Source organism: Panthera leo, chromosome D1 (assembly GCF_018350215.1).
Source record: "Panthera leo isolate Ple1 chromosome D1, P.leo_Ple1_pat1.1, whole genome shotgun sequence".
NCBI lineage: Eukaryota > Metazoa > Chordata > Mammalia > Carnivora > Felidae > Panthera > Panthera leo.
In genome coordinates, this window is record NC_056688.1 from 106,806,413 (window position 1) to 106,858,869 (window position 52,457).

A 52,457-nucleotide genomic window follows, 5' to 3' on the forward strand; every position below is an offset into this window, starting at 1 on the left:
ATGAATGGATGGATGGATGACCAGACACTGGCCCTTCCTGGCACTGGGCTCTGACTGGGCTGTGACTCCCTAAGAGTAGAACCATCTCCTGTTCACCTCTCTTCCGGCCAGGGCCGGGCAAGTCCCTGAGCCTTGCAGTCAAGATGCTTGGGCCAATCCTGGCCCTGTCACCTGCTAGCTAGAGGGTCCAGGACACCCTTCCCTCTCTGAACCTCAGTGGATTCATCTCTTAAACGGAGGGATGATGGTATCGGACAACATGGAAGTTAATATATAAAAATGCATTCCCCAGAGGGAGAGCAACAAACGAAATGATGCTTGTAAAGTGCTGAGCCTGTTGTGTGGCACGTGGTAAATCCTCATCAGGACACGCTGGCCGCTAACATGAGGAAAGGCACGTGCTCATCCACATCAGGGGTCACTCACTAGCTTCCCAACAGGTGAGTCAGAGGCGATGCAGATACATACCAGAGCTTTATGGGCATTACAAACTGCAGTGCAGATTAAGCAGGTGACTGTAAAACAGTCCAAACCCAGGGTGGAAAGGTTCAGTTTTGAGCCCACCAGACTGACTTCTGCTTCTCCTTACTCCCTGCTTTCTACCAGAAATGTCACTACCCAGATGTCACTTTCCTTTCTCCTCCCACTGTGCTGTGCCAGGAAGAACAAAACAAAAAGCATATGGGGTGGGGGGGTGGGGGGGACCGAGGAGGTCAGGAAAGCGATTGGTACCTTCCACACGGCTCTCAAAAGAGGAGCTCCAGGGGCACCTGGGGGGCTCAGTGAGTTAAGCCCCCAACTCTTGGTTTTGGCTCAGGTCATGATCTCACAGTTCGTGAGTTCGAGTCACGCATTGGACTCTGTGCTGGCAGTGTGGAGGCTGCTTGGGATTCTTTCTCTCTCTCCCCCCTCTCTCTCAAAATAAATAAACATCTAAAAAAAATTTTTTTTAAGGAGCTCTGTAAGACAGACTGCAGGCTGAGAAGCTACCAAATGATGTCGGTCCATTGCCAGCAAGACTCTCCTTAAGCCCCATCCCAAGTCCATCACCACTGTATGGGTGGGAAGCCATGCCAAGATCAACACCAAAGCTCCTGGTCTTTCCTGCAACCACAGTCATGGAGACCCGTTCTTCTTGTGACAGGGGAGGAGTATTATTAACTAATTAATTATTTGCAACGTCCCCATTCTCCTCCTTCTAAGGAGGGGGTGGGCTACTCCAGGATAATCCACTGTTTTGCTGAGAAAGTAGGAGAAAATGGCTCAGGCTTATGCTGAAGGCATGACACCTTGTGGGGATTCCGAGCAGGTAGGGTAGAAGCAGCAGGAAGATCAGAGCAGGAGAAGGAAAGGAGGAAAGGGGCAGGGGGAGGAGAGAGAGGGCAGGCAAGCCACATCTAAGGAAACAGAATCCATTAGAAGTATTTTGTTGAGAACATGAGGGTTTCCGTTGCTTGACATTAACTCTCAAGACCTGAACACTCTTCAGGGGAAAGCTCTATCAGTCAACTGAGTACAGGTTGTTTTTTGTTTTTTTTTTTTAAGTAGGCTCCGCCCAATGCAGGACTTGAACTCAAAACCCTGAAGTCAAGAATCACGTGCTCTGCCAGGAACCCCTTAGCCAGCCAGACGCCCCTGAAGGACGTTTCTTTTAACATTTATCCATTATACTCTGGTGAGGCTTTGTGAATATGCCAGTTCTGACAATTTGCTCTGACCAGAAAAATCAGGTTTTTATGAAAGAAAAGAAAGGTGACGTATAACTTCCTCCTGAATCTCCATCTCTGAAACCCCTCAAGTCCTACTGAAGAGAACAAATCCTTATTGAGAAGCCCTGAAGAGCTTCCCCTGCATAAATGTGCAGCATAACGACCATACTTCCCCTTGAAAGAACATTCCTGAAATGTTCAGCCTTTCTCATCCCACTGTTTGTTAAATGGCCTCACAGTCCCGGGACCTGGGAACTGTAATGGACATTCATTTTTGTCCAGCGGTCTTTCACTGGGTGACTCTGGGTGGTTCTGCCATATCACAGTACTCTATCACCCTGACTGGGGACATCCGTGACCCAGGTCCAGCTATGAGGCCCCAGCCCCCAGGCTATATCCGCTGACCCTGGAAGGAACATATGACCCAACCCAGACCAATCAGAAGCCTTCTCCAAGATGGAGCTATGTACACACACACACACACACACACACACACACACACACACACACACACACACACATTTTAAAATAGGCAGTGGGTCAAAAAAAAAAGCCTCTTTCCTCTGGAGACATTTAAGTGGTATGATGTAAGCCTGGAACCATCTGTGACTTTCCTCCCCTGCAGCATGGAATAAATCCATCTGCTTTTGAATTTGCCAACACATACCTGAGAGAACAGACCTGTGGACATGAGTTCTTCCAGTACTTGGTATCGATTTTACCCCGAGACATCCAAATACAATTGCTTTTTCTTCGATTAAGCTAGTGAGAGTTGAACTCACCTTTGCAAACCGATACATGGAAATCAAAGGCAAGAATGTCAATGTACCAAAGACAAACCAGTTTGCTGGACACACACACCACATCCCCATCCACACACACCCACTTTCCCCTTTCCTTCTCCCCAGCTTATGCTAATGGGGGTATCTGCACTCTGATAGTAGCACCCAAGTATTCACCATCATCTTCGTAGCGTTATCAGTTCGTGAGTTTGCGCCTTCCCTAACTAAACTGTGCGGAACTCAAACAAGACAGCTAGCCTGGCACCTAACGCATGACCACCACTGGCGGGGGAAGGCAGGTGGATGGACAGATGGAGGCTACTGACCCCACCCAGCCTGTTTCAAACTAGAAACATAGTAGAAATCTTCTTTCTTACTGCAGGGCCAAATGGGCTATGTGTGGCGATTAGTCAGTATTTGAGAAGTTCAATGCAACCTCCCCCCTGGCTTCAAGGTCACCACTGAAAGAGAAAGCTTTCGGTAGAGCTTCACCACACCCCAGTCCCAAAGAGGAACCATCTAACCAGATGGGGCGACCAGGTGAAGTGCTACGAGTTCAAAGGTCCTCACAAGTTCGTGTTGTTGTAAATCAAATTTGTGCTCGATTTTAAGCCCCACCACCAAGTGCACAGCCCTCTCGAGCGCTACGCTAGGAAGATTGTTCAGGACTCCTTGGCAGGACAGAGAAAGGGGACAAGCTCAAATCACATTACTACTGCCCACTTTGACATGGAGGTGTCCATCCCCTTAGATCTCCTATTCGCTTTGCCAAGCCCGAATCTAGCTCACAGATCTTCCCACGTTAAAGAATGGAGAAAGGGGGGGAAAAAAAACCCACAGACATGGTGCTATGATCTTTATTCAATTAAATGACCTTACAACTAAGAAACAGAAAACATGCTTTTAAGAAACTAAGAGCATAATCTCATCCCATTGCACTTTTTAAAAAGTATATTAAACTTTAAAGCCATTCAAAGGCAAGGGTCTAGGAGAAAGTATTTTCAACAAATCATTTTTTAAAGAAAAGAAAAAGAACTCTGAGAAGAAAACCTGTATATGCTCAGGATTAATATTGACCCTTTAAGGCTAAAGTCCATGGCAGCATTTAGCCATCTAGATTAGAAAGCTTTGAGAATCAAATGCAACCTTCCCTTGGTCGTAAGAGCACTACATTTAAATTTTAGTTCTGGCACATGAAATTTCTTCCCAGGGAGGAAAAATTTCTTTTGAAAACTTTCTGCTATTAGACCTAGAACTTTGAGAAGTTCCTGATATGGGGCACTTTTGTCACTAATTTTCAAAGTTGTTTTCTCCTTCTTTTTCATTATTATTATTTATGGCTTAAGGTTTTCTGTACAGGAATGACGAGGGGTTCAAGTCAAAGTGCTGAATTTTGTTTTTTAAAAAAAAAAACAACTTTCAAGATAGTTTTTTCAAAATCCTAATTACACTTGTTAGTAAATAGGATACGTGTACATTCATTTTTCAGAGAAGGCACTATGACATCCTGATTTACAACAGCTTTAAGGAGCCTGGATGATCCTCTAGATGAAAGATATCCCCCTTATTACTCTGAACGTGGGAAACTCTCAGCCAGGGTCTCTGGCGGCAGACCACCTACTGTGAGCCTTCGGTGAAAGCTGTCTGTCCACTCGCCTCCAGACAATAGTGAATTGCACTTCCCCATCACATGGGGCGGTCTCTCTCGCTGGTCTGAGCCACCTGCAATACTGTCTTATCGAAGTGGTGACTCCAGGGCCACAACCCAGACCCCCTGAGGCAATCCCTGACATAGAGCTAGGAATCTGAATGTTTTTAAACAAGCCTCCCAAGTTAAGTCTTATGCACTCCAAGGTAGATGAGAGCCACTACCCAAATCATAACTGTAACAGGACATAAGAACACTGTTCCATTGCAGCAAATGGTCTCATACAATGGACTTCTTAAAGTGATTTTAAAAAAATCACTTACACACATGGTTTGTACTTTCATGACTGAAGCTTGTCTTCATTATGCCCTTATTCCTTGACTAAAATTTTGTCAGATCGAAATGTAAGCCAGAAAGATGTAGCCCATTTCTGGCTACCTTACATGGTAGTCATCCTAAATCACCCTAAATTACATTTCCATAGTTCTATTGGGGGGGGGGGGGGGAGTCCTATGAAGATTTCCATATAAATTATTAAAAAAAAGAAAAACTCTAGGAAAAAAAATAAAATGTTTATGAGCCAGGTAGAACACTGGATATGACCTGCTAAGGAAACACACTGCCAGTAACAAGGCAGTTTATTTGTTTGCCTAACTTCACGTTAAAAGAGAAAGAACAGATAAAGCAAAACAGTATTCGTAGACAATTTTACCCAGTATAAAGCAGGCATTAATACACAAACCTCCACAGAACAGACTTCTTGGCATACTGCTAAAATACGGTAGGACTCCAAAGATGCTTACCATCATACACGATCATTAGATTGCTCGTGAAAGAATTGAAATTCTGATTCTATGATTTTTACCATAAAAAGCTAATTGGAAGTATTAAAAAAAAATGAAGAAACATTTTTCCCTGAAATGAATACTTCTCATCGAAATTCTGAAAACCTCCTTTTACACGTTAACAGGAATAGGCCCCGTGTAACCATCTGAAATGAGCACACAAAGATCGCCTGTGTGGGAAGACTGGCCGGGGATGGCAGAGCAACATGGCCAAGCCAACGCTTTCAGTCTGAACTATCCCTCCTCAACGACGTCTCCGACCCACAAACTAAGGGCTGAGGGAAGTTAAGAAGTAAAAGACGTTCCTTTCAACCTGATTATAAATCTCCCCAGGACTATTTAAAGCCAGCAATGAGAATGCATCTTGTATCGAAAAAGATGATATAAAACCATCAACTTCCTGTAAAAATAGGCCAAAGAAAACTCATTAAGGATCCTCATTGATAAAAACTTTATAAACACGCTCCAGAGGCATAGTAAGTTAATAAAAACAAAAATAATAAGGCTTCCCCAGGGTAATTAAGCCAAATTATTTCTTTAAGGTCAAAACAGAAATGGTGACTTAAACAGTTAACTAATCGTTAAGACTGCACTAATCACACGATATATTTATTTTAAAATTTCTAATACTTTAGGATTAAAATAAGTTTTAGACACATCATCCTTTTCTCATTAAAAGCATCGTTCTAGACAATTATTCTGAAAACTATAAATGTGCTTCTACAATGCATTAAAAGCCAAGTATCTCAACGTGTGTAAGGCCTTTCGCTAGTAAGGACAAACCTTCAGGAAAATGAGGGGCCACCTGATATGCACCAAAATTTCAAAGAGAAGCTTTCGATTTAATAGTCAAAACTAAGCATCACTGATATGCAAGTAGACAGTTTTCAGAACAAGCTGGAACTTTCCTAAAATTTAATGGCAACTGAAAAAAATAGCAAGAAGTTCAGGATAAGATGGTATATAAATATGGAAACATAGAACATGCTTGGAACTAGTTCGGGACTTATAAAAATGCTTCGGTGGTGAGGCATCAAAGAAATAAAAAGAAACTTCCTTGATAAAGAGATTACATGCCACACGAGACTTCTTTGTGCCTTCCGTTCAGACTTCACGTATATAGAACCTACACTTGGATTTGGCCTAAGCCTTCCCTATCTCCCCCCCCCCAAAACAAAAAATATCTTAAGAATTAAGGCTCTCAGACCTGAATGTTTATATAAAAACTTGCAGGCAAGTTTTATGAAGTTTTAAAATGTACAATTCACCATTATAAATCAAAGGAAAAGGCAACTAATAGATAAAGTGTTTTTTACCACACAAGGTAAATAAAGGTTTCGTGGATACTTCTAGATACTGTCCACATTTGGGTAGGACTTTGGTCCTTACTAAGCCAAAGCTACTTTAAAGCTACCAATTAATCAAGTGAAGTTAAATAAAGGATGACTCACTAAACAAAACTGACAATGTTAGTAGCTTCGTTATTAAAAATCTTAGTGCGTAGCAAAAGACAAATGGTTTAGATAAAGACCTGATTTACTGCTAGGCCACAAGAACAGGACATCAGCTAAAGGCAGTAATGTTTGGTAACGTGTTTCCTCTAATCCTTAATAAAGTTCCGTTCTTATGCAGAACTCTTGAAAAAACAAGGCCTCTCAAATGATAACCGTGAGTTATATATAATACATATATGTATACAAACCTACAAACAGTGAATCTGACCAAGGCACAAGTTCAAGTGACTTATCAGAGGTCACATGGTTCACTTAAACTCAAGCTTTTTTCTTAAAATATCAAGCTCACTCCTTTTATGATGAGCCACTCTGGCTTTTCAAGGCATGTCTGCTTCTTTTCTAGAAAGAAGCTATAGGAATGAAGGCAAAAATAAAATAAAAGTATATCCCACCAAAACTGTTAGCCTGTCAGGTAATAAAAGACTGGAAATTCCAGGGTACGGTGGATTTCAACGTGATACAATCTTCCCACACTATATGGCAAACAGGATTCTCTAATATCGTAAGATTTTAAAAGTGTAATGGCATCGTTTTCAGCCTTTTGTTCCGAAACTTTTGCAAGTTTTGTAAACTGTTTAAAAAGAGGAAGGTATAAAAAGAACGGACAGGTTTCACCCCAAAACAGCATCTTCCATGAGGTTATCCTCAATCCCCTCCCTATCATGTCCTCAAAAGCCTGGATTCAATCTTAAAAGGCACGAAGTGGCACATTCAGGATTTAAAACCACATTTGCATTTTCTCCTTTCGCCTTCTCCCCCTTTAAAGTGCACAAAGCAGAGTAACAAGGAAATAGACACAGGCTTGGATCTATATCGGCAAGGAAAAGAAACGCTTCCAACAGAAATGGAAGTATGTGTAAGAATTTGAAGCCACGGGAAAGGTCTGTTCATTTATTACTGCTGAGTCTCAGCTCTTCCCGGATGATTCCCAGATCTGTGTTCCTCTGGACCTGGACCTGTGGCCGTGGCCGAAACCCAGAAATCGGTAGGGGCTGGCTGCGTTCTGGTCGGATCCTCTTGTGAAGATGCTACTGAGCTTTCTTATCCGCGGGTGGCCTCCCAACAACCGCTTCCCTCACAGCGGCCTGAGTGGAATTACCCATATGGGACGTAGCCTGCAAAAGTCCATTTGTTCAAACACGTAAGTTAATAAAATACAACACAGCGCCGAGAGAGTAAGACCGCGGAGACAAACTTTCAGACATCTCGTTCTACAGCACGGGTATGTTACGGAAAACGGGGAAATGAAAACACAGGTGTTGGGGGAGCAAGTGGCGGCAGCAGACCCCCAAGAGAGCCCGCTGAGCCCCTGCTCTGTGACTGTACGTAGCAGGGCGGGCAGCTCTCCTGGCTTCTCACAAGCTTCTGACTTAACCGATCTGTTCATGTTACTCAGAAAAAGAAATCAATCAGGGTCTCAAATATCTGTAAATCTGGAGGTCACGTCAATGTCAAAAGCCACTGGCTTGTTGAAAGATCTGAAGTGAAAGAGATGCCATCCATTAGAACTCAAAACGGAAAATTTTCAAAGCTCTTGATTTTCAGGGAAGCAAATTAACCTCAGATCAGGGAGAATCACACAGGAATGGTCTGAAGAGCATGTGGTTAGAAGTTTCCCATGATAAACACAGTATGTCCAAGTTGAAACTCTGTTTGCATCAGAGGAGAGTTTTTAGGCATGAAAACAAAATACTAGGATTAAATACTAATATCCTCAAGAAGGATGATACAACATCATGTCTATCAAAAAAACCCAAAAGAAAACAAAAAGCCAGGGGAAGTTTCTCACGCCTTCCTTCTTTCACTATGAAACTCTTTCAAATGGAAATACTTTACAATAAAAGCACAAGCATCCGTCCCTTGTCAACCCTCAGCCTTGTCAGCTGGCACCACTTACCTGCTCTAACACGTACGCTGCACCAGAATCAATTGCTCCGCCCAGCTCACGATACTGACCAGAATACCTGATGTATCCCCACGTGAGAAGGGCTATTAACAGCAGTCCAACCATGCAGTTGAACAGCTGGGCCACAACCTCAAGACCAACGAAGCCAGTGAGGCCTGAGGCGATGTACAAAGCCACAATGCCTGTGAAAAGCACCGCGGGGGTTCGGAAGGTGCTGAAGACATTCTTGCTACCATTGTGTTTGCAGAAATTCTCATACAGTTCGTTGATTTCCTCCTCTAGCTCCTGCTGATAGCGGAGACTAAAATCCTTCCCACCCATCTTCTTGGTCTTCTTAAAATGGTCCAGAGCAAGTTGTTTGAATTCACAGTGCTTCTCCTCTAGAATGTCTGGAGACAAATAAGGTTTCTCTCCTCCACAAACCTAAGAAGAATAAAGACACAGGTGTTGAAGATGCCTTCGAAAACAGGTGCCCAACGAAACAAGTGAAAACACTGCAAAAGAATGTTTTCATATATTAGAAATGAACTGTAAAATGGTGACCAAGACCAATAAAGTCTGGTTTCACCTCCTCTGAAAAGTGCACTTACATAACCAGGGTGACACTGATCAGTGACAGCAACGACACTGTAAGAAAGCCTTGGTTAGAAATGGTAATAATTGGAAGACCCCTATTACCCAGGGGACCTGAACACAGCTTTGCTGCCTCATCACGTTAAGATGCGGTAAACAGGGTGAGGTTGGGCCTCCGAAGGCAGCAACGGGCCCAGGTTATATAGATCTCTCAGAAGACGACACATGCCCAACATACCTCCTCCATGTTGTTGTAATAGATGTCTTTGGCAGACGCCGCAGCTGCTAAATTGTTGGCTTCAGCAGTGGCCTTTTAAGAAAGGAAAGCATAAACTATGGATCCTTCCTCTTTTAACATTCTTCCAGAATCTCCTCTCACCCTATCCCCGTTCACTTTTTTATGATCCTTCTGCCATTATTTAGGTTCCCATATAGCCCTATTTATAAAATAAAATATAACTTTTCTTCCAAATTTTCTGCCCCAAAAGTTCTTATATGTAAGAATCTTATCGTAAAGTAAACTTCTAAAAATATCATTCCCTTTGCTTCAATTTTAAATGTTAAGAAACAGATATGAGTCAAAAAAGGGAAAAATTTATCTGTACATGAATCCCAAGCTCTGGCTTCCTTTGTGAAAATGTTTCGCTATTAAAGAAATAAACCTTTCGGGGCGCCTGGGGGGCTCAGTCAACTGAGTGTCCGACTTCGGCTCAGGTGATGATCTCGCAATTTGTGAGTTCGAACCCCACGTCAGACTCTGCTGTCAGCACAGAGCCCTCTTCAGATTCTCTGTCGTTCCCCGCCCCACCCCTCCTTATGCACACATGCTCTCTCTCACTCTCAAAAAGAAACATTAAAAAAAAAAAAAAAGAGGAGGGGGGCCTGGGTGGCTCCGTCGGTTAAGCGTCTGACTTCAGTTCAGGTCATGATCTCGCGATTCGTGGGTTTGAGCCCCACGTGGGGCTCTGTGCTGACAGCCCAGAGCCTGGAGCCCGCTTCGGATTCTGTGTCTCCCTCTCTCTCTCTGCCCCTCCTCTGATCACACTCTGTGTGTCTCTCTCAAAAATAAACAAACATTATAAAAATTTTAAACAACAACAAAAATAGAAGAAACATTTGGCAGTAAATTACCTTACGTTATGCACCTGAAAGTCAGAAATTATATATTTTAGTGAAATTACATCTTGAAAATACCAAAATATTGAAAATAAAAATCTCTGAAAACAAAAAACCTGACTAAAGAAGTATGTCAGGATTTAGTAGACCACAGATAACAGGAAAGTAATTTGTCTAAGATGAGTGGGCCCGGCCTACCAGGCGTAATAAAAAAACCGTGCTCTCCCCGGGATGTCTGGCGGGAAGACTCGGGGAAGATCCGTTCTGCTTTAACTGTACCACCGGGAATACGCACAAAAAACCCAGAAGGCAGTCACACTCCCATTCTCATATATGGGCCACCAGGAACCAAACAGGATCACTTAAGAGGTCAAAGAAGTGCTCACCTGAAGCATGGACTTGGGATGAGGCAGATCTTCTCCTTGGTAAATTTTAATATATGCCTTAGGATATAAACGTAAAAAGAACTATGAAAAATGTCATTCTGTCACTTTCAGTCACATTTTAACTTTTTAAAAGTGACCGTACAACTGCATTTTCCTAAAGACCTAGATCAACACCCAGGAATTAGCAAAAACACAACACACCTTTGAGTGCATGTTAGCGTATTTTGAGTTAACTGAAAGTAGCTCTCAAGCAGCACGAGCCTACCAAGGCTAGGATTCCCACCAGATTCCCCATGCACACTGGCCTCACCACTGCCTGTGGGCACAGTGACCATCCGCCTTGAGGTAGTCGTGTCACATCTAGGTGCCGTCTCCTCCTACTCACAGCAACTTCCTAACCACCTCCTGTCCACACCATCTTCCTTGAGGAACAATCTTCCTTTAGCCACAGTAATTACTCCTCTAAGAAAGTGCAAAGAACATTCATTTGGTTCCTAGACCGATACTGCCACCCAGTGGCCCGCTCCCGGAAGGAGCCCGAAGGCTCTGAAAATGCCTCTCACCATCTCCCGTGAAACTTGCCCCCTTCAGCTTTAAAATAGTGAAATTCAAAGTTAGTTTACAGCCTAGACCAGTTTCACCAAACATCACATTATTTTGATAATTAAAACCCATATTTACCTTAAAATACTCCAATAGCCCCCGACAGGTGACTTTTGAGCCATTGATCTCCTTTTCCATTAAATTAGCCGGGTTTAACACAAATGGAATCAGGGTCTGCAACTGCTCTTTGAACTCACTGGCAATATCTGTTCACGAGACCACGAAGAAGCAGACAATAAGCGAAGCAGACTTACTCAACCAAGCTGAGCATAAAATGTGATCTTCATAGTCTGTTTTAACATCCGCTAGTTGAAAGTGAAGGGAGGGGGTCCCAACTGTGTCTGACACTCTCTGCCTATGACCAGGCTGCGGTCGGACCTCTGTCTGCATGTACTCTCACTGTCCCCTTCCCTCCCTTCTCAGGATTGTTTGCGGGGTTTTTTTTTTTTAAGTGTATTTGTATTTATTTTGAGAGAGACAGACAGAGGAAGAGGGAGAAGGAATGAGCGGGGAAGGGGCAGAGAGACAGGGAGAGAGAGAATCCCAGGCAGACACCAAACTCCACGCTGAGCCCAAACGGGGGCTCAACCTCATGGGCCTGAGCCAAAATCAGGAGTCGGACACTTAGCTGCCTGAGCCACCCAGGCACCCAGCAAAGGATTTTCTAAAACACGACTTTAAAAGTACTTCACAAGAAGCAAAAACAATATAACAGCAGGGAGGGGGACGAAACATAAGAGACTCAAATACAGAAAACAAACAGAGAATTGCTGGAGGAGTTGTGGGAGAGGAGATGAGCTGAATGGGTCAGGGGTATCTACTCCTGAAATCACTGTTGCACCATGTGCTAACGTGGAGGTAAATTATAAAAAATAAATAAGTTATAGAAAGTAAAGAATGCAAAAAAATACATAATAAACCTTCAAAAATAAAAATAAAAGTACTTCAAAAAATCAAAAGTTAATGAATTCAACCACATTAAAACTAAGGCACCATTAAAAAAAAAAAAAAAAGACAAGACACAGATGGGAGAATATATGTGCAACACATAACCAACCAGCAAAGCTTCATATCTTAAAATACACATATAGGATCTATGCGTTGCATAGAAAGACAAGCCCCGTCTGAAACTGAACAACACGCATAAGTAGGAACTGCAGAGGAAAGGAACCATGAAGGAAACATGAATGTAAATAAATACATGAAAAGATATTCAACCCCATGAACAATCAGAAAAATGCAATTTAAGACCATAACGACATATTATTCTCTATCACTACTTTGGCAAAAACTAGAAGTCTGAAAATACCAAGCACTGCCAAGGATATGCATCAACGGGAACTTCTGTATACACTGATGAAGGGAGCGTAAACTGAACTACACTTGGGGAAACAACTGGCATTATCCAGTTGAGGGGAAAATACACAGATTCCAACATCCAGTAGTCTTGCTTCCAAAGCACGTACCCTCAGGAAACTCTCATTTATCCATATATACCAGATTGTGCATGGCAGCACTGTTCATAATAACAAGTAACTGGAAAAGCTTATATTTCTATTGAGAATAAACTGTGTTATATTCACAGAAGGCACAATTACGCACAAGGAAAGTGAATGAACTACAACGACATGCGATGATACAGATAATCTCAGAAATAAAACACTCAATGAAATGCAACGCATACTGTTTTTAATAAGTCAAAATTAAAGAAACTTGGCAACAGACTGATTCAAACACAAGCAATGGTTGTTGTTTTTTTTTTAATTCAAGGGTAGAATAAGCAAAATTTAGAACAGTGGTTAATTCTGTGGGGAGGCAGGGAGATGGGATAGGGAAGAAGCACACAAATGCAGAAAACAGTACTGGTAATGTTCTAGACAAGAATTGGCAAACTACAGCCCTCGGGGGCAAATACGGCCTGCAAACTGTAATTGTAAATAAAGTTTTATTGCAACACAACCGTGTCTTCACTTATGCATTGTCTATGGCTGCTTTCTTGCTACAACAACAAAGCTGAATAACTGTATGGCCCACAAAACCTACAATATTTACTATCTGGTCCATTACAGAAAAAACTTGTCAATTCTGGTTCTAGATATTAAGTTGGGCAGTAGGTTTGTGATGTTCATTATATGATGTACTAAGCTTTACCTATACAAGTTCCACATATTCTTTTATGTGTGTAATACTGCTACATTCTTTGGTAGTTGGGCCAAGCTTTCTTCTGTACTGATTCATCAGCTGATCTCCTTCTCCCCTACTAGGGGCCTGTTTCTTAGAATACAGTCACTCTTCACAAACTAAATAAATATGCTATCCTTATGTGTACTAAATTCTCCAGTTTGTTTGCCTTTTTTTTTAAGTTTACTTATTTATTTCGAGAGACAGAGAGAGAGAGAGAGAGAGAGAGCAGAGGAGGGGCAGAAAGAGAGCGAGAGAGAGAGAATCCCAAGCAGGCTCTATACCATCAGCACAGAGCCTGACGCGGGGCTCGAACTCACGAACCGTGAGATCACGACCTGAGCCTTACCTGACTGAGCCACCCAGGCATCCCTGTTTGTCTTTTTATAACATGCATAAAACTATTACATACTCAAACCGACACCATTTTTCTTTGGCAATTTCTTTTATTCCTCCTAATTTTAAGGAGTCCTTCCCCAATTCCAGAGGTCTAATAAAATTAAATTTTCCCCCATGCTTTAATTTTTATAATTTAACTTTGTAATCTATCTAGAATTTATTTATGCTTCATAAATTGAAATCTACATGGCATTTCTCTGTAAATAGTAATAGGTACTTCTCATCTCCACCAACTCACATCCCATCTTAAATAACTGACCAATTATAAAACCTCTTGACATCGAAAAATTGTTTAGGTTTATAAATCTGTCCTACCAAAAAGTAAATTGGTACCGATCTCCCACCCAAATACTCTTAATTCTATATTCTCCTCAGGATGGCGCCAAAGTATGGCCTATGCAAACGTTAAAAAGGGATCAATCCCCATATTACATATTGATTTGTGGCTTAATGTATGATAAAGGTGACATTTCAACTGGTGGGGCAAGCTGGACTATTCTATAAATACTTTTGGAACAAATGAGCCGCCATTCAGAAGTAAGATGAATCTAAATTGGATCATAAGTTATAATGTGATAGATGAAACTGCAAAATTTCGAGAAAAAAACGGGACAAATTCTTCATGACTTGAAGCAAAACATGCCTAAAATTGTGCGTATACTATGCTATTCTGTGTATACAGTATTCATATCTGCTGGCACACTCTAAAGAAAACTCTGGAAGCCTATAAAAATGGAAGAGAGACTTTTCACTGAATACTTTTTAATCCTTTTTGAGATTTTAAACATGTGAATGTATCACGTATTCCAAAAAAAACCTTTTTTTTTTTTTTTTGTTTTATGGCTTCAACTTTTATCATATCGGAAGACTAAGGGCTTCAAAAATATTTCACTCAAGGAACTGGCACAATCTAGACACCACAGACTGTTCCTAAACCCAGTTTTACCCAGATTTAAAGACCCTTAAGCATTAATGCTTCTCTGAAGGCTGTACCAAAATACTAGTTTTAGACTCAGAATAGACAAGAATGGTCTCCTGATAATCTCAAAATCCCGTGCTGTCAAAAAAAGACAGTGCCCTACAAACTCTTCAGGTTAATTTCTAGCTAAACAACTCAGTGGTGGGGCACCTTGGTGGCTCAGTCCTCGATTTCGGCTCGGGTCATGATCCCAGAGTCACAGGATCAAGCCCTGAGTTGGGCTCCATGCAGAGCATGGAGCCTGCTTAAGATTCTCTCTCTTTCTCTCTCTCTCTCCCTCTGCCCCTGTAACCTGCTCATGCTCTCTAAAATAAACTTAAAAAACAAAAACAAAACAAAACAAAACAAAACTCAGTGGTTACTGCATTAAGTCTCTCTGCTCTAGAAAATACAAAGATCACAGTTTTCTTTATGGTGATGACACAGTCATCTGTGTCTGATGAAAGGGGTCTTAAAAGTGAGCTAATCTAGCCAACAGGAAGCAGCAGCAGTTAAGCAGTAATTACACCAAAACTAAGATTGTGTTTGGCAAGTGTTCACCTCTGAATAAATGGTCATTCTTTAAAAATAAATAAAACAGGGGCGCCTGAGTGGCTCAGTCGGTTAAGCAGCCGACTTTGGCTCAGGTCATAACGGTCTGTGAGTTCGAGTCTCATGTCAGGCTCTGTGCTGACAGCTCAGAGCCTGGAGCCTGCTTCAGTTTCTGTCTCCCTCTCTCTGCCCCTCCCCTGCTCACACTGTCTCTCTCTCTCTCTCTCTCTCAAATAAAAAATAAACATTAAACAAAAATTAAAAAAAAAAAAAAAGATCCTCCTATGGATTAGGCCTAACTGCTCTCAAGCTAATGTCTTTCTCAGGTTATATGGAATAGGGCAGCAGGATCTCAACCAAGTCACTGTACAAGGATATACTTGAGAAAATACAGCATCTAGGCATTTTCTTTAACTCTGAAAAGTACATCAGCTCTATTTACAGGTCCCCACAATAAAGTGTATGTGGTTCTCAGTCAAGCACCTGCCAAATACTCCAAGTCACCATTTGCAATTTAGCATCCAATTTATGCTTCACTCAAAACCCTTCTTTTAAACACCGTTTAGATTTCCTAAAATTACAAAATATCTGTCTCCAAAGCTACGAAGTACACAGACCTTTGCAGAGCTAATAAGAATTCTTTAGGAACAATCCTAATGACTATAGTTCCTGAAACAGACACACAAGGGTAGATTATAAACATATTGTTGAAGTAAAGCAAAAAAGGAATTTTTTATTTTTCAGATCTTTTCTTAAAAACATAATTATAAATACATATTTTGGAATAAATAGGATCATACAACATATGCTACTGTGCAATCTTTTTACATTTAATAATATGTCACAGACAACTATGTAAATACATACAGATCCATCTATCTACCTTAACCTTTTGGAAGACTTTTAATAGCTTTTTTAAATAAGCTTTTAAAAGTGCAGAGGTACTAGGGCGCCTGGGTGGCTCAGTCAGTTAAGTGTCCATCCAGCGCTCGATCTTGGCTCAGGTCATGATCTCACAGTTCGTGGGATCAAGCCCTGAATCAGGCTCTGTACTGTCAGCCCAGTGTTTGGGATTCTCTCTCTCCCTCTCTCTCTCTCTCTGCCCCTCCCCTACTCGCCCTCTATCTCTCAAAATAAAGAAATTAAAAAAAATAGTTTTAAAAGTGCAGATATACCATAATTTCACTAACTCCTCAAAAACACCCATTTGTTTCCAATTATTCCCTGTTATGCTACAGTAATATATATCCTTGTCCATACATTTTTATCTGCTTGAAATTCTGGATCAAAGAACATAAACATTTAAAATTTTGATACTGACACATAAAGACTGAATCTGTACCAATAAATTTGCACTTTGTTAATTATTTTGCTGCTACACATATTTTTATGAGTATATACTGACCATTTGCATTTCTTCTTTGGGGACTTGCCTTTTCACATAAGAGAGGAAGATTTTAACCTTATAAATGTGTTTTGAACATCAATGGTGGATGAGGGAACCAAATAATAATCATGAGGCTAAAAGTTGCTTATATAGAATTTGTTCCCTATTTTATAGATATATGAAAATTAGCACACTGAATACTCAGTGATAAGCTGTTCATAATTTTTAAATACATACAGGGTTGAACAGTAACCCCCCAAAATGCATATCCTCCTGGAATCTCAGAATGTGACCTTGTTTGTAAATTACATACATAACTAGATGAGATCCTACTGGATTAGGGTGGAACCTAAATCCAAACAGTGGTGTCCTTATCAGAAGAGAGAACACACAGAGATACACAGAAGGCAGCCATGTGATGACAGAGCCCGGAGTGACACAGCCACAAGCCACGGGGTACCCAGGCTTGCCAGCAAACCCCAGAAGCTAGGAGAGAAGCACGGGACAGATTCCCCCTCAGAGCTTCCAGAAGGAATCAATGCTGACACCATGATTTTGGAATTCTGGTCTCCTGAACTGTTAGGGCAGTAAATCTCTGTTGTCCTAAGCCACCAGTTTGTGGTACTTTGTTACAGAAGTCTTAGGAAAGATACAATACACAAACCCAACAGCGATACAAAATTTCAAAGCTCAGGGCTACAAGACAGTTAAAAGAAACTTTTCCTATTTCCTAGAATAACATAACGAAAGTGATGAATTTTAAAACAGAATGTTTTAAAATGTTAAAATACTTGAAAATACCGAGGAATGCCATTCTGTATGTTTATCCCCGAAAACCTGGGACCACCCTGAGGCAAGCCCACTCCCTCCTCAGATTCCTCATTTAGGAATCCCCTGGGCACCTCCTCGCCCAGTGAGGACCAACCAGAGTTTAGGTTTGGTAAAAGTATGTCTAATAATAGAGTATCACCACCCAAAAGGAACACATCACCTACACACCCAACTTTCTCTACACGCTCCACTCAGAAAGTACCTGTTACTGCTTTTCAAGTAAAAGGTTCTAGCTCCAAACTTGGATTTCTGAATTGCCATCTAATAGGCTCGGAAGTCTCCTGCTCAGGAAAGCTGCCAACCACATAAAAATAGCACACAGGGACAAACAGAAGATAAAGCCTCTCAAACTCAGTTCCTTTAGCAGTATTAAGACCAGCTGGAATGTAAATCTTAAGGTGAACAAGTATATTAACATTCTTGGATCAAATAAGTCCAATAAATTGAAAATGATGCATTTTGTGTTTAATATGAGGCCATGAAAAACTTCCACTTCAAAAGTTCTCCTGGTAACTAAACATTATATACCCTCTAAATTATTTCCTCAGGGCGCCTGGGTGGCTCAGCTGATTAAGCATCTGACTCTCTGATCTTGGCTCAGGCCATGATCTCAGGGTTCATGACATGGGAGCCCCGTGTAGGGCTTTACACTGATTCTCTCTCTCCCTCTCTCTCTGCCCCTCCCCGACTTGCGCTCTCTCTCTCTCAAAATACATAAATAAACATTTAAAAATAAAAAATAGGGGCACCTGGGTGGCTCAGTCAGTTAAGCGTCCGACTTCAGCTCAGGCCGTGATCTCACAGTTCATGAGTTTAAGCCCCACATCGGGCTCTGTGCCGACAGCTCAGAGCCTGGAGCCTGCTTTGGCTTCTGTGCCTCCCTCTCTCTCTGCCCCTCCCCGGCTCACACTCTGTGCCTCTTTCAAAAACATATAGAAAAAATTTTTTTAATAAAAATAAATAATTTCCCCCAAAATAACAGAAAAACTTCTATTTTAGCACAATATGACTCTGGGGCAAAAAGATTCTAGATGTGAATCCCTACCCCATCACTTATCAGCTGAGTACTTTGAGCAAGTTACTTAACTTTCCTAAGCCAGTTTCTTCATCTGTGAGACACAGGAGAGAATATCTGCATATGGAACCACCGGGAACAGTAAGCGTGAAAGTGAACTACCACAGCGCTGGTTGTATGGTCTGAACGTCTGTGTCCCTCTCAAATCTGGTATGTTTAAATCCTAACCTCTAAAGACGGTGGTATTAGCGGGTGGGGCCTTTGGGAGGTGGTCAGGTCACCAGGGTGGAGGAGCCCTTGTGAACGGGACTAGTGTGCTTACACAAGAGACCTCGCAGAGCTGGCTAGTCCTCCCACCACATGAGGGAACCAGAGGCCCGAGAGCAGGAAGACAGCCCTCACCCGACTGTGCTGGCACTCTGACCTTGGACTTCCACCCTCCAGAGCTACGAGAAACAAATTTCTGTTGTTTACAGCCGCTCAGTATACGGCATTTTGCGACAGCAGCCCAGACAGACTGATGGCGGGGAACGTGGCTGAGCCTCTAAAAATGGCAGCTATTTCCATTCCAACTTTACCGGGAACCTGAGAAGCTCAGACACGTTTATAAACAAAAGTGCTAGTTTTACACCTGTGTCAACGGAGGGCTAGCCATTAAATGAGTCAACGTCTTAATGAATAAGGAACAAAAATAAGATAATGGAATCCAAGAGTCCCGACTCTGATTTCTCCAAGCTGCCATCTAGGCAACACCTCCTGATAATCGCACGTGACCCGGCGTCAGGTTTTGCCATAATCACAAAGAAGATGAAAACAAACAGCCAAGCCATGCATCATGTTACCATCCTTTGGCAACTTAATTTTACTTGACAAGTATTAGCTAACCAACGTTTAGTCTTTTATTTTAATACTGCTATCTCTTGTAAGCCAGTAATTACAACACATCTCTTAGAAAGACATCAATATTACCACCACCATTTCAGATGGAAAAATTAAGGTAAACTCTGATGGTCACAGTACGGCAGATGTAAAAACTAAAGGAGACTCTAACTACCATTCTTTTTAAGAAAACATACTATTCCTCTTAAGCATTCTCTGGACTCGTAACTGATATTCTCTGGTCACTGGTTCATTCCAAAGCTCAAATCACATGTCTAGAATAACATGACTTGTGACACACCTTTCAATTTCCCATCAAAGTCAGGGCTTGTGGCCACCTGGAGCCCTGGATGCGGCAGGAGAAAGCAAGTGACGTTGGAGAAGCATGAGTGAATGTGATTTCGGACATTCTGAATTTCTTCATGCTGATGTTCTTTTACCTGCCAACGGAGACCAACAATTTACAAAAGACCAGTTGTGTTTCTGCACTGGGAACCAATGGTACAGGACAAAGGGGAGAAGATATCCCAACTCTGATGCATCAGAGCAGCCTATGTTTCGTCCAGTGAGGAAACTCAGGACGCTAGAAGCAATAAATGCATACATTTGATTAACCATGGCCTGGCTCCTTTAGCCACTCAAGAACACGAACTGAAGACTTTCTTTTATAAAAAAGAGGATTGCACAATACTGGAGAAGAACAAGGGAAGGTTTGCTTGTGGGCAGAAGGAGGATGTAACTAGCTAGTAGCGATTGACAGAGGACTCCTGTATTTTAATTTTGGAGAACAGGCTAAGCCGGTTTATATCCACCCCAAAACAAGCAAGAACTGTGAATAAGAACAACAGAACAAAAGTTCTGAATATGACATTCTAAAGGCACATGGAGAACCTGGTGTAAAACATGAAATGGAAATTACAGTCAAAGCTCGGGCCTTTTCCAGAGAGAGTCCTTCTCTGCAGTCTCTATGCATTACATACCCAGGCTCTGTGCTCTTACAGAAGCACTATTAGTGTGCCGATATCTGTATTTAACACTTAAATTTTCTATAATCTGCTTTAAATACAATAGCTAAAGGCAAATGAGAACGTTATCAAGACGTGTAGGTAACTCCTCAGAAGATTGCATTTCTATTTACCTGCAGGCGCTTATCCAAAAAGGACATTCCTCCCTGTAGTCCGTAGCTGTATTCATAGGGGAAACTCCAGTCTCGAACCAAAAACATCAGTGTCTATTCAGGAAAAGAGCAGAGCATGTCACAAGGCTGCATAAATGCATTTTCAAAATAACAACTGAAATACTTCTTTGCATAATGCCAGCTTCTTCCAAGGGAGCAACAAAATGTGAAGGATATATTTCTTCCGTAAAGTCTTTGGAACATTATAAACACTAGAAGGACAAGTATAAGCCAAATGTGAGGTCACTAGGGGCGCCTGGGTGGCTCAGGTGGTTGGGCATCCGACTCTTGACTTCAGCTCAGGTCATGATCTCATGGTTCGTGAAACGGAGCCCCATGTCAGCTCTGTGCTGACAGTGTGAAGCCTGCTTGGGATTCTCTCTCTCTTTCTCAAAATAAATAAACATTTTAAAAAACATATTAAAAAAACAAAACAGGGACTCCTGGGTGGCTCAGTCGGTTGAGTGTCTGACTTCAGCTCAGGTCATGATCTCGCGGTTCGTGGGTTCGAGCCCCATGTCGGGCTCTGTGCTGACAGCTCAGGGCCAGGAGCCTGCTTCGGATTCTGTGTCTCCCTCTCTCTGTTCCTCCCCTGCTCACAGTCTGTCTCTCTCTCAAAAATAAACAAAAATTTAAAAAAAAACTTTTTTAAACAAAACAAAACAAATGTGAGGTCACTATAACCTATCTGCTGTTTTTGTTCCCATGGGTTCATAAGAGCAGAAGGAAGAAATTGACGAGAAGATGTCAAATCTGGGGCTGTGCTATAAAGACAAGTATAAAGAACGGAGTAAAGGACAAGAAAACATGGCAGCAGCTAATCATAAAATCAGATCTACTTTAAATGTTACAAAGGAAAACTAAACATCAAAAAAAATTTTTTTTTTTTTTTTTTTTTTAACACAAAAGGAGCGCCTGGGTGGCTCAATTGGTTAAGCGTCAGACTTCGGTTCAAGTCATGATCTCACGGTTCGTGTGTTCAAGCCCTGCATCGGGCTCTGTGCTGACAGCTCGGAGCCTGGGGCCTGCTTCGGATTCTGTCTCTTCCTCTCTGTCTGTCCCTCCCCCGCTTACAGTCTGCCTCTCTCTCTCTCTCAAAAATAAACAAACACTAAAAAAAAAATTTTTTTAATTAAGTAATACTTAAAGCTCCTCTAATCTCACTGAGGCTACTATGCATTCTCACCCTCATGAAACAATTAACTAAAGCAGGGGCCAGAAAACTTTTGTAAAGGACCTAAGAGTAAGTGTATTTAAGTATTTAAGAAGAAGAGGCTGTGGACAAATAAGCGTAGCTGTGTTCCAATAAAACTTTATGTAAAATTTAAATGCCAGTGTCCACAGCTAATTTACACATGTCATGAAATATTATTCCTCTTTTGACTTCAATCATTGAAGAATATAAAAACCACTCCTAACTCACAGGTCTTACAAAAACAGGCCGCTAGCCTGATCTGGCCTGTGTCCCGCAGCTGGCTGATCTCCGAACTCAAAGACATGAATTACATTATAGTTAACACTCTACCTGGAAGGGTTTTTGGAAAATTTCATCCATTGCCAGACGACCATATTCTGTGAAGAGCTTTGAAAAAGAAAAGTTAATGGCTTGTTAGGCCAAATTATTTCAAGTATTTCTATGGGTATTCTTTAGCAAGGAACTCATTTAACAGACTCGATACTACTCATATGAGACCACAGTTCTACGGCTTCAAAAACTCAGAGAGCCACGAACCTTACAATAACCTGTTATTCCTATCTCACATCCCATATCCCAATTCATTAGCAAACCCAGAAGCCAACCACTCACAGCTTCTATGTGGCTTGGAATATTACACAGCTTCCTAACTGGCCTCCCTGCCTCACCCTTGCTCCGCCCCCCCGACTATTCTCAATACAGCAGCCTGGGTGGCTGCGCTTTGAGAAGTTAGTTAGATCACATGATGCCTCTGCTTAAAACCCTCCAACCTAATCGTATAAAAGGCAGCCCCTTACGGTGAGATCTGGCTACACTGGCCCTCCTTGCTCTTCCTCCAGCACGCTGGGCACAGTGCTTGCCTCAGGGACTTTGTTCTGACTCCTTCTGCCTACAGTGTTCTCCCCCCAAATGACTGCACAATCAGTTCCCTCACTTTTTACAGTCCAAATGGCTCCTTCTCAAAGAGGACTTCCGGACCACCTACCTGAGAGGATTACAAGTCTCCCCACAATTCTTCCTACCCCGTGTCTTTCAAATATTTTTCCTTAACCCATCTCACTAGGCTACACCCCACACCTTTACTTACTTTGATAGTGCCTGCCTTCACTACCAGCAGATACACTCCAGGAGGGCAGGAATGTTTGCCTGTTCTGTGCACTGTCTCTCAGGCAGCGGGAGGAATATGGGGCCAGGAGCATACGTGCCATGCAAATGACCAAATGAACAAATTCTCTACGGTCAGGGTTTACACGTCCGTTTATGCCTATGTCCTTATGAAGCCTCGCACTGAAAGTACAGCAAAATGGGGGCACCTGAGTGGCTCAGTCGGTTAAGCCTCCACCTCTTGACTTCAGCTCTGGTCATGATCTCACGGTTTGTGAGATCAAGCCCCGCGTCAGGCTCTGCGCTAACAGCACGGAGCCTGCTTGGGATTCTCTCTCTCTCTCTCTCTCTCTCTCTCTGCCCCTCCCCTGCTCACATTCTCTCTCTCTCTCAAAATAAATAAATAAACTTGAAAAAAACAGTATAGCAAAATGAAGTTTAGAACTTATAAATTCACAGGACAAAGAAGATGAGAACTGATATGGCAGCAAAGAGTTATCAAAAATACTCTGGAAGGAAAACAGACAAATGAAAACTGTCTCAAGTGTTGGCTTTCTCTGCCTTAAGTTGTCTGTGACAGGCAGGCGCCAACAAGAAGAAAGCAGATTCTCTCAGCAGAATCCCTGAAAGGCTCAGAAATGAGAAGCACCAGTCACCATGTAGGAGGGGGGTGAGGGAACGGGACTAACAACTAAAGAAACAGTTGAAAGTCTTTGGAGAGAGCACCTTTTGGAGCACCTAACCTCGCAGATCCTGCTTCCTCCCCGCGCTCCAAACCCTCTATCTGCCCACAGAAGATGGGAAGTGTACTATCTGGAGGGGATACACTAGAAAGAATTTAGACTTTGATACCGAACTCAGCCAAGAGGAGTAAGTCCCCTACTTTACCGGAAACAGGCACTTCAGTCAAGGTCGACATACTGAACAGTGAAGTCTCCTTAGCCTGTCACCCTGCTGGAGCCACAGTAAGCTTCTACCCACTGGGGCAGGGGTTTAAAGAACTCTTCTCTGGGGAAACTCATAGCCCAAGAACAGTCTGCAAATACAGACATTTCGGGGTTGCAATAAAATATCCAAGTAATCTTGCTCAGTCACCTCACTGTCCAAACCAGTGCACAAGGCTCGCCCTCTCGCCAAAGGTCCCAGTCAGATTTTTAATAACTCATCTTACATACACATGGCTAAGGACACCAGACCTCTGAGACAAGCTTCCAGAAGAAAGACAAAAACTCATGTCCTTCATTCTAGAACATCATCTTACATTATCCCTTTTATAATTTCTTTCCCTCCATTTTCTCTTTTACTAAAACACCTATCATTAATAACAGGTGCGGCCTCTCCTGAACTGATGCTCAACGTTTCCTTTTTTTGCCATGCCCTCCTGTTCTCCTTCTTCTCCGCCTCTCCCTCTCCTCTCTTCTTCCCTCTTTTCCCTCCTCTCTCCTCCCCACCCCCCTGCCCTTCTCTCTCTGCTTCACTCCCTCCCTCTGGTCTAATTTCTACTCTGTTCTTTCATTCAACCTACCAGCAAGAGTTTCTCCAATTTGGCGTCTAACTCCTTCTCTACAAAAGTTTCCGTTTTTGCTGCCACAGCTTTCATTTCCAGGAGCTTTTGTTTTCTGAATGTTGCTTCTTAACAGCATCCAGTTTTTTCTTGGTTGCAAGAGCTGCAACATCTTATCTTTCTGAGGATGCGGGTTTACAAAGAATGAAGAAAAAGCCCACACTAAGGTACATTACCATGAAAATTCATGCCAACAATAAGAAGATCTTAAAAGCTTCAGAGAGAAAAAGGTCACATACAAAGGATCAGGAATCAGATGGTGTGGGACTTCAGCAGCAACACTGGAAGCTGGAAAGCAATGAAGCAATGCCCTCAATTCTAAAAGAAAATTATTTCTGTCCTATCATTAATTCTAGGATAAAATTAAAGTATTTTTGGACTTAAAAGAACTCAAAAAAGTGATCTGCTATACATCCATTCTAACCTTTCTCAGAAAAGCTAGTGGAGAATGTCTAGAATTAAGGAGAGAATAAACAACAACAACAACAAAGGAGAGAATAAACAAATAAAAGGTTAAACAGGATTCAACTGCAAAAGGAATTGAAAAAAAATCCCAGGCCCTGATTTCAAGTTATATTACTGTTTTGTAATCAAAATTGTATGGTATTGGTATAAAACCAGACATGCAGATCAATAGAACAGAACAGCTCTCTGTTCTTCTAGAAATAAAACCACATATAGATGATCAATTAACTTTATGACAAAGCAGCCAAGAATATACAATGAGGAAAAGACAGTCTCTTCAACAAACGGTGGTGGAAAAACCGGACAGCCACGTGCAAAAGAATGACACTGGACCACTATCTAACACCGGACACAAAAATTAACTCCAAATGGATCAAAGACTTAAAACTTGAAACCCTAACACTCTTTGAAGAAAACACAGGTGGTAAGCTCCTTGACATCAGTCTCGACAATTTTTTGGATTTGGCAACAAAAGCAAAGGCAGCAAAAGCCAAAATAAACAAGTGGGACCACACCAAACTAAAAAGCTGCACAGGAATTAGAAAAATACTAACAAAATGAAAAAGCAACCTACCAAGTGAGAGAAAATAATTTAAAATCATATATCAGATGAAGGGTTAATAGCCAAAGTATATAAAGAATTCAGGGCACCCAGGTGGCTTAGTCAGTATCTGACTCTCAATTTAGGCTCAGGTCACGAACTCATGATTCATGGGTTTTTTAACAGCTTGGGACTCTCTCTCCCCTTCCCTCCCCTCCTTCTCTCTCTCTCTCTCTCTCTCTGCCCCTCCCTCCCACACACTCATTCTCTCAAAATACATAAAAATAAATATTTAAGGGGTGCCTGGGTGGCTCAGTCAGTTATGCATCCAACTTTGGCTCAGGTCATGATCTCACGGTTTGGGAGTTCAAGCCCCGCATTGGGCTCTCTGCTGTCAGCACAGAGCCCACCTCAGAGCCTCTGTCTCCCTCTCTCTCTGTCCTTCCCCCACCAGCGTACAGGCATACACTCTCAAAAATAAATAAACATTAAATTTTTCAAAAAAGAAATAAGCATTTCTTAAAAATTAAAAAATTAAATAAATTTTAAAAATTTTAAATAAAAAAGAATTTATATAACTCAACAGCCAAAATAACAAAAAAAGAAAACACAAACAACACATGCCCACAAAAACCATAATCCAATTAGAAAATGGGCAGAGAATCTATACAGACCTTTCCCCAAAGACGATATATTGATAGCCAATGGGTACATGAATTATTCATGTTCACCATCAATAATCACCAGGGAAATGAAAATAAAAACCATGATATATTACCTCATCAGTGTGATGAATGAATGTTTATCAAAAAAGAAAAGAAATAATAAGTGTCGGCAAGAACGTGGCAAAAAGGGCACCCTTGTCCACTGTTGGTAAGAATTTAATTGGTACATCTATTATGAAAAACAGTACGGAGGCTCCTCTAAAAATTAAAAATGAAACTACTATATGATCTAGCAATTCCACTTCTGGGTAATTATCTGAAGAAACGAAAACAGTAATTCAAAAAAAACATATGCACCCCCACGGTCAATGCAGCTTTAGTTACAATAGCCAAGATATGGAAGCAACCTAAGTATCCATCCATGTTTGAATGGATACAAAAAATGTGGTGCAAAATTCAGTGGAATATTATTCGCCATAAAAAAGAAGGCAATCTTGGGGCGCCTGGGTGGCTCAGTCGGTTAAGCGGCCGACTTCAGCTCAGGTCATGATCTCGCGGTCCGTGAGGGCTGTTAGTTCGAGCCCCGCGTCGGGCTCTGTGCTGACAGCTCAGAGCCTGGAGCCTGTTTCAGATTCTGTGTCTCCCTCTCTCTGACCCTCCCCTGTTCATGCTCTCTCTCTGTCTCAAAAATAAATAAATGTTAAAAAAAAAGAAGGCAATCTTGCTGTCTCCAACAATATGGATGGGCCTTGTAGGCACTGTACTGTTTTACTAAGACAAAGACAAACACTATGTGATCTCACTTGTATGCGGAATCTGAACAAATTTAAAAACAAGCGTATGGATACAAAGGTAGAGTGAGGGTAGGGGAAAGAAAGTGAAGGGGGTTAAAAAGTATAAACTTCCAGGGGCACCTGGCTGGTTCAGTTGGTAGAACATGCGACTCTTGATCTCAGGGTTATGAGATTGAGCCCCATGTTGGGAATAGAGATTACTTAAAAATAAAATCTTAAAAAAAAAAGTATGAACTTCCAGCTATAAAATGCATAAGTCATAGGGAAGCAATGTACAACATGGTGGCTATAGTTAATAATATGGCATTGTATATTTCGAAGTTGCAAAGACATATCATAAATGTTTTCATCATGAGGGAAAACATAATAAAATTTAAAATGAATGAATGAAAGAAAGAAAGAAAGAAAGAAAGAAAGAAAGAAAGAAAGAAAGAAATTGACAGTGGGACAGCTGTGCACCAGGCCTAAAGGAGGCAGTCCAGGGGAGAGGAGGAGAACACTGTGACCAGGAATGAGGCCTCCCCAAGGGGAAAAAAGAAAAAAAAAAAAAAAAAAAAACACACAAAACCAGAGCCTAAGTGTGTAGATCATACCGAGAGGTTTTAGGAGTCTATCCCTTGAGATACATTAGTGATAAGCACACAGAACACTAAACTAATGACAACAACAAAAAAAACAACAGGTAATTCATTACAAGAAATGCAAATATAATTCACAAGAAACGTCAGTGATGAAAACATAGAAAAATACCCTTACAATAAGGCAAATACAAGTACCTTTTTAGCTACAACTTGTGACCTACCTATTGGAAGGACGAGGGGAAAGAAGCCAGTGGGTGAGGGTGGGAGAGTGGTAAAGATGCTAAATCCTAATTCTGCACAAGAAGCTATGACTATTTCAACTGTAATAATCCAGAAGGAACAGAATAAGCATGTTCTTTAAACATTCAGAAGCAAAGAGCAGAAGACACAGCCCAAAGCACAAGTGGTTGCCTCTGGAGAACGAACTAGGAGGTCAAAAGAATGTTCTTTTTTATTATGAACATTGCAATTCTACTGACTTTTCCACTATGTGTGTGTGTATAGTATATATACATATGTGTATGCATATACATTATTTTGTGTATATATGTTATACATATATTACTTTGTCAAAACAATAAAATGATACTTAAAAAAAGAAAGCACCTCAAACATATAAAATACTACATATAAACAAGACAAAAACACACATACAAAACTGTACAAAACCCATGATCTCTCCTACCTAATTCTGAAATCCAACAAGTTCTGAAAACCCAAGTTAGGTGGCAAACTCATTTGGAGGAAAACCTGCCTTGAACTGATGTGAGGCTTTTTCTAAGCTTTACTTGTCCCATTTCATCTATCAGACATACCTTTCACTGCAGAAATAGTAAAATGTTTTATTAGGAGGTATTACCTGAATGTATATTACTGTCCTCAACCTCATGTTTATATGCATCATATTTCTCTATCTAAAATCCAAAAAATTTAGGAGTGCCTGGGTGGCTCAGTCGGTTGAGCATCCGACTTTAGCTTGGGTCATGATCTCGCGGTTCATGGGTTCAAGCCCCGTATCGGGCTCTGTGCTGACAGCTCGGAGCCTAGAGCCTGATCCAGATTCTGTGTCTCCCCTGCCCCTCCCCTTCTCCCACTCTGTCTCTCAAAAATGAATAAATGTTAAAAAATATATATATTTAAAGTCCAAAAAATTTCAAATTCCAAAACACACATAGTCTCAAAGAGTTTGCATAAGGCATGTAGTCACGTTACCTATTTTCTATAGGGATATATATGTGCTTACAAAGAAAAAGAACAGAAAGGATACATTCAAACCTGATCTGTGTGGTGAAGGAGGAGTTCAATCTATCCAAGGTGTCCAATTTTTTGCAAGAACATCATCATTTTTTTAGAACATCATTTCTAATCTCATAAGGAATACACTTCACTTTTAAGAATAAAGAAACTACTACAGTGACAGATAATGTATTACTAATTTATAGAGCTAAATTCAGCCTCTATGAAGACGGCATAGAGTAAAGAAAGCATCTCCACCAGGAAACGCTACTGGAAACGGGGTCTTCACAGAGGTGATCACGTTAAGACGAGGTCATTGGCGTGGGCCCTAAGCCAATATGACTGGGGTCCTTATGAGAAAAAGTAATACAGACACGGGGAAGAATGCAAGGTGAAGACAAACAGACACACGGAGGGAAGACAGGGGCAGAGACCGAAAGTCTACAAAGCCAAGGAATGCCGAGGACGGCCAGAAGCGAGGAAGAGGCAGGAACGGACTCTTCCCCACAGGCTCAGAGAGGGCGTGGCCCTGTGGACAGCTGGACTTCTACTTCCAGACTCCAGAACCGTGACCCAATAATTTTGTGTTGTGTGAGCCCCCTCGTTTGCGGTCCTTGGCTACAGCAGCCCTCACCCGTCACCCACGCCTACTCATTTATGACCTCTCGCTGACCGGATGACACAATCCACGCACAATGACGTCTGCCTCAAGCATTACTGTGTCTACAGCACTGGGTGCACCGCCTCACACGAGGTAGACATTCAGAAACGTGTGCGGAAGGCAGGAGTCTAGAGAGGAATCCGTTTCAGGGGAAAAGGTGTCGAACTCGTTTTGACAGACGCGTTTAAGAACAACAGCTCTCAACCACTGAGTCGCGGCCCCGGTGCGGAAACACCGGTCACCAGGTACAGGCCAAGGTTGAGGAAGGATGTTCTTTGCTTTTTACAGGACTATAAATTAGAACTAACTCCAGGTAATCCCCATAGTAAATGACACCCTCATTCCTTTGTATGCTGATGCGTTTTCTTGAATGTCAATGGGACAGGTGGAATCAGAAAGTCATGCTAAGAACTGCATTCCACTCTGGAGTCGCCACGGGATGGTATTTTACAGGACGAACATAGAAGGACCGCTGCGTGGAGAATAGAAGACCGCAACTAATCAACCGCAGGTAGTGACAATAATGATAAATAATGGCTTGCAGTTATTAAGCACATACTCTTTTCCAGGCACACAAAGCTACGCATTTTACAAACACGGACTTATTAACCCTCATCCTGGATTCCTACAACAGCTTCACAACCGGCCTCACTGAATGCACGCCTGTCCCTAAAAATCTATCCCAAATGCAGCAGCCAGAGCGACCCTCTGCTCACATAACATCACTACTCTGCTCAACACACGGCTCCCACCTCCCCCAGAGGAAGAGCCCGAGCCCTTGCACAAGCCGAGCATCAGCAGGACCTAAATGCCTCGCTGACGTCATCGCTAAGCCTCCTCCTGTCACACTTCCCAGTCCCAGCCACTGGCCTCCTTGCTGCTCCTCAGTCCTGCCAAGCACCCTCCACCCCAGGTCGTCTTGCTGCCCCGTCTCCTACACCACTACTCCCCACCCCCCCAGATATAGCTGCAGAACTTACTCGCCCCTTTCTTGGGTTCCGTGCTCAACTCAGTAAGGCCTTGCCTGATCACCCAGCAGTAACAGGACCGGACCGCTGTGAGCCAAAAACTTTCCCCCACCATTCAATCTATTGCTATAACTACTCAGCTGTAAAATTTTTCTTAGTCTCAAAACTTTTAAATGATACATTATGACATTAAGACTTTTATGATGAATATATACCTGTAGCTGCTGAAGATCATCTTCCTGAATGTTCTGGGACAGATTATAAATCTAGAAAACAAAAATCCAGATTGATACCACTCTAGCTTACTTGAAAGGAACCCCAAATAAGCAAAAGCACTGAAGAGAAGCTTTGTACAACTAAAGGTTTGCACAGAAGTACCCAAGGTCTGTCCAAACAGTAATATTATCTCTCTTTTGGGAAACGATGCATATAAGGTTGGAATCACATAATTTTTCCTTTACTGCTTAAAATACAGTTTTCCTAAGTTCTTACCAAATCTCCAGTTCCTGTGTGATGTAATTAATGTGATTTCAATTTCCACTTTCCAGACTTTTTTTGGCGTATTTTATATATACTTACGACCAAAGTGGAAAAACAGTCTAAGCTCCTTTTTGAGCTTCTAAGAGCTTAACGTCTATCTGTAGTCTAAAAAGAACATTTACATGTCACCTAGGGATTCTGATAACAGAACAATAACTGAAAATAGATACACTCCATTTATCTTATTTCCTCTGCAAACTTTTATCTTAAGCAAGTGGTGTTACCTGCACAGAACTGGTCATGGTGCTTAGAGCGAAGATGGTGGCACAGTCTTTCACAGTGGACTGGCTGTCAAATGCCCCCTGGGTATCCATCAGAACAACTGCAACCTAAGAGGAAGGAAAAGACCAGCAAAGTAAGAGTGAGAAAGGGAAAAATGTAAAAAAGAAATTGAAAAGTCAGGTGACACATAAATGAGGCTTTGGCACCTGTTCGTAAATTCCACAGAAAAGTAGTTATTTAGGGGCTTTGTCTTGATCAGAGAATCCTCCTGGAGAAGATTATCTGCTCTGACCTGATGAGATGGTATGAAACAGAGGCCTACAGAGCAATACGTATGGAAGGGGAAAATGCCCACCAATTAAGAGTCAAATGTTGGGGCGCCTGGGTGGCTCAGTCGGTTAAGTATCTGACTTTGGCTCGGGTCACGATCTCCTGGTTCATGAGTTCAAGTCGGGCTCTGTGCTGACAGGCCAGAGCCTGGAGCCTGCTTCAGATTCTGTGTCTCCCTCTCTCTCTGACCCTCCCCAACTCACGCTCTCTATCTCTCAAAAATGAATAAACATTAAAAAAAAAAAGTCCAATGTTGAGACCGATTAGCTCACCTACCTAGTCAATCATTCAGGCATTTTTGTTCACAGAAATGATTATTACTTTATGTAATTCATAGATCAGGTCCTAGTAATCACATATTATGTTTTTGAGTTTATTTTCAGATACCCAATCCACTACTGTGGTAGAAGAGATATGATATAAACCCACGCAAAAGAAAGTATTATGCATCGGGGCACCTGAGTGGCTCAGTCAGTTGAGCATCTGACTTCGGCTCAGGTCATGATCTCACAGCTCGTGAATTCGAGCCCCGCGTTGGGCTCTGTACTGACAGCTCAGAGCCTAGAGTCTGCTTCGGATTCTGTGTCTCCCTCTCTCTCTTCCCCCAACCCACTCGCATTCTGTCTCTGTCTCTCTCAAAAATAAATAAACGTTAAAAAAAAAATTTTTAAAAGGAAGTATTATGCATTAAAATAAATCAAAGCAAATAAAGTTTCTAGCCTCAATACACTGAAACCTAGTGACAGATATGAAAACTTTATCCTTTCCACACATCCATTTTCTGAAGAGCATACTGTCAAACTGAGTAATCAACACCAATTATAGCTGAAAGAAATGAATATCCACACACAAAAGGATCCCTACCTCACATCACCTACAAAAATTAACTCAAAATGGATCAAAAACCTAAATATAGGAACTAAAACCACAAAACCCTCAGGAAACAGAGGTGTTTCCAAGATCTTCATGATCTTGGGTTTAGTAAAGGTTGCTTGAACATAAAGCACAAGCAAACAAAAAAAAGTACACAAATTAGATTTCATTAAAACTAAAACTTTTGCACGTCAAGAGACACTATTAAGAAAATTAAAAGACAACCTATCGAATAAAAGAAAATAACTGCAAATTATCTATGTTGACAAGGGTCTAGTATTCAAAGTATATAAAGAACAATTCAACAATAAAGACAAATGATCCAACTAAAAAATGAATTTGATTTGAATAGTTATTTCTCCCAAGAAAATATGCAAGTGGCTAGTAAGTACATAAAAATATTCTCAACATCATTAGTCATTATGGAAACACAAATGTAAATCAAAGCCACAATGAACCAAAATAAAAAGCTTTTGAACAAATGAAATTTAAAATTTTTAAATTGAAAAAAAAAAAAAAAAAAAAAAAAAAAAAAAAAAAAAAACCTACTGCACAACAAAGGAAACAACCGAAAAAACAAAAAGGCATTACTGAATAGGAGAAAATATCTACAAATGATATATCCAATAAAGGATTAAGATCTAAAATATATATATAGAACTTATATGCCTCAACACTAAAAAGCAAACAATCTGATTAAAAAGTAGGTAGAGGAGGGGCGCCTGGGTGGCTCATCTGACTTCAGCTCAGGTCATGATCTCACGGTTCGTGAGTTCAAGCCCCGCATTGGGATCTGTGCTGACAGCTCGGAGCCTGGAGCCTGGAGCCTGGAGCCTGGAGCCTGGAGCCTGCTTCGGATTGTGTCTCCCGCTCTGCCCCTCCCCCTCTGCTCTGTCTCTCTCTCTCTCTCTCTCAAATAAACATTAAAAAAAAAGTAGGTAGAGGATCTGAATAGACATTTTTCCAAAGAAGACATACAGATGGCCAATAGACACATGAAAAGATTCTCAGTATCATTCACTAATAATCAGGGAAATGAAAATCAAAACCACAATGAAGTATCACCCACACCAGTCAGAGTGGCTCAGTGGGAGGGGGCCTGGGTGGCTCAGTCAGTTAAACATCCGACTCTTGGTTTCAGCTCAGTTCTTAATCTCACGGTTCATGGGTTCGAGCCCCAAGTCAGGCTCCATGCTGTCAAGTGCAGAGCCTGTTTGGGATTCTCTCTCTCTCTGCCCCTTCCCCACTTGCACATGCTATCTCTATCAAAATACATGAAAAACTTTTAAAAAAAATTAAAAATAGAACTACCTTATGATCCAGCAATTCCTCTTCTGGGCATGTACCCAAAAAGAATTCAAAGCAGTATCTCAAGATATCTCGACTCCTATGGTCATTGCTCCCATGGTCATCAACTGATGAAGGAATACAGAAAATGTGGTATCTACCTACAGTGGAATACTACTGAGCCTTAAACAGGAAGGAAATCCTGCCATACATGACAACCTTCGATCTCTCCCAGGTCCAGCAGGAACCAAGCAAGGTCATTGCCGTATTGCCAAAGTACGCTTCCGGGCATCTCTTTCTCCTCAATTAGCGCCCGTGAATTTTTGCTATCTACCAATTTAGTGTAGAGGATACTGAGATAAGCCAGTCACAGAAGGACAAATGCTGCCTGATTCCACTGACATGAGACATCTAAAATAGTCAAACTCAAGGAAACAGAGAAGAGAATGGTGGTTGGCTGAGGAGAAGGCTAAATGGGCGCTGTTTAATGGGTATAAAGTTTTAGTTACACAAGATGGACGAGTTCTCAAAATCTGCTACACAGCCTACTGCCTATAGTTAACAGCATTATATTATGCACTTAAAATTCTAACAAGGTAGATCTCATGTTAAATGCTCTTAACTACAGTAAAAACAAGGAGAAAGAAAACCTATGTTTACATGAAAACTTGTACATGAATGCTCATGGCAGCATTACTCATAATACCCACAAAGTAAAAATAACCCAAATATCCTTCAAATGATGAAAGATAAAGTGTGACACGTCCATACAGCAGAGTATTACTCAGCCACGAAAAGAAATGAAGCATTGATGATGCTACACCACGGATGGGTGTTGAGGGCGCTGGGCTGGGAGTGGGGAGAGGCCAGACATAAGAACCACCTATTGTATGACTCCATTTGTATGAAATAAATGTTCAGAGCAGGCAAACAGATCCATGGAGAGGGAAAGTAGATCAAGAGTGGCCAGGTGCTGTGAAAAGAGGGAAATGGGGGAGTGACTGCTAATGAGTACTGGGTTTCTTTTTGGGGTGATGAAAGTGTTCTGGAATTAGACAATTGTGATCCTTGCACAGCCTCATGAGTAGATAAAAAACCACTGAATTATACACTTTAAAAAAAAATATTTATTTTGAGAGAGAGACAGTGAGCGAGCAGGGGAAGGGCAGAAAGAGAGGGACAGAGAGAATCCCAAGCAGACTCTGTGCTGTCAGTGCAGAGCCTGACGTGGGGCTCGATCCCATGAACCCAGAGATCATGACCTGAGCAGAAATCAAGAGTCAGGTGCTTAACCAACCGAGCCACCCGAGTACCCCTAAATTATATACTTTTAAAAGATGACTTTTATGATGTGTGAATTATATCTCAATAAAAAAGAGCTCATCATGGCATATATTTACAAAAAGAAAAATAAGGCAAATGGGGAAATGAAATGCTAAAGAGAAGCTCTTGCAGAACAGGAGTCACATGTACGCTCAGATAAACTGCTGGATGTCTGGGGAAACGGTATTCTCGTCTCACACAGTGAAATGGTGAACTGTCACAACCACAGTCAAGAACAATTTAGTAGCAGCTAGAAAAGGGGAAATGGGCATTCTCAGACCTAGCAAATGCACTGCCAGGTGGCTCTCTAATGTTCTGGACCAGAACCCAAAGAAAGAAATGTATTTAACATCATGACTGAATACATTACACACATACATAAAGCTGAAACTAAATGTGTATGCACACTGCACTCTGATACTTTCTGCTCTGTTCTAGTTCTTTCTTTTTAAATACTGGTCATGAGCCAATAAATTGATTTCTCTACCCTTCATGGGTCATGGACAGAGTTCAAAAACTATGGCTTGGGGTCATGCTTGCACATTTACTCAAGGAGAGATTTATCAGATTGTTCACTGTAGCAAGGATTATAAAAATTTTTAAAAAAAATTTTTTTTAAAAGGAGACCATCTAAATGGGTTTAATTTAATTTAATGGAGTAGGTAAATGGATAAAATAAGACATTCATATAATTACTACATAACAGTTAAAAAGAATACACGAGTTACATATTTAAAAGATTTTCAACTAAAAAGTATAAATAAATTATCTACATTTTTATCCAGGTAAGTGCTAAGCTAAAATCTCACCAAGTATATTAAAAAGTTAAGACAATCATGGAGTGCCTCATGAATGGCTCAGTCAGTTAAGCATCCGACTTCAGGTCAGGTAATGGTCTTTCGGTTAGTGGGTTCGAACCCCTGCACTGTTAGCACAGCACAGAGCCTGCTTCAGATTCTGTCTCCCTCTCTCTCTGCTCCTCCCTCTCCCTCCCTCTTCCTCTCTCAAAAATAAATAAGTAAACATTTTTTTTTTTTTTTTTTTTTTTTTTTTTAAGTAAGACAATCATGGGATGCCCGGGGGGCTCAGTCAATTAAGCATCCAACTTCGGCTCAGGTCATAATCTCACAGTAGTTGGTTTGAGCCCCATGTCAGGCTCCGTGCTGACAGCTCAGAGCCTGGAGCCTGTTTCGGATTCTACGTCTCCCCGTCTCTCTGACCCTCCCCTGCTCACGCTCTCTTTCTGTCTCTCAAAAATAAATAAAAGTTTAAAAAAAAATTAAAAAAAAAAGACAATCGTGAAACTTTTATTTGGGAAACTTCTAAAAAAACTGTTTATTAGTATGGCATTTCTACAATATTATATTGATTTCTGAAAGCACTCCTGATCCTGTTGAATGTCTGAACATAATGTTTTTTAAAGAGGTAGGAAACACAACACCAAGATATCTCTACACACCTATTAGGATGGCCAAAATCAAGAAGATGGACAACATTACATGCCGACGAGTATGTGGAACAACAGGAACTTGCATCATTGCTCGAAACAGTACAAAATGATACAGCTACTTTGGAAGACAGTTTGGCAGTTTCTTACAAAACTAAACATCGCCTTACATACAATCTAACGATCACACTCCTTGGTATTTACTCAAATGAGTTGAAACTGACATCCACACAAAAACCTGCTCACAGATGCTTCCAGCAGCTTTATTCGTAATTGCCAAAACTTGGGAGTATAGCTCAGGGGTAGGGCATTTGACTGCATAATTGCCAAAACCTGGAAGCAAACAAGATGTCCTTCAGTAGGTGAAGATACACTGTGGAACATCCATATAATGGAATATTATTCAGGAATAAAAAGAAATGAGCTATCAAGTCATTAAAAAAGGTGAGGAACCATAAAAGTACACTGCTAAGGGAAAGAAGCCAATGAGAAAAGGCTACAGACTGTCTGATTCCAACTATATGACTTTCCAGAAAAGGCAGAACTATGGAGACAGAAGATCAGAGGTTGCCAGTTCTGAGAGGAGGAGGGGGGAGGAGGCGGGAACAAACAGGTGGAGCACAGAGGATTTTTAGGGCAGTGTACCTATTCTGTCTGACACAATAATGGTAGCTGCATATCAGTATACATTTACCAAAACCCACAGAATGTAGAGCACAAAGAAGGAATCCTAATGTAAACTGTGGGCTTTGGTTAATAGCAATATATCAATATTGGTTCATTATTGTAAAAAATGCATTACACTAAAACAAGATATAAACAATAGGGGGAAACTGGCAGATGGGAAGGGGAGTATGAGAACTCAGCAGTTTCTGATCAATTTTTCCATAAATCTAAAATTGTCCCAAAAAATAAAGTCTATTAATGCAAACTGGTGCAGCCACTCTGGAAAACAGGATGGAGGTTCCTCAAAAAAATTAAAAATAGAACTACCCTACGACCCAGCAATTGCACTACTAGGTATTCATCCAAGGGATACAGGCGTGCTGTCTCAAAGGGGCACATGCACCCCAATGTTTATAGCAGCACTGCCGACTACAGCCAAAGTATGGAAAGAGCCCAAATGTCCATCGACGGAACAATGGATAAAGAAGATGTGGTAAATATATATATACAATGGGATATTATTCAGCAATCAAAAATGAAATCTTGCCATATACAACTATATGGATGGAACTAGAGAGTATTATGCTAAGTGATATTAGTCAGAGAAAGAAAAATAGCATATGACTTCACTCATATGAGGACTTTAAGAGACAAAACAGATGACCGTAAGGGAAAGGAAGCAAAAATAATATAAAAACAAGGGAAGGGACAAAACATAAATATGTTTTGTTTCTCTTAAATATGGAGAACAAGCAGAGGGTTACTATAGGGTTTGTGGGAGGGGGGATGGGCTAAATGGGTAAAGGGCATTAAGGAATCTACTCCTGAAATCATTGTTGCACTATATGCTAACTAATATATGCTAACTTAAATTTACTTGGTTGTAAATTTTAAATAAACAAATAAAATAATCATCTCAAAAAATAAATAAGTAAAATCCATTAATTTTTTTAAAGGTGAGGAAGCCAAAATGATGTCAAAAAACAATGAGCTTTATGGGAGTCAATTCAACAAGATAAAATGAGGGCACTACAAATGTCAGATAACTAAAAGCAAAGCTTGCTTACTACTAACTTTGTAGAGACTTCCTAAACTATTATGAAAAATTAACACACCAGTTGCCCCCCAAAATAAGAATCAGATCCACCAGTTCTACAAAATCACGAAGTCAAAAATAATTACGTATTCCTAGAAAGAAAATTATGAAAGCATCTACCATACATTATCAGAAATGTAGAAAGAGAGCAATGATACTGAAAAACACAGAAATGAACAGTTGTAGAGCCTTGTTGTAATGCCTGACCGAAGAGCCCCTGTATTACCCACTGCAGGCCTTAACTCCCGGGGTCTCTTTCTGGCATCTCTAAAATGGGAAGACTGGGCTTCCACTTCCCACCAAAATGGAGTAAGAGACTGAAATTACCCTCCTACCTGAAACCAAAAAAGAACAAAATACATGAAAAGGCAGTTCAAGACACTGGACATCAGGTAACAAAGGATAATGATCCTCAAGGGAAAGGAAACAGGTAAGGTGAGCCCGTCCGTTGTCCCAGCTTACCGGCCAAGGCTCGGGCAAGGGAAACCCAGGCAGAACCCGACAGATTCCCTGAGTTGAAGAGACACAGCTGAGAGTCAGGGAGACCAAGAAAGCTGGAATTCCCAGGCAGAGAGAGATACAACAAACCCCAGGGATCTGCAGAGGGTCCACGTCAAGAGTTCAGCATGAGGACACTACCTGAGGCTCGAGAAACAACCATCCAAAAGGTTCAGAGGGAACAGTACCCCGTGCTCACAGACAGCCAAGAACAGGCGTGTTCCCTCAGCCAGACATAATTCTAGAGTACTCAGAAGAGTACTGGGTGGTGAGGAGTAAATAGGTCTAGATTAAATACTACTCTGGTACCATTTAACAAACCTTTTTATTCTTTTTTTTTTTTAACGTTTATTTTTGAGAGAATGCACGGGTGGGGTAGGAACAGAGAGAGAGAGAGAGAGAGAGAGAGAGAGAGAGAGAGAGAGAGACAGAGGATCCGAAGCGGGCTCTGTGCCTACAGGCTGACAGCAGCGAGCCCGATGTGGGCTTGAACTCATGAACCATGAGACCATGACCTGAGCTGAAGTCAGACGCTCAACCGACTGAGCCACCCAGATGCCCCTGGATAAATATTATTTTTAACTGAATTATCAGAGTACACACTAAAGTTCCCATTTTGTTGTTTTTGTTCATTTAAAAGTCTGTTCTTCCTTACCTTCTTCCCACCTGGCTTCTCCACGGTGAAAACTTCACTCCAGATCTGAATCCCAGTGGTTTCTGGGTCAGAGCCCCCTCTCCATGAAAATCCTGTTAACGGTTCTTCTGAGTCACCCAACCAATTTGAACGGCCACCTTCCTTCTACAGGAGAAATAAGTAATATCCATTAAATCTTAAATTTTGAGTAATTTTGCACATCAAGGATAATCCATGAGCTTATCTTGCTCTTTTGGACACAAAAGTCTCATTTTCTAACCTGAGAGGAAATAATTCTCACTTACCTGGAAATACAAGTATCGTAGCATAAAGTCCAGAAAGAAGGATTTGCCCTTCCGGAAGGCACCAGCCACGGACACCACCACCACATCAAGGTCTCGGATGTGGTCCTGCAAGAGAATGCTGGCCAAAGCTTTCTCTTCTAGCTCAAAGGAATGCTGGTCTTTCTGAACCAAAACAACCTGCACTGGACCAGGCTTTCCAGTCTCCATGGCATCACCTAGATTGTTGGAGAGAAAAATATTAAGTTTCAAATCTTTTTTTTAAATTTGTATTTTTGAACATGGGAAAAGCAAAACCTTCTTAAACAACACAAAAGCACTAACCATAAAAGAAAAAAAATGACAAATTAGACTCCATGATAAAATTAAGAATTTTTGCTCATTAAAAGACATCATTAAGTAAATATGAAAGCCACAGGCTAGGAGAAAATATTCACAATACCTGTATCCAAAAACTCACATCCAGAATGAATACAGAAATCCATAAGAAAAGGACAAATATTCCAATTTTTAAAATAGTAATAAGCAAAAGGCACTTCACGAAAAAAGGATATCCAAATGGTCAATAATCATATAAAGAGGTGGTTCCATACCATTACTTATCAAAGAAAACATAAATTAAAACCATAATGAGATACCATCACCTGTCCATCTGAAAGGCTAAAATTTAAAAGACGGACAATATCAACTGTGGGAGAGGATATGGTACAACTGGAATATTCACACACATTCTGATGAGAATATAACCACTCTGGAAATCTTCTTGACAATATCTATTAAAACTAGACATAATCTAGCAATTCTACTCCTAGGTATGTAAGAGAAATAAATGCTTATGTCTACCAAAAGACAGAAATACAAGAATGTTCATTCACATCAGCTTTATTCAAAATAGTCCAAAACCAGAAACAATCCAAATGTTCATCAACAGTAGAAAGGATGCCCGCCACTGCTAAGCCTTTTACATACATTTAATTTAATCCTCAGAACAATCCTCTGAGGTAAATAATACCACCCTGTATTTAAAAACAAGGATACTAGGTAGGAATGCAAGCTGGTACAGCCACTCTGGAAAACAGTATGGAGGTTCCTCAAAAAACTAAAAAAAGAACTACCCTTTGACCCAGCAATGGCACTGCTAGGTATTTATTTACCCAAGGGATACGGGTGTGCTGTTTCAAAGGGGCACATGCACCCCAATGTTTATAGCAGCACTATCAACAATAGCCAAGGTATGGAAAGAGCCCAAATGTCCACCGATGGATGAATGGATAAAGAAGATGTGGTATACAGATACAACGGAGTATTACTCGGCAATCAAAAAGAATGAAATCTTGCCATTTGCAACTACGTGGATGGAACTGGAGGGTATTATGCTAAGTGAAATTAGTCAAAGAAAGACAAATATCTTATGACTTCACTCATATGAGGAATTTCAGATACAAAACAGATGAGCATAAGGGAAGGGAAGCAAAAATAATATAAAAACAGGAAGGGGGACAAAGCATAAGAGTCATAAATATGGAGAACAAACAGAGGGTTACTGGAGGGGTTGTGGGAGGGGGGATGGGCTAAATGGGTCAGGGGCATTAAGGAATCTACTCCTGAAATCATTGTTGCACTATATGCTCACTAATTTGGATGTAAATTTAATTAATTAATTAATTAATATAAGGATACTAGAGCTTACAAAAGCTAAACATCTTGCCCAACAAGTTCTGGAGAGAAGCCTGAAAGGATGTTTAGGGGCTAGGACTTGCAGATCACTCTTAATAACCTAGTCAGCATTTTAGGGGCAATTAATTCTTTAGCTCAAAATTAAGCACTAACTAGTAGTTTCCCTGACACAGTTGAATGCACAAAGATATTAATTCTTTGAAATTCAGAGCCGGGGCCCCTGGGTGGCTCAGTTGGTTAAGCGTCTGACTTTGGCTCCAGTCATGGTCTCACGATTCGTGGGTTCAAGCCCCGTGTCAGGCTCTGCGCTGACAGCACAGAGCCTGCGTGGGATTCTCTCTCCCTCTCTCTGCCCCTCCCCTGCTTGCACTTTCTCTCTCAAAAATGAACAAAAAAACTTAATTTTAAAAAAAGAAAGAGGGGCGCCTGGATGGCGCAGTCGGTTAAGCGTCCGACTTCAGCCAGGTCACGATCTCGCGGTCCGTGAGTTCGAGCCCCGCGTCAGGCTCTGGGCTGATGGCTCGGAGCCTGGAGCCTGTTTCCGATTCTGTGTCTCCCTCTCTCTCTGCCCCTCCCCCATTCATGCTCTGTCTCTCTCTGTCCCAAAAATAAAAAAAAATAAAAAACGTTGAAAAAAAAAAAAAAAAAAAAGAAAGAAATTCCGAGCCACTTAGTAGCTATGGATTTATGGAAAGTTTACAAAAAGCTACAAGCGTAGCTTAAGGATGAAGCAAAGTACTATTTCCCTAAATGTGAGTATGTGCCACAGGCATTAAAGGAGATGTTTCCATGTAGTTAAAAGGACAATTTTTATTCTAATAATTATGTATTTTAATGTGTATTAGGAAACAAAACCATGTTTTAACGGACTATTGCTTAGAAGGATGGCAAGTTTAAAAGGGGAATCAACTTAAAGTAAACTGAGAGGCACCTGGGTGGCTCAGTCAGTTGAGCATCTGACTTCCGCTCAGGTCATGATTTCACAGCTTGTGGGTTCGAGCCCCACATGGGGCTCTATGCTGACAGCTCAGACACTGGAGCCTGCTTCAGATTCTGTGTCTCCTTCTCTGCCCCTCCCTTGCTCATGCTCTCTCTCTCTTTCAAAAATAAGTAAACATTAAAAAAATTTAAAAATAATAAAGTAAATTGAAAGATAAATATTAAGTAAAGCATTGTACAGGTAAGCAGATATGGCCAAAATCACAAATATGGTTCCCAAGTTACTTTTGTCTGGGAAGGACTGAAGGTTGCCTGATCACAGCAGGCAAAGTCAACAAACAGCAAGACTGCCATACTGCACCCTTTAAGCTAAAGAAACTGCTGATCACTTTTTATATTTAAAATGTCAGCAACAAAAGGGTCTTGCCACTTATTAATTTCTGGCAGACTACTGGAAAACAAGTTATAAATACACAAGAACTGTCATGGTATCATTGTGATAAATGTATAGGAATATTTTTCTTTCCCTTTACTGCCTGGATAAAAGGAAACATTTCTGTGAATATTCTCTCACAGTTCTTTTTATTGCCACAATAGCAGGTGAATCCAGGAACTAAGGACCTTCAATCTTTCATATAAAAGAACTAACAAGAACAATTTATTCGGACCTTATGGATAAGCCACAGTGTTAAGTACTGTGCAATACTCAGAGCAGTTCCAAACAAGGTCCCTGAGATGGCTGGTCGCTCCCCCAACATTCATTTTCCCCTCCTGCTAAAAAATCCAACAGATTTTTTTGCTGGGCATAACACTGCCGGAAAGAAACACGTTTTCAACCCAATCCCGTAGCAGGGCCATCACCGTGTGCCTAAGTTCTGACTGGAAACGGTATAACAACTTCCCCCTTTCCTGCTAGCTGGATGCATCAGCGGGGGCGGAGTCATCCCGCACCAGGCACAGGAGGGCAACACCCGGGAGCACTGGAGCAACAAGAGAGGTAGGGCCTAGGGCTTCATGCGGCAGAAGCGCCATGCTGGCTTGCTGTTATGTGAATGAATGTGTGAATGAATGAATGAAACTTACTTGAAGGCCTCTCAGATACAGCCAAACCCAGTAACCCGTGCAACAGTCCCGGGGGACTTCACAATTAAGTTCATGATGCTGGCTCTTTCAATTTCATCTATTCCACCATTAAAGTGTGCTGAGCAATGTGGACGTACTGACACACAGCAGGCCCACAATAAACGACTGTAACAACAATGAACCGTATGTTCTGGAATACGGTTGAAAGCTACGACCCCGAGGATGCAGATGGTTTTGTCAGAGCACCAGGCACAGGAGGTAAGGTTCCTGGGGCTACAGACAAGATGGAATAAACCGATGACCAGAACGTATGCAGTTGTGCACAATGAACTGTGCTTCAAGGGAAGATGAAGACTACGGAGAAGGCCAGTTGGGAGAACAAAGGAGATAAGACCGTCATTCATTTCTTCCTCTTTCGCCTACAGCCCAATGAAAAGGAGGAGAACCGGGCTATGTTTAGTTGGAGGACCCGGGGTGAGCTTGCATTTCTCTTCACAACAGTTTACTGGGCACACTGGATTTAAAAAGATCTTGTTGGGGCGCCTGGGTGGCTCAGTCGGTTAAGCGTCCGACTTCAGCTCAGGTCACGATCTCACGGTCCGGGAGTTCGAGCCCCGCGTCGGGCTCTGGGCTGATGGCCCAGAGCCTGCTTCCGATTCTGTGTCTCCCTCTCTCTCTGCTCCTCCCCCGTTCATGCTCTGTCTCTCTCTGTCTCAAAAAAAAAAAAAAAAAAAAAAAAGATCTTGTTCCTTTGGTTTGGTTCCACTTAAGGGAAAAATCATTTTGAACTGTACACACCACCAATAATTCAATTTAAACAAACAGAGTTGCTCTCTTTTCACCACATCATCTTTCTCTCACTTCCTAAGACAAAGAGACAGTATCATTGATCTTCCAAGTAAAAACTTTATTTCTACTCACACTTTTCCAGATGTTATATAAATGTCCTTTTTGTCTTAAAAAAAAAATAAAGATTTTATTTACTTAAGTAATCTCTACACCCCACGTGGGTGTAGAATCACATGTTCCTCTGACTGAATCAGCCAGGTACCCCCCCCCAAAATTTGTTTAAAAAGAGGCACCAGGTTGGTTCAATCAGAGGAGCACGTGACTCATCTCGGAGTCATGAGTTTGAGCCCTACGTGGGGTGTAGAGATTAAATAAAACTACAAAAATAAATTTTTTAAATAAAAAAATAACTGTCCTTTGCTGGTTTATCTGCATATCTCAGGCTCCCTGATCCCTTAAGATCCCTTCATCAAAACCCTAGCTTAGGCCATACCACCTCCAATCTTTCTTGCCAGTTAGGCACCGTCCCCAAGGGTTACTTTAATGATAGGACCTCATCCATTAGGGCTGACCTTCGTTACAGCACAAAAACACATCATGACAGCAACTACACAAGGGGCTATCAAAACACTTTATGGACTGATGGCTCAAAGCTAAATCTCCATCCTCTAAGCCAAAGTTGTTCACGGTTCTCCCCACTGCCTTGGTTCCTCTAATTCCTTACTCCCCTCATCTTCCCAGGCAGATTTACATTCACTGGTCTTTCTACTGGAAGAAACTTAGGATTCAGGTCCTGTCCTGCCTGGATCCCAAAATTTCCAATGTACAACCTATTCAACCATTTGTTCCCACCTCCTGAAATGCAAGCTCCCCCCTGACTCCAGGCAAACGATTATCCTTCGGTGCTCACATTCACCCTCCCTCTGTCCTGATCCCTTCCAGCCCAGACTCTCAGAGCCTATCACTTTACCTGATATACTAAAAAGAAAACAGGCTCTGGAATCCAGAGGGCAGGGCTTGAATCTTTTTTCTCTCCCCTCTAGAATGTAAGCTCCATGAGGGCAGGAATTTTTGTCTCTTTTGTTCAATGTTAGATCCCCCAAGATCCCAGAACAAGGCCCACACCTAGCGGACACCCAATAAATACTTGTGGAATAACTGAATAAACCCCACCACCTAGTCTCAATGTGACTATGGATAAATTTCTTACCACTTGTAGCTCCATTTATTTACAAATTGAATACTCATTTCAAAGCAGAGTCTAACACATATTAGGAACTCAATAAAGTGGTCCCACTTTCCTATTTCCAATAAAACCTCATACCTACTATTATTCCACTCATTATAACACTAGCGTTTGTGATCATGACTTATTACCCAGCTGGGAGCTTCTGGGAAGTAGGGAAACGGTCACATTCAGTCCCAGTATCTAAAAGGAAGAAGTTTCCTAGTATTGTGCACATTAACCCCAATAGTACATGTCAAGTATCTCAATAAAAATCAGTTTCTTCTCTTCCCTCTTGCAGTCTCCTTTCACCGCCAAACTCCTTGAAGGTATGTCTTCATCCATTTACCCATTCCCTTCTCATCACTTTGCAATCTGACTTTCCTCTCAATCTCCCTGTTGAAACTATTCTCAGGTTTATCAATGACCTCTTGCCAAATCCAATGGCCCTTTCTTGATTCTCATTCAACTGTGTGACAGACAACACAACTGCCACTTGGTTCTAGAACTTCTGAAAACCTTTGGACTCAGAGACAGTGCCCATTCCTAGCTCCCACCCAATCTCTTTACCATCTCCTTCAGCTGCTTCTTTTTCTCTTTGGCCTCCTGTGAGTTACACCAGCACTCTGCTTCAGTCTTGTGGTTCTCATGCGCTCCCTCAATGAGCTCTTTATTCTTGTAATTTCGCTATACCCTCTATTTTGGTGATGCAACTTCATTAATTCCTAACCTGCATTCAGGTCCAAATGTGAAACTGCCTAAGGGACAGATTCGCCTGGATATTCCACCATCACCTCACTCTCAGAAGTAATATGTAGAAATATACGGGTGTAGGAGTCAAGAGACGAGTTCCTGTTCCAGTCCTACCACTAACAACCTATGTCATTCTGGGCATGTCTAGTCTTTGGTCTCAACTGTGAAATGAGTCAAGATTCAACCTCTAGAAACCCTTCCAGTACTAACATTTCATAAGTCTACTTGTAGTGTCATCAAAATGAATCCTCTCAATTATTCCACTTCTCTGAAATCTCTACCTCTCAACCTCTACATCTCCCGACTCTGTCTTCCTTTACACTATATCCCCAAATCCTATCATTTCCTCCTATGACTCAAGCTCCTCTTTTGGCAAAGGCAGAATGTACAGGAGAAAGGTCTTCCCCAACAACTGGGGCCCAGTTTTGCAATGACTCTTAACAGCATGAGTAAATCATTTTACTTCTGTGTCTCAGTTTCCTCTACAAAACCAGGCAGTTAGGTGAAGTGATTTTCTAGCTCTAAAATTCAATGACTCTTTAACAACTGAAAATTCCCTGGATATTTAAATTGGCCAAACTTGCTAGGTAACCCATTCATCCCTTGGCGTAATTTAAATTATACAGGAATGGCTAAAGAACAGGTCAAAATTTATAATGATAAAAACATTAAAGCAACTTGCTAAGGATTCACATGAAAGCTTTCGAGGTTTGGGGTTTTGTTTTGAGGGTTTTTTTTTGGGGGGTGGGGATTGGGATTCCCCCTAATTGCAATGAAATTACTCCCACTTCTCAGGAATCTTAAACTCTAAAGATCCAACCTCCAGGAATGGTAGTAGAAAAACTTTTAAGTGGCAACCTTACATGCCTTCTCCCTTTAGTGAAGCAATTCTTCCCCAAGATCTATAAATCTACTCTGACACAACAGTAATGCTCACTTATATGAACAGTTAATGTTCATTTATATGAAGAGCTAAGGCTGTATTGTGTTTATATGAATAACAGAGACATTTTTGTACACATATAGAGATGTGGCCTGACCATAGTCACATCTGTCATCCATATACATATAAATGAACTTAAAACCTATGTTCAAAAAAAAGCGTGTAGGACAAATTCTCTTTCATACTGCCAATTCTGATTATTGCTGTAATAGCTCATAGTAATACTGAAACAGCCATCACTTCAGGTATGTAGGAAATGCTGAAAATATCTGGATAATGAAAGTCTTTTAACAGTTTGTGTGGAAGCTACAATCTTTTTTCTAATTACTTTTAAAGTACTGATTTATCCTTTACTTTTGGCACAACACACCTTAATCCGGACTCACCAACAGGTCTATATACACCTGTTCAAATAATCTCTGTGATAACTGCATTCAATACACTTAGCTCTGCACCAAAATGGCAAAGGCAGACAACCCAAGTAGAAAGTTGAAAGACTTAACAGGTGAAACAAATTATCACAGGGAAGCATTTGTAGAGACCTAGCAAATTACAGCATTAACTCTTCCTAGAACGACCTAACTTTGAATGTTTAAAACACTTTTTAAAACGTAGTTCCACAGGCTAAATTAAAAATAGGTGAGACTACTGAATCATAACTGGGCTTTTCAGGTCTATGGAAAACATAACTTCTAACAAATAAATTCTATCAGAAAAGCATTATCGGGGGGCACCTGGGTGGCCCAGTCAGTCGGTTAAGCATCCGACTTCTGATTTCGGCTCAGGTCATGATCTGGTTGGTGAGATCGAGCCCGTCAGGCTGGTGCATTGACAGTGCAGAGCCTGCTTGGGATTCTCTCTCTCCCTGCCCCTCCCCATTGTGCGCTCGCTTGCTCTCTCAAAATAAACTTAAAAAAGCATCGTAGGAAAAAAGTTTAAATTCCCCTCAAATATTTGAAAACACACCTGAACGGGGATAAATTCAATGAAACTAGTTAACTGGAAGCAGTTGCAACTGCCACTTCAGAAAATTCATACAGAATTTAGTTGATCAGTTCGACAGTGTAGACCAGGGTTATTCAACCTGGGCATTACTGGTATTTGGGGCCAGATAACTCTCTACTGTGGGAAGCTATCCCATTCATTGCAGGATATCTAGCAGCAACTCTGGCCTCTACTCACTAGATACCAGTAATGCTATCCCCTGGTTGTAAGACTCAAAAATGTTTCCAGAAATTGCTAAATGTCCCACCGGGGCATAATCACCCTGGGTTAAGAACCACTAGAGTAGAGCCAGCCTCAGTGCTCATCTTTACTGCTTAGAGAGTTCCAAAAAGCAAATTAACTTCAGTTTCAGAAACATTTCTACTAAGTATAGTGTATGACTCAGGGTAAAGTTATGACCTGAGTTTTCCACTCTCCTTTTGAAACACATTTAATAAAGGGCAAGAGCAACACACCCAAAAACAGAGGCATATCATTTCATGCCTTGTTCTCGCTGGCAGTCTTTAAAGTTCCTAATTCAGACAAGGCCAGAGAAAACACATCATCGTATGTGAGGGTAAGTACGCTAAGACCTCTGCCAACTCCAACTGCTGGGTGTGGTTCCATTTGCTCACGGTTGGGGAGTGCTTTTATATACTGTATTCTATTCTGTCTTAAGGCAGTAAGTAGATACACATATTTTTTTAAGTTGTCTCAGTGAAAATACTACTTATACGAAACAAAAGAGAACACTGGGGGAAATTTACATTGTAATCAATTCAAGGGCTTAAGAGGAATTTTTTCTCAATTCATCTGCCATAAAAAAAAAAACCTGTGTACTTTAGCACAGAATGCTGAACAAAACCGTATTTTCCTGGTCAGTTTTGTAGTGCTTTATGAACTTATAAAGATAACTATGACTAAACAGTACTGAAGATTCAGAAATGCAGAGACCAGGCTGAATCTAAAAATGACGCCAGGCTATATTATAGAAAAAAAAACATTTTTTTAATAGAATGAGTTCAATATTCATCCTATTTGACTCTTCCCTAAAAATAAGAAATCACCAAAATCAATTTGGTTACCTGAAGGTTTTGTCTGTGTTCCAACTGAATAATGCTTTCTTAATTGGCAATATTTGACTTGGATGCCTTATCAAGACATAAAAACAGTTTTTTCACCTACCACACCAGTAAAGTCTATTTCCTAACTTGTAATATACTTTAGCTGTGAAATATATCAAGTTCTATCAAAATACATGCTACTAAAAAGTATGTTTTACAAATTTGCAAAGAGCATCAACTTCTCAACACAAATACTGATATTACGGGGGCACCTGGGTGGCTCAGTCGGTTAAGTGTCTGATTTCGCTTCAGGTCATGACTGCGAGGTTGAGTTCAAGCCCCACATCGGGGTCTGGGCTGACAGCTCAGAGCCTGAGCCTGCTTCAGATTCTGTGTCTCCTTCTGTCTCTGTCCCTCCCCAGCTCTGTCTCTCAAAAATAAACATTAAAAAAAAATTTTTTTAACGCATATTGACATTACAAATTATAGTTCCCATAAAGTAACAAATCAAATGGAAGCAACCACCTACAGGGAAATTTTAGTATATATTAGTACACAAATTAGAATTACTTGGGGTTAACTGTTGGCTGGCCCCTGGATGAAGTAAATCAGAATCAGTGGGTCCCACACATCGTCAGGTTTTAAACACCACAGGTTTTTCTAATGTGCAGCAGAACTGAGATAGTCGGCTCTACAGTGACTAAAGCTTTTTTTTTCTTTTAAACAAAAGCTTTCCCCTCACTTTCCCCTTCCCCTGCCATGATGTTTTTTAGACAATATATTCCTAAAACTTCAGATAACTTGGGGAAATGTTTTCAAATTCAGATTAACTTTAAAATGCATCTGTGTTACGTGAACAATTTCTCAGTTCACAAGGCCAGAGAAACTTAACAGGCATGCCTAGTCATTATAGGCAAATTTTAAACCGGTTCTCAAACAAGTTCACACAACCCAGGTGCTTCATAGGAATCTTAAAAGGATACTAACCAAACTGTTAAATGACCTAGCACTGGGGATTTGGGGAGGTCAGACAACTTTATACTGATCTCTTGCTTCTTACAATTCTCTATTATCTCATTTTAAATAATGAGTGTGCATTTAAACTTTTTTCTAAGATTTAGAAATCAGAAGAATGAAAAACACACGTGCTGCAACGCAGAATCAATTTTAAAAAGCCCATTCGAAACAAGTTCTATTGGGGCGCCTGGGTGGCTCAGTCAGTTGAGCGTCCAACTTCGGCTCAGGTCATGATCTCACAGTTCGTGAGTTCGAGCCCCGCGTCGGGCTCTGTGCTGACAGCTCAGAGCCTGGAGCCTGTTTCGGATTCTGTGTCTCCCTCTCTCTCTCTGACCCTCCCCGGTTCATGCTCTGTCTCTCTCTGTCTCAAAATAAACGTTAAAAAAAAAAAAAAATTAAAAAAAGAAACAAGTCCTATTTAGTGAACGCTAAGAAAATTATGCCAGTACACACATTTATCCCCTATCGTTATTTTCCTTAATTTCACGATTATCCCAATGAGCTAGTAAACGGTAGCTAAAAAAACAACGTGCTGCACTAGTGTTATTTCTTTTATTACAGAGATCCGTTTCATCCAAGCGTTTCCTATACAGGTGGTAAAAGCAGAAATAGGGATTTCTAGCCTACAAGGCTAGTTTGGTACAAAGTCGAAAAAAGCACTAATTTGAACTTCAGTTCACTGCAACACTGAACACCTGACACAGATTAAAACCACGTAGGTTTTGCTTCTCCAAAGGCAAGCCAAAATGTGAAGTGACGTTCTGGGGTCCGTTAGTTCTTTTCTCCCTTTCACAAAACACTGCACCCAACTTCGCACTCAGATTCGAGGGCTCGGATTTAAGATTCTCCAAACAATGTTCTTTTTTTTTTTTTTTTTTTTTTTTTTTTTGCTTCTAGGTTTCTCGAGTAAAACTTCAGGCGATTTCAGTTGACGCACAAGCCAAGACCAAAGCTGGGTAAAATGACTGATGAAGTATCTATCCTTCAACCTATGGTCTCTATTTGATTAATACTTTTGCTCTTTGTTAGGTCTTCGGGAACGCCTCGGCACAACGTACGGTGCCTAACGTCCTAGAAGAACTTCCTAAAGACCAATTCAGGCCACATTCTTTGATCTCGTTCATGGAAAGAAGGGCGATGTTAAAATCCACGCTCCTAATACTTGTCAGCGCCTCGAGGTCGTTAGCACGAAAATAAAGCTTCCAACTCCAAGACACTTCGGAGTCCGCCAGAGCCTTGCCAAAGGCTGACCCTAGACCATCTACCTTCCCGCTCCCTGGGCCCCCGGATCCCGGGCCGCGAGCGAGAAAGCGAGCGAGCGAGCCAAGTGCCGGGCAGGGAGGGGGGGCCGCAGCCCCGGAGCGCGCGCCGCTCGGCCAGGGCGGGGCCGGCGGGGCCGCAGTTGCGGGACTCCGCCCGCCCGCCCGCCCCACCAGCCTTCGCGCACTGCGGGCCTCCCCCGCGCGCAGGGCCCGACCCCCGAAGGCGGCCGCTCCCAGCCGGGAGCCGAGGCGCCGCCCGCGCCCGATCCTCGCGACCAGCCCCCGGCCCCGAAGTCGCGGCCGAGGGTACCCCGGGCAGGGGCGCGCGGCACAAGCCCCGGGACCGAAAGGGCGGCGGCGCGGCCGGGCGGTTTCCTTGGAACTATAATCAGGAGGGCGGCGGGGGCGGGGGAAATTGGGCACCTCACCTGCTCCTCCCGAGGCAGCCGCTACCGCTCGCTGAGGGGACAACATGGAGCCTCCGCCTTCAGCACAAGCAGCAGGGGCGCGGAGAGGGGCGGGCTGAGGCGAGAACGAACCGGGCCCAAGAGGCGGGAAACGGGCGGGGCCTGGGCTCCAGAAGAAACTGGGGAGAAGGAGGGGGACGCAGAGCTTGGAGGGAAAGAACACGGGGCGGGTCTGCGAGGCGCGGCAGGCGCTTGGGCGGGCCGGGGGTGGGGGAGGCGCGAGCGACCGAATCCCGCCCGCCCGACGCGTGTGCTCGTGCGCGCGCGCGCGCGCGCGCCGCTGGCTACCTGGGACTGCGCAACGGGGGCGGCTGTCCGTTGGGAATTGTAGTCCGGCGCTCTGAGTCCCAGCCTGCGGTCCCTCGTCTGCGCACTCATCCGGGGCGGGGAGGAAGCGGAAGAGAAAGGACTGGGCGCGGCCCTTCGACGACTGAACTACAACTCCTAACAGGCCACGCGGGGAGGGGAGGAGCGAGCGCGCTCAAGCCCGGGCCCGCCCGCGAGCCCCGCTGGGATCCTGATCTTGAGACACGGTCCGGGGCGAGGGATTTGGGGTAACCGGCCTTCAGCCCCTACCCGCCGCGTTTGAGACGGTTTCGGTGTCTAAGGACGGAAGGGAGGCCTCAAACCTGGATGACGTGAGCGTCACTGGTTTTTTAACGATTTTGACTTCACAAGGAGAGGAGGCCGTGACTTCATTACCACTATAATCAGCTTCACCCCATAATCCCCTGCCTGGCCAAGGCTGGTAGTGCAGGATCACCACCGCTCTGATAGCTAAGAAATTCCAATGAGTCTCCT

At 41.9% G+C, this 52,457-nt stretch overlaps 1 protein-coding gene across 5 annotated transcripts; it reads right to left on the minus strand.

The window, feature by feature from the left end:
• Window positions 1–3,332: 3,332 nt before the first annotated feature.
• Window positions 3,333–52,127, minus strand: ATL3 (atlastin GTPase 3). Of its 5 annotated transcripts, XM_042905144.1 has the most exons (14): window positions 51,945–52,003; window positions 51,618–51,775; window positions 39,457–39,671; window positions 39,173–39,316; window positions 31,000–31,104; window positions 30,451–30,501; window positions 21,987–22,043; window positions 20,423–20,515; window positions 19,586–19,724; window positions 11,161–11,288; window positions 10,480–10,536; window positions 9,216–9,287; window positions 8,396–8,827; window positions 3,333–7,613 (listed from the first exon to the last, which is right to left on the minus strand). In XM_042905144.1, the coding sequence occupies exons 2-14, from the start codon at window positions 51,661–51,663 to the stop codon at window positions 7,527–7,529; spliced, it is 1,626 nt and encodes a 541-aa protein (XP_042761078.1). In that variant the 5' UTR covers window positions 51,664–51,775; window positions 51,945–52,003; the 3' UTR covers window positions 3,333–7,526. The 5 variants fall into 5 exon arrangements, with proteins under 5 accessions (XP_042761078.1, XP_042761080.1, XP_042761079.1 ...); XM_042905146.1 differs by lacking the exon at window positions 51,618–51,775 and having other exon boundaries at window positions 51,945–52,127; XM_042905145.1 differs by lacking the exons at window positions 11,161–11,288; window positions 19,586–19,724 and having other exon boundaries at window positions 51,945–52,006.
• Window positions 52,128–52,457: the final 330 nt, after the last annotated feature.

Excerpts from the sequence above, each read along its gene's own strand:
- ATL3 (XM_042905144.1), bottom strand. The coding sequence starts at position 51,663 with ATGTTGTCCCCTCAGCGAGCGGTAGCGGCTGCCTCGGGAGGAGCAG. Across the intron at positions 39,672-51,617 it reads GGCTGCCTCGGGAGGAGCAG|GTGATGCCATGGAGACTGGA; the intron begins GTGAGGTGCCCA and ends CCAACAATCTAG. Across the intron at positions 31,105-39,172 it reads AGAAGCCAGGTGGGAAGAAG|GTTGCAGTTGTTCTGATGGA; the intron begins GTAAGGAAGAAC and ends CCTTCCTCTTAG.